Source organism: Xiphophorus maculatus, chromosome 22, assembly GCF_002775205.1.
Source record: "Xiphophorus maculatus strain JP 163 A chromosome 22, X_maculatus-5.0-male, whole genome shotgun sequence".
NCBI classification, from domain to species: domain Eukaryota; kingdom Metazoa; phylum Chordata; class Actinopteri; order Cyprinodontiformes; family Poeciliidae; genus Xiphophorus; species Xiphophorus maculatus.
The window spans coordinates 25,273,846-25,345,934 of record NC_036464.1 but is presented as its reverse complement, the minus strand read 5'-3'; the positions used below and the strand labels follow the sequence as shown (position 1 = coordinate 25,345,934).

General features: G+C 37.9%; 2 protein-coding genes, 1 long non-coding RNA gene and 2 pseudogenes across 3 annotated transcripts; 3 read left to right on the top strand and 2 right to left on the bottom strand.

Moving 5' to 3' along the window:
- Positions 1 to 5,481, top strand: part of LOC111606711 — a 20,402-nt pseudogene extending 14,921 nt beyond the window's left edge.
- A 6,504-nt stretch (positions 5,482 to 11,985) lies between these two features.
- LOC111606710 (B-cadherin-like) lies at positions 11,986 to 28,087 on the bottom strand. The gene is made up of 16 exons (XM_023327863.1): positions 27,900 to 28,087; positions 24,509 to 24,574; positions 23,111 to 23,209; positions 22,809 to 22,964; positions 22,407 to 22,554; positions 19,072 to 19,244; positions 17,458 to 17,586; positions 15,362 to 15,547; positions 14,964 to 15,208; positions 14,669 to 14,814; positions 14,322 to 14,413; positions 14,022 to 14,154; positions 13,469 to 13,687; positions 12,916 to 13,046; positions 12,556 to 12,705; positions 11,986 to 12,470 (listed from the first exon to the last, which is right to left on the bottom strand). Exons 1-16 carry the CDS (start codon positions 27,948 to 27,950, stop codon positions 12,258 to 12,260), a joined length of 2,337 nt encoding a protein of 778 aa, XP_023183631.1. The 5' UTR covers positions 27,951 to 28,087; the 3' UTR covers positions 11,986 to 12,257.
- On the top strand, positions 24,581 to 25,897 carry LOC111606713. Its single transcript, XR_002752218.1, has 2 exons — positions 24,581 to 25,673; positions 25,749 to 25,897. It is a non-coding gene; the product is annotated as an uncharacterized LOC111606713 (long non-coding RNA).
- Positions 28,088 to 34,627: 6,540 nt separating the features above from the next.
- LOC102224552 lies at positions 34,628 to 46,743 on the top strand (annotated as a pseudogene).
- A 2,616-nt stretch (positions 46,744 to 49,359) lies between these two features.
- Positions 49,360 to 70,528, bottom strand: LOC111606709 (B-cadherin-like). The gene is made up of 18 exons (XM_023327860.1): positions 70,148 to 70,528; positions 68,032 to 68,137; positions 65,635 to 65,723; positions 64,040 to 64,237; positions 62,066 to 62,200; positions 61,765 to 61,920; positions 61,361 to 61,508; positions 56,802 to 56,974; positions 54,667 to 54,795; positions 53,119 to 53,304; positions 52,721 to 52,965; positions 52,426 to 52,571; positions 52,079 to 52,170; positions 51,779 to 51,911; positions 51,226 to 51,444; positions 50,673 to 50,803; positions 50,313 to 50,462; positions 49,360 to 50,227 (listed from the first exon to the last, which is right to left on the bottom strand). Exons 1-18 carry the CDS (start codon positions 70,196 to 70,198, stop codon positions 50,015 to 50,017), a joined length of 2,700 nt encoding a protein of 899 aa, XP_023183628.1. The 5' UTR covers positions 70,199 to 70,528; the 3' UTR covers positions 49,360 to 50,014.
- Between the last annotated feature and the right edge of the window lie 1,561 nt (positions 70,529 to 72,089).

Here is a 72,089-nt window from a genome sequence, read left to right as displayed (position 1 = left end):
CTGAGACACACCCAGAAAGGCAAATACTCAATTAACTCAAATTGAACTAATCTAAATCAAAACGAACTGACATTTCCTCCCCCCCCACATTCTCCGAACAGCAAAGATGGCCAGTCTCCCCACCCACAAAGAATGTTCACCAAATGTCACAATATAACTAAACAAAGAACTAATACAAACACATTTGAACTGAAAACAACATAATATCAATAATCAACATGGGATGGAACCCGTGGTCTCCATCACATGGTTTAAACAGGTTTTGTTTGAACGTCTCCATTTATAAATTAGTTGCACTTAAAACTTGAAATTTTTTTAATAGAGAGAACCACCTTACAGATATAATGTTTTTCATATTTTAAAAATATTTTCTATGTTTTGTCTAAAAATGTCTTGTGTTTGACAGAGAAAAACCCCAAATATTCAATATTTAAAAACAAAAAAACCAGCAAAATTGAATCTTTTTGATGTGGATGTTCCAGCCTTTACCCATCAAAAATTAATAACAGTATTGATGTTTACGCATTATTTTTGGAGCAATGAGAGTTAAAACTGACACTCTGTACATTCATGACCTAAAACTGTGCATCTTACAAAGTTGCAATAAAAATTCAGTATTTATTTTTTTCCACTTTCCATCCATTAAATCTGTTCAATAACTAAAGATCTATCCAGCGATAAAGATATGAGGGTTTTCTCATTTTTTAAATATTTTCTATGGTTTGATATGTAAAAAAATATTTTAGTAATCGAGTACTTTATAGAATATTTTCACGATTATCCAAGGAATCTGATCTCTTTCTCTCTGCATCATTCCTACTGTTCGGTCCAAAATCCTGATGCCAGAAAAACTGTCATAGTCCAACCATCACACCACAAAGTTCAACCATCCTTATTTGTCCCCCAAACCCTGACAAAACGTCACACAATTCGACACCATGCTGCTGGCACTTCACAACAGCTGTAAGAGTGATAAACATAACTTTTTGTCCTAACATGTAGACACCAAACCTGCTCCTTCTCACCCAAATCATTCCATATATTTACTGATGACCTCCCCTGTAGGTCTGAGAAGTGCAGGATTAGCTACAGGAAGTCTGTAAAGAGAGATGAATGTAGTCAAAGGCCCGCAGATTCTGGCAAGATAGAAATCCTGGAGTTAAAATATGTGGAGAAAAGTATGACAGAGACTTTTCATATGTGGAAGATCTTGATTTCCCTCTCTTTTTTCTCCATGGAGATTTCCCATCATCCATTGCTTCTTCCTCCTCTCAGCTGCAGAGTCCTCCTTTGCCAGGCTGCAATTCCTGCCCCTCATATGAATTTTGACTTCTGCTTATATTTACATCAGACATCCTCATCATCCTCAGACTTGTAATCTGGTAAAATCATCTCCATGGAGTTCTCTAGTCCTGGTTGTCTCTTAGGCAAATTACCAGCAAACTAACCCAACTGAAGATGCACCTGCATAAACAGGCTGTTCCTCTCATCTAATAGTAAATAATTAACTCGATTAATTAAAGGGTGGTAATATCAGGGAGGTCATCACACCCAAACTAGTTTTTCTTGTGTTTTGAAGACAGAATCTTGGATTAGTTTGGTTTTCATTGAAAAGTTATTTTAAAATGCTGTGATAACTGTTCACTGAAAATATGTGGTTATAATAGCAGTCAGTGGGACCAAAATGGGACAGAAGGTTTTAAGTGTACACAAAGTGCTTATCTTTTGTTCTGCATACCTTATAATCATAGGGACAATAAATTTTTAAAAGAAAATTTTAAAAAGTCTTGGCCAAGTTTCATAGAATTAACTTTTAGTCCAACTGAGATGTTGAGTATCAAACAAAGCAGTAAAGCAGGATTTCCCATTTTGGTCAGCCAAGAATCCCCAAGGGTTAAAGGACAAGTTGTGTAGATAAATATGTATATATGTATGCAAATGTGTGAAGATAATTTGGAATTTGTTGTGGTGAGCAACCTTAAAAATGTCTTCTGTCTCCTCTCAGTATGAGGCCACAGTTGAAGAGAATAAAGTAGACGCTCTAGTTGTTAAGATGTTGGTGAAGGACGGTGATGAGCCTCATACCATGGCCTGGAATGCAAAGTTCAGCATCATTGATGGAGATCCAGGAAATCTGTTTACTGTGGAAACAGGAACAAACAAACAAGAAGGAATCATCAGTACTGCTAAGGTAGGAGGAACAGCAGGTTCTGACTGTTGGACCAAATGTAACTATTTCAAAGTATTTTGTTTTTAAGCAAAATTCAGTTACATTTATCAGCTGAAGTTCAGCCTGAACTGTTCATGTCTGAGTTACCATTAAACCTTTCTTCCACTAAACCAGAGTCTGGACTTTGAGAGAACCAGTAAGCACACTCTACTGGTCACAGTGGAGAATGAGGCTCCTTTTGCTGTCCCCTTGGTCACTTCCACTGCTACAGTGGTGGTGACTGTGGAGGATGTCAATGAACCTCCCATCTTTGATCCTAAAGAGAAGCATGTTTCCGAACATGAGGATCTTGCTGTGAACAGCACTGTGGTGCGATACACAGCTACTGATCCAGACGTTGGACGCAAACAGAAAGTCATGTAAGGAACCTGAAAATCCTCCATCTTGAAGAGTCACAGCCTGCATATTTTAAATTCCTGTTGTAGATAAGTAATCTCTTTTCTTGATCATACTGCTTACAAAGTCCTGCTTTGTGTTATTTATATAAATTTTTGTCCTTGATGTTCAGGTATAAAATACTCGATGACCCAGCTGGCTGGCTTGTCATTGATAAGGGTACTGGTGAGATAAAAGTGAGAAACCAAATGGACAGAGAAGATAATGCTGTCAAAGAGAATAAATACACAGCATTGATTGGTGCATATGATGATGATGGTAGGTGTGATTATTAACTGTCTTAATGGTTTTGGAGGAAATCTTTTGAATCACTGCCAGTTAAAAAAATTTAATGGTTTGAGCTAAAAGTGTAAAGCTTGCCTTGAAAAGAATTCTTTAGAATATTATCATCTGGAGCAGTTCTGAATTTCTCAAACTTTTCTTGTAGAGATTTTTGATTCCTTCCTCAGTAGATCATTGAAGGTGTCAACAGGACTATTCATGCTTCTACTTTTTATCTTCCATGTCTCCAGATCAGATCCCAGCTACAGGAACTGGAACTCTGATCATTACACTTGAGGACGTCAACGACAACCGCCCCTCCGTTGACGATCGTTTAGTTAAAGTACGTACCCTCCACCTGAACCAGGACCAGATCATTTACCTTTTGCACCTACCTATTCAGGAGCTTCAGAGTTATAGTTTCACTTAATTTTCAATTGTTAAATAGAAAATTGCAAATATACTGTAGCATAATCCCATCAGTGTTTTAAATTCATTTTGTTTCCACAGATGTGTAACAAGAAGCCAGTTTCTCAGCTGCTAAGTGTAACAGATAAAGATGGACCAGGCTTTACTTTTCCATACAGCGTCATCTTACTGGACTCTGCTAAGACTAACTGGACCGCTAGGATGAACGACAACAGTATGTAAACTAGGAATGACTGATATGAACTAACAATTATATCACAGTATTTTGTTGCTGTTTCTGTAATCATGGTGATGTAAATGATTCCAAAGGCCTGTTGACTTTTCTGTTTATCTGGGAGACAGCTGACCGACCCAAAGTTACCGCTGCAAATAAAACCTGCATATAGTAAAATAGAAATATTGCTTAATATCAGCTGAATAAAACAAATCTAAATGTTTGTGCTGGGAATGGAATAAGGCTTGATGAAAAGAAACTTGTATTGACAAAACAATTGACAATGTAGGAATTAGTTTTTTAAGTGTGTTTATTGTATATTTTTCTTTTTCAGAAACTGGTATTGTTCTGACTTTGACACGTGAGCTGGAGAGTGGAACTTACAAAGTGGGCATGAAGGTTTCAGACAACCAGGGCCTGTTTCAGATCAACACAATCGAAGCTGAAGTGTGTGACTGCACTGGAGAAGAAGTGAGGTGCATAGAGAAAGTTATTGCTGGCTCCAGCATGCCAGTCATCCTGGGAATACTCGGTGGCGTCCTCCTGCTACTTAGTGAGTTTAAGAATTTACTACATTTCTAGATCAATATGGGTTCTTTCTAAGAAAGTTGGTCTGAAGAAAAATTGCTAATGGTTTTGATCTGTCCAGTCTTAGCTCTTGAAATGAGAAATCATGTCAGCTTTATGCTCTTTCAGTTCTGGTCCTGCTGCTGCTACTGTTGGCAAATAAAACAAGCCAAAGAAGGGACAACCTTTGCTCCTAGATAACGACATCAGAGACGACATCTTTTGTTATGATGAGGAGGGAGGCGGAGAGGAGGACCAGGTAAATGCTGCTTATATAATCAAGATTTATACTCTGGAACATTGTTTACATGTAATATTTTTTACATGGGGCAGATGGCTATAACTGTTCATGAGAACGTATTTAAATGTTACTTTACTCTCAACAAGCTCTTCTGGTGGTTTAATCCAGTGACTGTTTTCATGCCTTGTAATCTAAAAGGAAGTTTTATTTTGCATTATTCTCCATTAGAACTACTTTGATCTGGGTGTTCTCCACCGTGGTTTGGACAACCGTCCCCATGTGTTCAGGGATGAAGTGGCTCCAGTTTTTCAGACACGGCCTGTTGTGTATAAACCTCGACCCGCCAACCCAGAAGATATCGGCGGCTTCATTGATGATGCGAGTTCAGAACACCACTAAAGAACTTACTTCTGTTGGAAAATAAGCCTTTGAGCATTATGACATATTTCACTCTACGACACAGAACCTAAAGGCGGCAGATAACGACCCGACTGCTCCCCCCTACGACTCCCTGCTGGTGTTTGATTTGGAAGGAGGCGGTTCTGAAGCAGAAAAACTCTCGTCTCTGTGCTCCTTGAGCGACGGAGACCAGGACTATGATTCCCTCAGAGAATTTGGCCCTCGCTTCAAGAAACTGGCCGACATGTACGGAGGAGGAGATGATGACATGATGTGAATGTACCAGTACTGAGAAAAATGCCTGCATGCGTGCAGTCTGACTGTGACGATGTGTGAAATCGATATCTGTGTGACAATGTGTAATCAGTCCTATTTTTTTCTTTCAGCTGTTCTTCATTAGGATCTTCAGGTTAAAGCCTTACATTAGTTTTAGTTCTTCATTTATGATTCTATTCTTTATTAGACATACAAACTTGAAAGCTCAGTTTTACTGGTGTGATTTGTGGAGAATGTAACCAATATAGTAAGCACTTTTCCTCTTGTTTTATTTTTTTTATTAATATTTCCATCAGTGTTTATTTTTCAGTACATTAGATCCATGCAAAGTTCTACAGCCATTGTGCCATTAGCAAGTTGATGAGGTTGTTTTTGTTTTGTTTTTGTACAAAAAAAGATGTCTGCAATATTTGAAGATAACATATGACAAATGCTTTTTAATAAATTCTTAAACTAAATATGTCTTTATTCACTGGTCCTGTGATGGTTTATTTGGTTAGGAGAGCGATTTTGCTCTTTTTAATGCATAATGACTATAATAAATGTAGTACATAATATCTATAGTTGTGCATGCAGTCATTTTCAATAAGTTCTATTTTTGTAAGTCCATTTATTTTAGTAACAAATAAGTGAAACAGATCAATTCCAAAGAGACTGCTTTCAAACCTTTACTTTATTAATGATTTTCTGCTTACAACTGATGCAAAGACGACATTTTAGATTAGAAAATGATACATCAGTGAAAAAGTAATGCCAAAATGTTTGCTTAATGAAAACTAATACCTGCTTAAAGTTCCTGATAAAAACTTTATTTATATGGTGCCTTGAAAAATTAACACAAGGTGTTTCAAGAAACAGAAAAAAACAAACAAGGCAAAATTAAACAGAAAGCAAATTAAAATTAAAGCTGCAAGCAGCCTCGGGCGGCCCTCGCAGCAAGCGCCGCTCCGGCCTATTGGCCACCGCGGGGGTTCCGGCCACCGCAGAAGCTCTCGCGCGTTTTCCAGAGTCGCAGCCCGCTCCCCACCGCAGAAGCTCTGCCGCAGTTTCCAGCATCGCCGCCCGCTAGCCGCCGCAGAAGCTGTCGCGCATTTTCCCCGCCCGTCCACCGGGCGACAGGCGTGAATGCGTTCGGCGGCGCTCCCCGACGACTGTCAAAAAATCTGGTGCAGATCGGTCGATGCGTCGAGGAGATACGGCCGATGTATTACCTTAGGGGGCGCAGTGGAGTCAAATTACATCTCAAACCCGTCGGGCTCTTTAGAGGTGAACAAAGATCATACATATCCAGTTTGGCGCCAATCGGATGATCCATGTGTGAATTAGAGCCAAACGTATGTATATGGCGAGTACGGTGGCCGACAGGTGCAAATGCGCAGCAAAAGAGAAAACATGCAAACAAAAAAGAAGACACCCCCGAATGAAATGCAGCAAACAAAAAGAGAGACGCAAACACCCCCGAATGAAATGCAGCAAACAAAAAGAGAGACGCAAACACCCCCGAATGAAATGCAGCAAACAAAAAGTGTTGAAAACGGAAGTGCTCCAGACCACTAGGGGGAGTCAAAGAAAATAGTATTCATTTCTATGGGACCAGATGCAAGATTCAGAGCATGAAATTTGAAAGAAAGTAAAGGTATCTCTCTGAATCTTGCATCTGGAAAGTGTGATTATTGTGAGAAGTCTGAAACAATAGAGCATGTTATTTTAGAGTGTTGTAAGTATGAAGAAGAGAGAAGATGCATGCTGAGAGAGTGTGTAGGTATTAAAGAAAGGTTTAATTTAATAGAATTTTTGAGGAGAGATTTCGGGAGTAGACATATTCAAATAATTATTTGGTATCTTAAAAAAACAAAGCTATTTCATAGGATATGAGTAGAGCAAGTTGGGTGTGAATGTGTAAAGAATATCAAAGAGGGGTATATAAAGTTATAAGCAAGTTGGATAATATAAGCAGGTGTGTATGTGTGGGGGTATGTTTAATCAGGAGTTAATGGAGGGAAAAGGTAGAAAGTGAAAGTTTATAGACCATCTCGAACCACACTCCATACTGGTAAGTGGCGGTAATGCTACTGTAAGTTTGTTGCCAACCGCCAATAAATACCAAGAAGAAGAAGAAGAAGAATCTTGCATCTGGTCCCATAGAAATGAATACTATTTTCTTTGACTCCCCCTAGTGGTCTGGAGCACTTCCGTTTTCAACACTTTTTGTTTGCTGCATTTCATTCGGGGGTGTTTGCGTCTCTCTTTTTGTTTGCTGCATTTCATTCGGGGGTGTTTGCGTCTCTCTTTTTGTTTGCTGCATTTCATTCGGGGGTGTCTTCTTTTTTGTTTGCATGTTTTCTCTTTTGCTGCGCATTTGCACCTGTCGGCCACCGTAGGCGAGGGACTGATATTCGCCATTTGGCCACGCCCACACGGTTCAGCCAGCAGCGAGCATTGACAGAGTTTATCATCCGAATCATCTTGATTAGGTCAAGAGAGCCATAAACAGAGCTTTCCAAGGAAAAAAAAGACACTTCCTGTTCCGAGGGGGCGGGGCTTAGATGACGTCATAATATGATGACATAGCATTGTCAGGCATCACACCAGGATGAGTCAGGCCAAGTTTGGTGCAGCTCGGTCAAAACATGTGGAATCTAGAAGCAAACGTATGGCATCGGCGTTACAGGTCACTTCGCCACGCCGCCACACCCAGCTGCTTCATCGCAGCTGGTCAAGGCTTGGATCCACAACACACCAACATGTCTTCTGTCTCTGGACACAGTTTCATGTTGATTAGGTCAAAGGGCTAAGATAGCGACCGTTCACAGTAAAACATGACACTTCCTGTTCTCAGGGGGCGTTGCCTACGAAAAAAAAAAAATTCACCACAGGGTATTGTAGGACACCCGATGACGATCAATAACTGAACGTTTGGTCCCTCTATGTGTTTTTATATAGGAAATATAAGAGTTTCGTGTTTCATGGCAAGTAGGTGAACTTTGACCCCTGGTAACCCCCCTTCAGCAAGCTCATACAGTCACCAATTTGATAACTTTAAATCAGACATGCCTTATGATCAGACTGACCGAGTTTGAAGCCGATCAATCGAAATCCCTAGGAGGAGTTCGATCAAATGCAAAGGCTGTAAACGTCAAAATCGAGGTCCACAATGGACCTTCAATACAAAATGGCCGACTTCCTGTTGGGTTTCGACCATGGCTCTAAGAGACTTTTTTGTACGTCCTGACAAGATACACATGTGTACCAAGTTTCGTAATTCTAGGTTAAAGCATGGCCTGGGGCTGTTCATTTAAAATACTCTAGGGGTCGCTATAGAGAAATTAGGCCACGCCCACCAAATTTTGTTATGAATTCCTGTCGGTGGGTGGATAAGGATCCATCCTAGTGAGTTTGGAGCAGCTGGGCCCGAAATTGTGGAATTCAGAGCCAAACGTATGGCAACGGCGTTACAGGTCACTTCGCCACGCCGCCACGCCCACCTGCTATGTCAAAGCCGGTCGGTGTTGGAATCCACAACACCCCAACATGTCTTCTGTCTCTGGACACAGTTTCATGTTGATTAAGTCAAAGGGCTAAGATAGCGACCGTTCACAGTAAAACATGACACTTCCTGTTCTCAGGGGGCGTGGCCTAAGTGATGTCATCATTTCACCACAGGGTATTTTAGGACACCCGATGACGATCAATCACTGAAAGTTTGATCCCTCTATGTGTTTTTGTATAGGAAATATAAGAGTTTCGTGTTTCATGGCGAGTAGGTGAACTTTGACCCCTGCTAACCCCCCTTCAACATGCTCCAAAACTCACCAATTTGATAACTTTAAATCAAACATGCCTTATGATAAGACTGACCGAGTTTGAAGCCGATCAATCGAAATCCCTAGGAGGAGTTCGATCAAATACGAAGGCTGTAAACAGCAAAATCGAGGTAAAAAATGGACGTTCAATACAAAATGGCCGACTTCCTGTGATACTTGGCTTATAACATTAAATGTAAGTTCCGAGTCTTTTGGTGAGCTCTACAAGTGTACCAAATTTCATGTCTCTACGATGAAGTACGTTCATACCATTGTGTCAACAGAAAATTGCTAGTTGCCGCCGTTGAGCAATTTTTTTTGCGATTTTTGCGACAACCTTAAAATTCAAAATTTTTAAATTTTCTAGTCGCCACCGCCAAGTTTGGTGAGTTTTTGAATATGATAAAGCCCCCAAAAAGGCACACGAAGAGGTGGGAAGAATCGTAATAATAAACAGTACAGATACAATAGGCCTTCGCAGCGCTTTGCTGCTCGGGCCTAAAAATATCTGGTCTATACAGGAAGCCACTGGATCAGCTGATCTCTGAGTCAAAGGAAGGAAATCTTGGATCTGGAGAAGAATGTAAATGGCTTATAGCCTTTTAAATATAGAACTGAAAAATCTTTACTGGCATTAAAGCAATGAACCTTTTGTTATAGAGGCTTAGCATGTTTTTGAATGTTTTGCTGATTTATCATAATGAGCTCCAAGTCTTCATGGTCGAATTGCCTCCTTACCATCACCCTAATCTTTTGCTCACTCCACAGAAACTCTTAAGAGATTCCCTTATAGATTTCCAGATGAGCCTCTCCAAAAATGTTAATATTATGTCCAGGCAGTAGAAACATGATGGTGAATTTTGAAGTTTATCTTAAAACTCCCAAACACCAAAGATGCACATGTTGCACAACATTTTTGTTGCTCAGTGTTTGCTCAGTAGCACCAGCAATGGAGAAAACAAAGTCTATGTATTGGAAAAAAAAAATAAAATAAACAAATATAACAAAGGTTAAAAGTTCCACCTTTGAAAGGCTTGCAGAAAGCTAACTCCCCAAATAGTGAACAATGGAAAACATCTTCTCTGACCTCTCAACAAGAGGTCATTACAATGAATGAAATTAAACTAAAACAGTTCATTACAAAATATCCCAACAACCACGAAATGTTCAGCATGTTACTACAGACACATTTAAAACCCATGCAGCAATTTTCTTTAAATGTACCAAACATGTACAATTCATTTTCATCCTGTTCTCCATTATTATCAGGCAGTTTCTTAAAGCGGGGCCCCTTTTTTCAGCTATTCGTCAGAACCGCCTCCCTTACAGTCAAACACCAGCAGGATGTTCCAGGCGAAGCAAAAGAAGGAAAAAATTAGTACAAGACAAACTTGGACAAGAGATATTTATCAAAGCTTTTAAAGCATTTATGCACTTTATTTAGTTGGCTTTATTAATACAAACAAAAAAACAGCATGGAGAGGGTCTTAAAGTCTAATGCCTTGATGTGGAGTAAATATTATTATATTATAATAATATATTATGTAAATATTATTAAGTTTTTATAAGGAGGTATATTTGGTGCAAAGTATTTGTGGACTGTAACTGTGAAATTGAATTTATAGAATAAATTCTGCAGGACTTGTACAATTATGCTTTCACAAGTCCAGAACAACTCTTACAGCTCTTCGAATTCCTAAGTAAAAGTAGACAAATTATATTCCTTGAGCACAAAATTCCCACTTTGATATTCTTCTGAGAATCCTCGATGGAGCCTCTTCTAATACTCAGAGAAATTTCAGCACAAAAGCACTAGGATAATAGATTCTTTAAATATATTCAGGATTCAGGCACAACATCAAAAACATTCAGAGACACAAACTTTCTGACTGACTCAAGGAAACAAGAGGCATCGAACAGCAACTGTTATTTGAAGCTCTGTCGTTCTCTCTTTCATTTCTGACTAGTTTCCCTATATGCCAGAAGAATCCTTATGCATCTGGTAGTTTAGTGTTTTCAGATGCACATGCTCCTCAGTTTGCTCTCATTATTCTCACGTGAGGTGAGGAAGAGCTGCACACTTCAGACAGGATGCCGATGGGTTTGTTAGGGCATCTGTTGAGCTAAACAAAGCCAAAGGCACAACACTGTCCCAGCTACTGAAATGTCAGATAGTCGAAGACACAAATCCATTATCTGGGATCATCAGAATACCATTATTAACTTTCCCCAAGGCAAGTTTATCCCATTTCAGAAACAAGACAATTCAAAGTGCTATCTGATGAAAACACTATATGGAGTATACACTGCAGTGGCATAATAAAGGAAAAGTTGGTTTGTGTTTCAGTTCCATTTGACTGACAGAACAATCAAAGGCAACGCGAAAGCAAGTGGGTTTTTAGCCTTGATTTAAAGGAACTTGGTTTTTCAGCAGTTTTGCTGTTTTCTGAAAGTTTGCTGCAGATTAGAGGAGCATAAAAACTGAATGCTGCTTCTCCATGTCTGGTTCTGGTTCTGGAGTAAACCTGAGTGGTCTGGTAGGATGATACAGGACCAGGTGCCTAAATTTTACGGCGGCTTATTTTACGCACAAGTCGGCATGTATAAAAACCCCAAAGCACTTTACATACAGTATTGATGCACAGAGTCACATGCTGATGTCGAAGCCACAGCTGCAATGCAGTTTTCCGGTCATTTCTTTGGGAATCTTCCACAGTTCTTAACTTGCCATCATTAAAGTCATGGGGCTTTGACTTCAGTTAAAGCTGTTCAAAAAAAGTCGTTCTACTGGGATTTTAATGAACATTGTTCAAATAAAACCTGTTCCAACCGTTCAATTGTTGCAATAAATAAAGTAATTACTATTCTGGAAAAGACAAAACGCCACACAAATCTAAAATGTATAACTTTATATATATATATAAAAAAGTGAAACATTACATTTAACCTTTTACCATACATCAGAAATTATTGCATCAAGATTTAGTAAAGCAGTACAAGAAGCATTTATTATCAACTCAAATGTAGTCCAGAGGTCGACTCTGCTTTCCCTGGCTAAAAGGATTTCATATGATTTCTGAAATGTTTCTAATCTATCCTTGAAACAAAAATATAAAAACAGAATACAAAAAAGATCAAAAGTACCTTATTTTACCAGCTTCAGACTAGCTTTTTTTTTAAAACCAGTGATGATGCAAATTGTTCAGTGTATGAGACCACTATACCAGTAAGCTACAAATAAAACATTTTTGGCCAGCCTAAAAAAACAAAACAACAAAAGGCTCAAAAACTTCTCTAATGGGGAAAATTCATAAAACCAAACTCTGCAGTGGCTCAACTGCCAATGGGCATGAACTAAAATTCACAAACTAACATCTCACGGATGCAGTTACTCCAGCACACTTAAACTCATGCAGCTACTTTTCCTCAGTACTGGTACATTCACATCATGTCATCATCTCCTCCTCCGTACATGTCGGCCAGTTTCTTGAAGCGAGGCCCCCAGTCGCTGAGGCAGTCATAGTCCTGGTCTCCATCGCTTGACGAGTTCAGAGACGAAATGCTTCCAGCTTCAGAACCGCCTCCTTCATAATCAAACACCAGCAGGGAGTCGTAGGGGGGAGCAGTCGGGTCGTTATCTGCCGCCTTTAGGTTCTGTGTCGTAGAGTGAAATATGTCATAATGCTCAAAGGCTTATTTTCCAACAGAAGTAAGTTCTTTAGTGGTGTTCTGAACTCACATCATCAATGAAGCCTCCGATATCTTCTGGGTTGGCGGGTCGAGGTTTATACACAACAGGCCGTGTCTGAAAAACTGGAGCCACTTCATCCCTGAACACATGGGGACGGTTGTCCAAGCCACGGTGGAGAACACCCAGATCAAAGTAGTCCTAATGGAGAATAATGCAAAATAAAACTTCCTTTTAGATTACAAGGCATGAAAACAGTCACTGGATTAAACCACCAGAAGAGCTTGTTGAGAGTAAAGTAAGATTTAAATACGTTCTCATGAACAGTTATAGCCATCTGCCCCATGTAAAAAATATTACATGTAAACAATGTTCCAGAGTATAAATCTTGATTATATAAGCAGCATTTACCTGGTCCTCCTCTCCGCCTCCCTCCTCATCATAACAAAAGATGTCGTCTCTGATGTCGTTATCTAGGAGCAAAGGTTGTCCCTTCTTTGGCTTGTTTTTATTTGCCAACAGTAGCAGCAGCAGGACCAGCACTGAAAGAGCATAAAGCTGACATGATTTCTCATTTCAAGAGCAAAATAATCCCATGGAGCTGGAAGGTGATCACTATGGAGAGACTGTGTCTTTAGATAAACACTGGAAAAGGAGATGAATGATACTGCCAGAATATGTCCTGGTTGATCTCATCAAGTCTGCACAGATGACAGAATACAATCTACTCCAGTCAAGACGGAGGGTGGCAGCATTCAGACAGAAACTAATCCAGACAAAAGCAGCTCATGTCACCTTCAGAGTGAAAATATCTGACACGACTCTCTTCAAGTAGCAAATTCAGTAAATTATTCTTTTAGTTAATCCATAGTTGAACTTTGTAGAATTAGCAATTTTTCTTCAGACCAACTTTCTTAGAAAGAACCCATATTGATCCAGAAATGTGGTAAATTCTTAAACTCACTAAGTAGCAGGAGGACGCCACCGAGTATTCCCAGGATGACTGGCATGCTGGAGCCAGCAATAACTTTCTCTATGCACCTCACTTCTTCTCCAGTGCAGTCACACACTTCAGCTTCGATTGTGTTGATCTGAAACAGGCCCTGGTTGTCTGAAACCTTCATGCCCACTTTGTAAGTTCCACTCTCCAGCTCACGTGTCAAAGTCAGAACAATACCAGTTTCTGAAAAAGAAAAATATACAATAAACACACTTAAAAAACTAATTCCTACATTGCCAATTGTTTTGTCAATACAAGTTTCTTTTCATCAAGCCTTATTCCATTCCCAGCACAAACATTTAGATTTGTTTTATTCAGCTGATATTAAGCAATATTTCTATTTTACTATATGCAGGTTTTATTTGCAGCGGTAACTTTGGGTCGGTCAGCTGTCTCCCAGATAAACAGAAAAGTCAACAGGCCTTTGGAATCATTTACATCACCATGATTACAGAAACAGCAACAAAATACTGTGATATAATTGTTAGTTCATATCAGTCATTCCTAGTTTACATACTGTTGTCGTTCATCCTAGCGGTCCAGTTAGTCTTAGCAGAGTCCAGTAAGATGACGCTGTATGGAAAAGTAAAGCCTGGTCCATCTTTATCTGTTACACTTAGCAGCTGAGAAACTGGCTTCTTGTTACACATCTGTGGAAACAAAATGAATTTAAAACACTGATGGGATTATGCTACAGTATATTTGCAATTTTCTATTTAACAATTGAAAATTAAGTGAAACTATAACTCTGAAGCTCCTGAATAGGTAGGTGCAAAAGGTAAATGATCTGGTCCTGGTTCAGGTGGAGGGTACGTACTTTAACTAAACGATCGTCAACGGAGGGGGGGTTGTCGTTGACGTCCTCAAGTGTAATGATCAGAGTTCCAGTTCCTGTAGCTGGGATCTGATCTGGAGACATGGAAGATAAAAAGTAGAAGCATGAATAGTCCTGTTGACACCTTCAATGATCTACTGAGGAAGGAGTGAAAAATCTCTACAAGAAAAGTTTGAGAAATTCAGAACTGCTCCAGATGATAATATTCTAAAGAATTCTTTTCAAGGCAAGCTTTACACTTTTAGCTCAAACCATTAAATTTTTTTAACTTGCAGTGATTCATATAGATTTCCTCCAAAACCATTAAGACAGTTAATCCTCACACCTACCATCATCATCATATCCACCAATCAATGCTGTGTATTTATTCTCTTTGACAGCATTATCTTCTCTGTCCATTTGGTTTCTCACTTTTATCTCACCAGTACCCTTATCAATGACAAGCCAGCCAGCTGGGTCATCGAGTATTTTATACCTGAACATCAAGGACAAAAATTTATATAAATAACACAAAGCAGGACGTTGTAAGCAGTATGATCAAGAAAAGAGATCACTTATCTACAACATAAATTTAAAATATGCAGGCTGTGACTCTTCAAGATGGAGGATTTTCAGGTTCCTTACATGACTTTCTGTTTGCGTCCAACGTCTGGATCAGTAGCTGTGTATCGCACCACAGTGCTGTTCACAGCAAGATCCTCACGTTTGGAAACATGCTTCTCTTTAGGATCAAAGATGGGAGGTTCATTGACATCCTCCACAGTCACCACCACTGTAGCAGTGGAAGTGACCAAGGGGACAGCAAAAGGAGCCTCATTCTCCACTGTGACCAGTAGAGTGTGCTTACTGGTTCTCTCAAAGTCCAGACTCTGGTTTAGTGGAAGAAAGGTTTAATGGTAACTCAGACATGAACAGTTCAGGCTGAACTTCAGCTGATAAATGTAACTGAATTTTGCTTAAAAACAAAATACTTTGAAATAGTTACATTTGGTCCAACAGTCAGAACCTGCTGTTCCTCCTACCTTAGCAGTACTGATGATTCCTTCTTGTTTGTTTGTTCCTGTTTCCACAGTAAACAGATTTCCTGGATCTCCATCAATGATGCTGAACTTTGCATTCCAGGCCATGGTATGAGGCTCATCACCGTCCTTCACCAACATCTTAACAACTAGAGCGTCTACTTTATTCTCTTCAACTGTGGCCTCATACTGAGAGGAGACAGAAGACATTTTTAAGGTTGCTCACCACAACAAATTCCAAATTATCTTCACACATTTGCATAAATATATACACATTTATCTACACAACTTGTCCTTTAACCCTTGGGGATTCTTGGCTGACCAAAATGGGAAATCCTGCTTTACTGCTTTGTTTGATTCTCAACATCTCAGTTGGACTAAAGGTTAATTTTGTGAAACTTGGCCAAGACTTTTTAAAATTTTCGTGTAAAAAATTATTGTCCCATTGATTATTCACAAGAAAAACTAGTTTGGGTGTGATGACCTCCCTTATATTACCACAGGCGCCACCCTTTAATTAATCGAGTTAATTATTTACTATTAGATGAGAGGAACAGCCTGTTTATGCAGGTGCATCTTCAGTTGGGTTAGTTTGCTGGTAATTTGTCTAAGAGACAACCAGGACTAGAGAACTCCATGGAGATGATTTTACCAGATTACAAGTCTGAGGATGATGAGGATGTCTGATGTAAATATAAGCAGAAGTCAAAATTCATATGAGGGGCAGGAATTGCAGCCTGGCAAAGGAGGACTCTGCAGCTGAGAGGAGGAAGAAGCAATGGATGATGGGAAATCTCCATGGAGAAAAAAGAGAGGAAAATCAGGATCTTCCACATATGAAAAGTCTCTGTCATACTTTTCTCCTCATATTTTAACTCCAGGATTTCTATCTTGCCAGAATCTGCAGGCCTTTGACTACATTCATCTCTCTTTACAGACTTCCTGCAGCTAATCCTGCACTTCTCAGACCTACAGAGGAGGTCATCAGTAAATATATGGAATGATTTGGGTGAGAAGGAGCAGGTTTGGTGTCTGCATGTTAAAAATACTGCATATTTCGTTTTTTGCCCCTTCAAAATAATTTTTTTTTTTCTGGATAAAAAGTTAAGTTTATCTGTATAGTGGCAACGAGGCAGATAAAAGTGCTTTATATAACAAAACAGGTATAAAACTAGGGCTGAAACTATTCCTCTAATGATTAGAGTATATTGATTATTAAAATTCCTCGAGAAAAATTCATCTGATCAAAGCTTCGATAAATTATGTTTTATTATGTAGCGCACCTTGTTCCACCCAGATGAGTATTGGTGTTGGGCAGCGATCTTACTTCTATCTTACAGTCGTTGTGAAGTGCCAGCAGCATGGTGTCGAATTGTGTGACGTTTTGTCAGGGTTTGGGGGACAAATAAGGACGGTTGAACTTTGTGATGTGATGGTTGGACTATGACAGTTTTTCTGGCATCAGGATTTTGGATCGAACAGTAGGAATGATGCAGAGAGAAAGAGATCTGATTCCTTGGATAATCGTAAAAATATTCTAAAGAGAACTCGATTAATAAAATATTCTTTTACAAGAGCCCTAAGTCAAACCATAGAAAATATTTTGAAAATGAGAAAATCCTCATATCTCTATCACTGGATAGATCTTTAGTTATTGAACAGATTTAATGCATGGAAAGTGGAAAAAAATACTGAGTTGCACCTTTGTAAGATGCACAGTTTTAGGTCATGAATGTACAGAGTGTCAGTTTTAACTCTCATTGCTCCAAAATTAATGCGTAAACATCAATACTGTTATTAATTTTTGATGGGTAAAGGCTGGAACATCCACATCAAAAAGATTCAATTTTGCTGTGTTTTTTTTCAATATTGAATATTTGGGGTTTTTCTCCGTCAAACACAAGACATTTTTAGACAAAACATAGAAAATATTTTTAAAATATGAAAAACATTTTATCTGTAAGGTGGTTTTCTCTATTAAAAAAATGTCAAATTTTAAGTGCAACTAATTTATAAATGGAGACGTTCAAACAAAACCTGTTTAAACCAGTTTTAAACTACAGGTTTAAAAATGTTAAAAAGTCACGTGTTGTACTTACTCTGGACTCTGTAAAGACTGGAGCGTGATCGTTGCTGTCCGTCACTTTGATAATCACTTTGGTAAATCCAGTCAAACCTTCTCCTTTATTGTCAGCTGCCATTACTACCAGTTCATACTTTGGGACTTTCTGTTGAATGAAATGTTGACTTTAATTAAACAAAGACACTTTTAGTTCATTGTCACTGAACTGTAGAAAATCAGCTTTCTAAAATATTCAACACTATTTCAGTCCTCAGTTATCAAGGCAGAGCTTAGATGCCTCTAAGAAAAACTTAGTTTAGAAATTATTTAGGTTCCAACAAACAGCACAGAGCTCATTCTGAGAAACAACAAATCATAAAAAAAGATTTAATGAAATCATGCTAATTCATAATTAGGTTTGTGTGTTTGTAGCTTCCAGCAGAGAACATAGAATCTGATACAGGACACTGCAGGAGAGGAGGGGAAATGATGGACACCACGATGAACAAGAACAGAAAAAAAAAACATTATACAGAATCATGTGGAGCAACTCAACCAGCAGAAACAACACAAACCCAAAGGACACCAGGTCAAGGTGCACAGATAGGCTAGTTTCAATTTTAAACCTTGCTGACTTGCTGGAGGGATTTTGCAAGGCTATAAACTGAAGCAATGACTTGTGTTAATCATATTAGAGGAGGAGTTATCTGTTACTAGTAGCTCTGTTTGCTGAGCTGCATGAAGCTGATCTCAGTGAAGAGCCAAAGACCAAGTCTTTATAAGACAGAAACACCAGTCTTGATAAATAATATTTATCTTCAGCCTTTCTGGCAGCTTGATATGCTTCAGCTGTCAAGAGATGCTACATTAAGTTATGGGAACTTCAGCTTAAATACAGAAAAGGAAAGAATTCATTCTGTACATTTAAGAAAATTAGTTAGAGTTTTGTCTGGGTGTCTAAGAAAATCAGTGATGGCAGAAAAAAGAAGTATATTAACATACAGAGAACCCTCGCTATATCGGTTCATGGTCTCGCTGCTTCACGGATTTGCATCGTGCATTGTGTTCTGCATTCTGATTGGCTAAACAGTCTCTCCGCTTCTTCTCTACCTGTGTGTCAATAACGTTGCGGTTTAATATGTACACGCACGTAAAACAGCTTGCCAATTTCTAAAATCTGCTACTTTTTCTCTGTATTACTCAAGCATGCATATGTTTAAAGGTCAATGGCATATGTATTTATTTTTATTTGTTACTGTAATTCAGAGCAGGATTACTGGCAGCTTTGCGTTTGAGTGATTCCATTGCAAGGTGCAAAAGGAACAGAGCAGGTTTCCTCTCTGCTCTACTGCTGTTAGATCAACAGCCTGCAAATGTTTCTGAGGTAGGAGGAGAGCACAGCAGCTCTCACTGCAGCTTTATTTTAATCAATTAATCAAAACTGTATAATTAGAACTATGAGAAATTAATCTTAATTTCAAGTTTCAAACATCAAAGAGGTTTGACTGAAACGGCACATAAGAAATTTAACAATAACTTCTGCTTATGAGACTCTACATCATCTTCCCAAATCTGTGCGTTTCATAAGAAAAATGCACATTAACCTAATTCTGATTTTAGTCAGATGAGCCAAAACTGTCAGAATTCTCACCTCTCGGTCCAGTTCAGCTTCGTTGACTCTGATGACTCCAGTTGCTGGATTGATGGTAAACATGTTGGGACTGGGCTCCTCTGGCTTCTGACTCATTATACGGTACCTGATATCAGAGTTGTCAGTATTTGGCTCATCAGCATCTGTGGCCACAACCTGAATCACCTCAAAACCTAATCAAGAGGAAACAACGAACAACAGTGAGAGCAGCAGCTATTAAGATTTAACAGTGAAGGTAAGCTGAACTAAGAAACTCACCACTTTAAAACAATTTGATCTTGATGTTGACTCTTTTATATGTTCTGTTTACAATGGTGAGCAGGAAACCCATTAAACTGTATGTTATAACTAAGGAATATAATTTAGATGAGTAGCAGGTTGATAAAAAAATAGATGTCAAACAATATCAAAATGTCAAAATTATTTCACATCACTTTGTTTGAAAACAGATTTGACAGACAAATAAAGAAAGGCATCAAACCAACGCTGACAAAATAAAACTGTTTGGTTCAAAAATCTATTTTAAAGCAGACATGGAAACCAGAGCTACAAGCAGAAGCTGAGCTACTTTAGCTTAATGCATTTAACCACATAATGTTTTACCTCTTCCTCTTTATGAGGTGCTTTAAAAAGGTGTGTGTGGGTGTGTGTGCGTTTGTTTGTAATATCTTGTGGGAACCATTTTCCTGACACATACTACGTTGGGACCCACTGCTCCTTGTGGGGACCAGGCTTCGGTCCCCACAAGGGGAAACAGTTTTTGGTCAGGGGTCAGATTTAGGACTAAGGTGTGAATTGAGTTTTGGTTAGGATTAGGGTTAGGATATGGGTAAGGCTTAGGCTGTAGAAATTAATGGAAGTCAATGGAAAGTCCCCACAAAGATAGACACGCAAACGTGTGCATGTGTGTGCGGGGGTGGGCCGGCGTGTGTGTGTGTGGTGGTGGGGGTTGTTAGACAGATAGGACACCACAGACTTGAAATAAGTCGCAAGAACTCACAGCTGAAGATTATCTTGTCATACAAGAGACACAGAAACTCATAGGACTTGATGAATTGTCTGATAAAGAACACATTTTAGTGTGAAGCACGGCTCTATTCATTTCAAGACTGTGAATGAGAATTGAAGGCTGATGGAAACCTTCAATCTTCAGCAAAGGGAAATAATAACAAAGTCTGATATCTTCAATATCTTCATGTAGTCAGGCTGGACTTTGGGAAGCTAACACTACTGGACCGGTGACCCACTCAGCAATTCACTCTTCACCCACTTATAGATGTCAAACCTCCTGGTGCAGAGAAGCTGACTGATGCACATACAGCTGAGCCTCTCATGCAAACCTTTGTTTATCAATGTTAACCTGCGTTACGTAGCATGAGATCAGGTCGTGTTAGTGTCAGCTCACTGACGTGACTATGCAAATGTAGCAATGGTGAATGTCTGCAGAATATATGATGTTTGGTTGTTTATGTGTTATATGAGCTACCATACTGACTACAGGTAACAAGTAACACAAACCAAAGACAACTTAACTTCAAGCAAAGAGCTATAAATATATCCCACTGATAAAAACTATTATTCTTGTTGTGAGGGTCGACTAAACAGCTGACTTATGAATTTGTCACCAGGAATATTATGGGACGCATTGAAGGCGATGATTAGAGGGAAAGTAATTAGTATTTCCTCCCACTTAAGAAAAAAAAACAACAATTGGCAAAAACCTAAACACATTGAAAATAAATTGTTAGAGCAGAAATGCCAACACTCCATGACTCTGAATGACATTACATCTATTATAAAATAAAATTAAAAAAAGAACTAGACGACCTATATAAGACTGACAGGAAAAAATTACAACAAGCGGGGAGGACTATACACAAAACAAGGAATCCTTTAAATGGTCAAACAGAAACTGAACAGGAGAATTCAACAATGTTTTCAGAATTATTACAAGAAGACTTTATTCTCAGTCCCATGTAGACATCAATCAAGATGTCAAAACTTCTTTGGTTTGAACTAGAGTTACAAACAGTGACAGAGGAACAAAATAAGATTTTACTATTTACAACAACCATAGAAGAAATTCACTGAGAAACTAATAAAAGACTAAAGGGGGAAGAATGGCAGGTGCAGATTAAGGCTGGGCGGTATATCAAGTATACTCGATGTATCGCGATTTTTTCAATTTACGATAGTTAAAATAGCTATATCGCAACTATCGAGTATAATGTGCCGTTCAAATAATAAACTTTCACGGTCAAATTCACTGCAAGTATGGTGTATCTGACACCCTATGAATGTATCACTAGATGTAGGTAGGATTCATTTGTGTTATTCAATGGGAAAAATAACATAATATGTCAGATTTATTTTTAAACTTTGCCGTCATTTAGATTGATGCTTTGATTTGAAATGTGATGTCAAGGATTGGATTATATTCCAGCTACCAACCGTTCAAGTTCTGGTTTGTTTTGGTTTTTCTTGGGGAAAAAAAAGTAAAAATAAAAGAAAGCAAAAGCTATTTAACCAGTTAATGTGTGGTTGGGATCTACTCCAGGTAGCGAGCTTTTCCACTAAATGGTCTGTTCCTCACTATCGTGGGTGGAACGTGAGCGCACAGGAGTTGTGGTCAACTCTCCTCTGATGTTTGCAGCAACACTCAGCAATGAAGAACTTCGGGGTTCTGATGGTCTCAAATAAACCCAGATTATTACTTCTGTCTTATAGGAATTTATTGCTGGTCGTAACATAACAATAAAGACACAGATCAGCTGATTATTACCCTATGCATATAAATATAATTACATTCTGGTACGTTTTTTTTTTAGGTGCAACCTTTGGATTTAGGTAATGCAGTCAAAAGATTTAAACAAAAAGCTATGCCTGAACTTTGTTATAATTTTTTTAATCCAAAAGGAAAAGTAAAATTTACATCACAAGCTAAAATTATGTATTTCTGATGTTTCACACAAAACTGCAGGTCCACCAGAAAGCTGACCACAACTGAACCGTTTCCTCTTTATTGCCGTTTGTTCTTCAAAGTGACGCGCTGCCATTAGCTTAGTTTGCCATTAAACTTCAAAACTTAACGTGTTCCTGGTTCTGTTCATGATTCAGAATTGTTCCTCCTTACTGAGCAGCTCTGTGATGGTTTGGACTGTTTTTAGAAACAGTACCAAATGGAAATACAAAAACTAATTTTTGCTTAATAGGCCCCTTTATATGCACCAAGTTTTTGTTAAAATTGTTCAAAGGGTCCTGCCAAAGGTTTCAAGCATACTTACAACTTGTAAAAAGTAAAACATTTTCTTTTTGCATGTTCACTATCTGAATACCTTTTGTCGAAGCCTCTGGAACTTCTCCCTTATAGGTAGACTGATTGAAAACAGGTTTGTTGTCATTCTGGTCAATTACATTGATTATAATTTCCATAGGTTGCTCTGCATCTGTACCACTTCCGGCTTCCTCAGCATGGGCAAAAAGCTGTAAAAATGACAATTTCAACATATTAGAATAATATGGTCTCTGATTTTATGTTGCAAGAAAGGTATATTTTATTTTTCCCATTTCATAAATTATACTCAGTATATTTAATCAGAGATGACCAGTTTTATTTGAATATTTTTTGTAAACTTGATAATTGTTTCAGAATTTTTTTATCTCGACTGTCTTCAATGTTTCATCTTTAACAGTGAATAGAAAAGCATCAAGCTAAAGGTACAAGAGAAAACACTGACCATGTACTTGTCCTGTTTCTCTCTGTCCAGTTCCTGTCTGACATACAGATGACCAGTGTCTCTATCCATGGTGAAAAGACAAACAGGAAACTCATTAGCTCCAGGACCAGTGATTTTGTAAAGGATCTTCTTCACTTTATCGAAATCAGAGCGAATCTGGACAACACAGACCAAGGTTATATTCAGATACAATTAAACAAAGCACAAAAAAATAGAGGAGGAATACATCTTACAATACAAGGTACAATTGAAAGAGCAAATAAAATTAAAATGAATTATCCATTTATTTTAATTTCTCTTACCTGAGCAAGAACAAGTGGATAAGGTCCTCTGTGATTCTCAGAAACACTAAGAGGAGGGATAATCCAGCCTCTCTTCGTAATCTTCAGTCCTGGATCATCCTAAGGAAACAAATATTTTCTAATCAGTAAACAAACAATCAGAAAGACAAATGCATCAATTTTCACCGTTAACAGACTCCACATTTGATCAAACTCGTCCTAGAAATTTCAATCAATCAGTTTTAAACGTGGCCAGTTTGTTCATAATGCATGGCCAAATAAAAGTTAAGGGGCAAAAAATATCTCTTGGAGCCGTGGTCAAAACCCAACAGGAAGTCTTCCATTTCGGATCAAAGCCAACATTTTGTCTTTTATAGACATGTATCTGAGCAAATTAATCTTGAAATATAGACTCCAGAGTCACTCAGCAGAGTCTTGAGGCATTGAAGATCAGAAGTTATCAAAATCTTTTTTGAACGTCAAAGCATGTGGGCAACCCTCAAGACCTGACTATTCACCATGAAACATCAAGGTGCTGTTATGGATTCAGTGTTTTGCTCTCTTTTATCCTCTATCTGCTTACACACACACACTGCAGCTTACATAACCATGTTCATGTGTGACTGCCACCAGTCGTGTAAAAAGACTGAAACTGATTAGACTACCCTTAAGGGAGGGTACAGATTACAGAAAAGAATAAAAAGATAAATTCACGCTACAGTCTTTGCCTCACTTGGTTTCATCCATAAGGTGAGCTCAGTGTGGCCCCAGCGCTGGACGGTGAATGTAACTCTGCATCTGTTCCATTTGTATGACATGTACAGCTTGTAACATTTGATCATTTTTCAGCATTAAAGCCTGTTTTTATATATAACCATATCTCATTATTTCAAAGTAATTTACACTAAGGGGTTCTGGTCGGGTCCTGAAACTGGTAAACGGACCTGGTGGAACACAAAGACTAAAATCAATGCACTTCATGAATGCAATAGCTTCATTAGTGAAGGTCACAGCTTCAGCAGACTTTCTACATCTCTGTACAGACCTCCACTCATCACATTCACCAGGTCAGTTTTCAGCCAAACTATCAAGACATGCTGATGGGCTCGCACTGAACTAGACTGAAGATTTGGAATTAGGAAGAGCTGCTAAATGTGCCGTCTAGTGGACGGTGCAAGAACGGCGCAAAAACGTTGATTATAACGGGATGGCAGTGCCAAAGCTCCTGCGGTTGCCACTGAGCTGTATGTGGCTTTAAATTTTATTGCCTCTATAAATCAATCATAATCAACAAGTTTTTTCTTAGATAAAATCCAAAAACCATTTAGATGACAATCTGAAAAAGGATGTCAATCTGCATTCTTAACAAAAAAAATAAAAAATCTTTTCTGACCCATATCATACCACGTCCTTCCCTACCTGTTTAGTGGCAGAGTCCATCTCAAGCTTTTGGTGACCCTCATGAAGGACAACTTGTCCGTTTACCTGGAGTAGAAAGATCACAGTAACTTCAGCACAGCTTAATGTCAGAAGAGGGTTTGAAAAATAGGACTTCAGGAAGATGATCTTAAATCTATTGTTTCATTGAGCTTGTGACAAGCAGCCTCACAAGAAAGATTGTTTTTCTTTTATTCTTTTTCTTTTAAAAATTTACTTAGCATTTACTTAGCATTGTAATTTTAACAACACTTTCACATGCCTGCAATTTTCACAGCTTATTTCCAGGAGTTCAAAATAACTTGAGTAAAGGCTGAGTTGCATTTTCACACAAAGTCTTTTCAACAGGTAGGTTATACATCCTGGAAAAGTGTTCAGATATGGCTAAACTAAATCCACAAATATTTTAGATATCTGTCAGCAACTTGTAGTTGTCCAATATTATTATTATTATTTTTTTTTTTTAAGATTTTTCTGGCTGTAGTGGCATTTTTGGAGAGTGTTCACACAGATGTTTTATTAAGGCCAACTTCTGCACCCTTTAGAGAACTACTGTACATTTTAATAATGATTGTTAGGTGTTGTAACCCCAGGGGGCAGCACTGAGCTTCTAAATTCAGAGGAAATTCTGACACAGCAAAGTTGGCAATGGAGAAAATCTTAATGTCTGTCATGATTCATGTTCTGTCCTGTCCATGCTGTGCTTAAACACTCATTCAGCTCACCTGCCACGCCTGATTGCTTACCTGTTCCACCTGGTCCCCGCCCTACTTAAACACCTCTCAGCCTCTGCCTCCTTGCCAGATTATCAACAGCCACGAGTCAGTAGGGATCCAGTGTTTCCTTCCAAGCCTTCAGTATTTTTATGATCCTTTTCTGTCCACGGATCGACCCCCGCCAAGCCCTCCACGGATCCAATCTGTTCTGGATTTCTGGACCCTGAGCCAAGCTTTGCCTCCCGACCACAGAGTATTGCCTGCCCCTCAAGCTACGTTTGCTCTCTCTGTCCTCCTGTGTATGACCTCTGCCTGATTTTTGTCAAAGTCCCTGGGTGTTGCCTCTTGGATCTCCTTGTGGAGAGTTTCATTGCTTCCACAAAAGCCTGTTCTACCTGGTTTCTCAGCTCCACCCGTCCACTGCTCTACAGGTCAGTTAAGCTGAACATTTCTAAGATACCCCTCCGTTATCAGTGCATCACCCGTCTTCTCCCCTCTCTTCTCAGTGCTGTTTGACGACTGCATCCTGAGCAGCAACCAGAGTCTGAAAATTTAATTGAACTTGTTTTTTCCTTTGCAAACTCCTGTGTGTGGTTGAATTTCCAAGTCCCCACTGAGTGTCCTTACAAATGTCCATTAAAAAGTGCTGAAGATGCAGGTGGTCTGTGCCATCATTGAATGCACTGTGTAAGAGGCAGGGTTATTGTACCGTTAGAGCGTGTGGGTGGTATTGAAAGCACGTCTACAAATGTAATTTTGAAATCCACGAGCAGAATATTTCATTCTTCAGTTTTATTGTATTTTCCGGTCTACAATTTCAACACTCGCTTTGCATTTACATAGAAGTTTGGTGGGTAAATATATTTAGCATAGAAGTTACAGAAAGGTGACAAACTAGCCACAGCAATTAAAAGCTGCCAACCCAGTTCCTGATGATTTCAGCCATTAAAAAATCCAACAGTTCATATCCATGGCACACAGCAGATTAATCAATTTTAACCCTTTACATTTTCACAAGAGACCATTGTTAGGTTTGTCTTTTTTTTTCTCCTTTCAGCTATACAACTTTATTATGTTACTATGTGGCTTGATGTGACTGAGGCATAATGCATCAAACACTGCATCAGATGTGATCCAAGTCTGTTATACATCCGCAAAGAGCAGAAAAAAACAACTCAGTCTGCTAGTTGAACAAAAGCATAGATGACACTATACATTGCAGGAATGTTCCAGCTACTATACAACTGTATAGTAACAAATATTCGACAGAAGAAACAGCAACAAGCTTAATAGTCTTGCTAGGTTGTAGATGTATGATATCTGCTAATGTCACAGCACATTACAAAGGTTCAAATTATTTTATTCTCAGCATGCAAGAGCTTCTGTTTTTGTCTTCAGCAATCACTGCCTAGAAAAATAAAATACTGATACTTAATTTGGGAATCTATATTACAAGCAAATTACATACATAAAAATCCAGCCTTGCTTTGAACAGCAACCCACTTATTAGGAAAATCTACAGGATTCTAAACTGCTTACAGAGATCTATGAAAGACTCAAAAAAGAAAAAAAGATATAATAACCTAAAATGTCAATAGATAAAATGACTGAATGACAGTCAGTTTCCTAGGTTGGGCAACATCGACTAAAATTTTTAAATTACATTTTTAACCATATTTATTGCAATAATAAGTTTGCTGATAGAATTTTGAATTTACTATTTTTGATTAGATCTCATATCTATCATTGCTTAAGGTGCAGAGCATCAAAAACTGAATACTGCTTCGAAATCAACTCGAACTGGTATCAAAATGTGACGTCATTTCAATTTCCTCCAGTTGTGAGACTAAACAGAAGCAATTCTTACATTCAATTTTATTCCCAAATGTAGATGCTACATTTACAAGTTATATTTTTAACCATACCATTGGTTTTGGATTAGTAAACAGACTCGGGTAAATTTCATTACCAACACCTGGTGACTGACTTATCACAATTATTTTATTTTTCACAACAGTGATAGAAACAACTACAAACCACCTCTTGTTCTAATGTGTTTTAGGTTTATAAAACGAAACAGTACATTTATATCCAGTCAGCCTCTCAGAATGCCTTGCACTAGTTCTATACAATGATGGTTATTTAAAAAAAATTAAAATAGTTCAAACAACAAATTTCTACTGTTTGAAAGTCTATAGTGACGTCTCCTGCCGTGTGGAAGAAGACCCTGATGGGACCTCAATTTTAATTTCTAAAAAAATCCAACATGGCGACTCAGCCTGTAGTCAACGTCACCGACGGAAACAGGGCGAGGCACTACTTTACTGTTATACACCGCAACGATAATTATTCATTAAGCAATTAGTTTAGAGCAACCGTGTGCTTGTGAAGTCAGGATAGTTTTCATCCACCTTCACCTTTAACTTCACAGTCACCCCAAGAACCTCCTTATAGCTACCCACAACATCGACAAGAAGCCGTAACTAAAACCAAATTAAGCCAAAAGCCTAAAAGTCTTTTTAAACGCTCTTTGAAAAACTGCATAGCAACACAAGTAAATAAACAGTAAACATTCAAAGTAACAGATATAACCAATAGCAAAACATGTCGAAACAATATTTTAAATAAAAGTCAAAACAGCGGAAAAAAACTCCTACCTGGAAAATGACGAATAAAACTCCCAAAACCGCAAACCAGGCGGTCCCCATTTGTGTTTGAAGCCTCTTAGAAAATCCTTCTCGTAGAAAAAAACAACTTTCTTTGTATTCCGGTGCGAAGCGTCTCCCCTTCTGTACTCTGTAAGTAGTTTCAGCGTCTGAATGCGATCAGTTCCGCGAGCTGATCCAGGTAAGCTCAGTGTGACGTCAGCTCACAGGTGAGTCCAGGTGCGAAATTCTGTTCCCCTGTGTCGGGAGCGCGCGCATTGTTCCATCTGTTCACTTTTATGCTAATTTTGACCTTCTGGTTTTAAACCTGGTTCTCCTCCTCACAACCACCACCAGTTCTTTGGTTTATGTCACATTGAGCTTCAGGTGGTTCAGCCCACACCATGTGACAAAGTTGTTTGCAGCAGCTCTGTACTCAGCCTCATTACACTCACTGATACACAATGACACAAAATGAAGATGACCATCATCGCTACATTTGAAGGAAAGAAGGAAAAGTTGTGAAACATCCCAGCCAGGCAGCAGTGTGAGAGCGTCATGCTGCGTTTGTGTTTGGCTGTGGGAGGAACTGGAATACTTCCCATAATAGATGACATCATGAGGTTAGATCAATTGGTAGAAATAATGGCGCAATGTCCCTTGACCTCAAACAGAAATATAAAGATTGGGCTTCAGTGCTCAGAAAAAGCACATTAACACTGATCTGGAGCTTTTACAAAGTCTTTGAAGTTAATAGTTTAACATTTATTAACACCAATTTGTTTGTTTTTAAATATTAACTCTGTTAGGAATGAATTTAAATCCTCTTAATGTCAAGAAGTGTATTAAAATGACCGTCCTGTCAAAACGTGCTCATGCTTCGTTCTGGTCAGTTCTGGTCCAGAGAAGGACATTCACACTTTACTCACATCCCAGGAATGTTTGGTTAAAATGTAATGATGAGATAAAACATCAACCCAGGTCCATCAGCCTGAGTGAGGATCCTGACCCAGAAGACGATTCTCAACAGAAACTGCGTTACCTGGCCTATTTTAAGGACATCAGCTTACTTGGAAAAGGTCAGGAGACATTATGGGAAGCTGTGACCTCTGGATGTAAATCTATATTTCAGCAGATCTACACTGTGAAAAATCTGGACACTGGATATAAAGCATGTGGTCTGATCCTGTTATTGTCTTTGTTGTCACATATGTTGGTACATTCGTTGTACGTTGGTGAAATAAATACTAAATAAATAATCAGCACAGGAGAAAAAGCTAAATCATGTAAAATTTATACATTCTTTACAGTAGCAAACAACTGAAACATCAAAATAAAACATTCATAATTATCCTTTTAATATTACAGTTATATTTCTAATATCATATAAAGTTAGAATATACATGATATAGTCGGTGATCCCAGATTTCATTCTGATTCAGTCTATTTCAATAAAAGTCCAGTCAGGTCAGCTCTAAGATGTCTACAAAAAAGATCCAGAGACATTTTGCTTTTATACTCGCAAATACAAAAGTTCTATTTTCAGTTTCCTCCTCAACAGAACTGGATGGTACTTGGGGCTTCATAGGGACGTTTGGTGCCTGTGTCTCTTCGGCCTGACGGCGCCTCTTTGTCTGGGGTATGGCTGCTCTGTGGGGGTCCATGGTGTCTGTCTGCCTGGGGCCACTGTTGCCTCCAGGAGCCAAAGCTAACTGCTCCCTGCTGCTTCCTGGTTTCTACGTTTCGTCTCACAGTTGTAGCAACTTTGCATCTCCAAGTGACAAATGATCCACACATCCAAAACAGTTTCATCTGCACATCTGCTCAGCACACAAATACACGTTCAGTCACCCAAACTGTTTAAATAGTTCAAACGTCTCAAGGTCGTTCAAACACAGAAATGTGGCCAGTCTTCATTTCATGAAGTAAATTAGGCCGTTATGATGTCATGATCACTGGTTCAAATTTACTCTGCATCCCCAGAACTAGAACCAAACATAGAAGCAGCATTCAGTTTTTTGTGCCACATTAATTTGGAGGAAACTTCCAGAAAACTGCAAAACATCCGAAACACCTAGTTCCTTTAAATCAGAGGTGTTCAAGTCCAGTTCTTGAGATCTACTACAACGTTAAGATGCATCCAAAGATTTCTACTGGCTTGTAACATTATCTGTGTTATATTCTGTCTTAAGTTGATAAAGTTGTCCAGAATAACATCATAATCCATTTTTTATTCCTTCAGATATTGGCTCTTCATGTTTTTGCAATCATTAATATTCCTGAAATCAAGAGCAGATTTCCTGCACAGCTGTTTATTTTGCAATTTGACTGCATTATGTCAATTTGAATTGTATTTAATTAGATATAAATCTGTCTGTCTGATTAGACTGTATGTGTATGAAATGAACATTTTCATTTTACTGAATATGAATTGGACAACAAGGTTCTTTGAGATCATTTTTCTTAATTAATTGACTAAACTTACTTGAATTAAAATCCTTATCTACTTTGTGACAATTGTGACTAATCTATTCCTTTTTTCCCCTAAGAGTGAAACTCCCACTAGTCGCCTTCATCTGATCAGATGTTATTTGTATGACTGGATTCTGGTAACTTTGGATTAAACAAAGAGTAAAAAAAAAGAAAGCTGGTGGGAAACTATGCCAGAGGCTTTTAGGATAACAGGAAAACTTTATCACATGTGGATTAGGCATAGAAAGAAGGAGTGGCTGAAACAGTTACGAGAAGCAGCTCTTATTTCTCTTCCTCTGTACGATGTTCACCACAAGTTTAATGCAGCCGGCAGCACAAAGCAGCACACACACATTCCACTCGGACTTTGACTGGGCCTGTCTGGCGCAGAAACACGACCCAGCCTGACATCGGCTCACGTCAGACATATCGAGGTTTTAACTGTCTCAACTTGCAGCTCTTCTTCAGAACGGTGTTCGTCTCTGTGCGCTCATGACCTCAGGTCATGTGACTGTGTTTAGGCGAAACCACTGATAATGCAAACTGCTTCACTGCCTTGAATCTTTGATGGAAACTAAAAGCTTGTGAGGAGCCTAATGATGAGCTTTTAACAGGAAGTGCTGTGTTACTGGATGATCAAAATGCTTTTATCCTCCTGTCAGCTGGAGATGTATAGATAAGTCCCTCTATGTGGACGAACAGACTTCCCCACTGAGCTTTTCCTGCAACGTCCCCTCATTCAAACATCACTAGGCACCAACAGGGTACTTTACCTTCACAGTCACTTCTCACAAAAGTGCAAATATATCACTTCTTTTTACAAACGTATACATTCAAAATGTTTGGCTTTTTGGTTTTGCTTTTATTTACAAGTTCTCCAGTGCTTCTCTGAATTAGTTAAGAGATAAAATACACACTATAGTAATAACAGGATTACTGTAATTATTACAGAGAAAACAACTCTAAGTGAAGATTTACTACAAGTGAGTATGCTGCCCTCGAGACCTCCCTCGACTTCTGCCCCGACTTCGACTTCTGCTTCGACTCTTGTTCCTGCCAGCGTGCTTCTGGAACTGTGGATCTCCTTTGACTGCTTCTTTCAAATGAACGATGAATCATTTCAACATGTTCACCGCTAATAATGTGACATATATGCAGTAAAATTCATCTGAAATACAGACAAATTTGTAAAAGGCAAAATCTAAACAAAAGCAATAAATATAACTGCAACTGTACGACATCATTAACACACCCTAAATACAATTGTAATAGATTATTTCAATTAGCATTACTGCTGCTGTACTGATACTGTGGTAATCATAGAAATCAGGGATTGTTTCATCAAAGGTACATGAATTGTTTTTTTAAGTTGGAAATAAAAGAAGAAGAAAATGAAGCTTTGTATCTAAGAGCGTAGAACTATAAAGCATAGAATATGCTTAATAGACAATTTCTCAATCTTTCTGCTTTGGCTCCTAGTCAGCCTTTTCTAAATCTTCAGAGCCTAATGTCATATCTTCTTCTCAGGAAGGAGACGGTGTGTGTTCCAGTGTGACGTGGGCTGAAAGGTTAATCAGAGAGGAAGAAAACAATTATTCAAATTCCATTCATCCAAAACATAAAAAGACAGAGACAGATAGTTTGCAAATTCCCTGAGAAAATATTAAACCAAGACCATCCAGTTTAAAATTGAACTCATTCAAAACGCAAGAAAAGGTCATGCAAAAATTAACCTTAGAAATTTAAGAAAGAAACAATTAAACAATTATTCTGACATTTAGTCAAGTGAAATGATTTTTGTATCATATCTGATTTCACCATCTCTCAGCGTACACCAGAACATGTGAATGTTCATGCAAAAAATAAAAAACATTTTTAAAATTTTGCTATTGAATATTCATCTATTTTGGACGAATCTCTTATCTTTCTATTGATCAGAGTAAATATTATTGATCCCCTTAGAATAGGCCTGCATGGGTTTAGACATAAACATTCAATTTCAACATTTTTTTGGCTATCATGATGTAAATGTTGATCCCATTAAGCCAACATTTTTCTCCCTCTTCTTTATTTTTTTCCATCATCAGAATGTAATAATTACTCCACTGCAGCTTAGAAATGGATTGTATGTGGAACTTAAGACAGCAGCAGCAGTAAATGCTCACTTTTACAGCGTTGCCAATTATACTTACTAATACTTATTCTGCCACTTACACTTACATTCAAAAGAGTGAGATCCCTTCACATGTAACAATTGTTAATTGAATTGGAATCAAATTGAATTTTTTGACTGCTTATTAATGCTGTTGGTTTTTAGTAATATCCAATCTAAAATCTTATTTTAAAGTTGTTTCAGTTAGCATGAATCTGAAATTGGTGCAAATTGTTAAACAGATACATTTCTTTAGGTTTAGGGATTTTGTTTTAAGAACAGGATATTCATAGGAGGGTAAAAGAAATTGCTGCACAGACATTTTTGGATGTGTTTTTACATGCTTAGACTAAAAGGAAGTGAATCACTCAACCTTTAAACTCAAACAGCTCTAAACTGGAATTTGACACTGCTGTCTTCCTCCCACTCTTCCCACTCATTCCTCCTCCTGTCTTGTCCCTTTCCCATCACATCTGACTTTAGATTGATCGTTTGTTTCTTCCCTCTTTTGTTTGTGTGTGGAAAAGAGGAATGACTGGTGAGAGATTGTGTAACTTGACTGCTCTCCAAAAACTCCCCTTTTTTCACTCAAAGGTTTTCAGTATACAACAGGTTAATAATGGCAGCAACATTCCATCAGCGTTTTACAAATGGACTCTCCAAACTGACTATTTTGACGTAGTAAAACTCAGAAATCTTAATTCTAATTGAAAGTTTCTATCACCTCATAATTTTACCCCCCCTGAAATGACAAGTCTGAGACCCAACCAGTCAGCCCACATGAGGTGTGCTCCACTAAATGGAAATGTTAAACATTAGCATTTTTTCTCAGTCCATGCATTAAATGTACTTGTAAGTAAAATGATCACTTTTTCATATTTTATTTTTCTAGATTTTAATAGACAAATATAATGACATTTTGGTGTAAAACAAACTCTCTGGTTTATTTCACTTAGAGCTGAGCAGTTTTGCCAACAAACAACTTTGCTTCTTTATCTGGTGAGTTTTCAGACATGTCAAGTTATTTGTTTTATCTTTCCAAAAAAAAAAAAATAGAGAACAGAGATTTAACTTACTTTTGTTGGTGTTTCTGGAGACTTTAAAATGAATATGAACTTGTTCTATGGATCATGTTTAATGGAGGAAAAACTGAACTGGACTTTCTGGGGCGCCATTCAGTCGCCTCACTTTCTGATTGGCTACACGTCACATTTGACTTTGATATCAGATCAGGACAATCCAACATGTTGAATATTCCAGATTTTAGATCCCAGTGTCCTTCTGAGTGAACCAGATCACTTATATGTGACATGGCCAGAATATCTCTGAAAATTATTATGAGAAGAACCATCCTGATAATCTGTGTGTCCTTCAGATTGTCAGAAGAGGAAAATCAGGTGAAAAATCTGCATTAAAAATCTTGCAGTGTGAACTAAGCATAAACTTTCTGTAGCAACTCCTTTAACCTGAAGGAGGTAAGATTAACCTGAGAGTCAACACCTAAAAATCTCTGCAAGGACAAGAAACACAACTCAGACCAGGGACAACAACAAAGCAAGTGTGGCAACGGTCACTGAACTGGCAACCCCATCGCAGTAGCCATGCCATACAGACCACCAATAATACTCCACAATAACAACCAACCACTCCTCTGCCCCTGCAACACCTAACAGATGACTGCCACCCCAGAGCAGTCCCAATGGACAACATTGTTCCACAAACCAATGTTCATCCATTTCTTTTGACTTATGGATGAGTGTTTTCTATGTAAATACACGTTCAGTCAACTGAAATGTGGGTGTGTGTGAGTGGGAGACAGAGAGAGAGAGAAAGAGGAGGCGGATCTTTGTTGGACAAATTGTCAGTTAAAGGAAATGAGACTAAATGGAGAGCAGCTCACTGAAGTTAGACAGGCTCACTGTCTACAGTGAATCACATGGATGCCACAGACCGTTATCTTCTGTAAATCTGCGAGCTTGTCTGAAGAGAAAAGTGAGCGAAACTTCTGGTCTCTCCTTCCTCAGGTGTGGCGCTTCATGACCATATGAGGAAGTCGGATCGGGACGCACCTGTGAGCTGACGTCACACTGAGCGTACCTGGATCAGCTCGCGGAACTGATCGCATTCAGACGCTGAAACTACTTACAGAGTACAGAAGAGGAGACGCTTCGCACCGGAATACAAAGAAAGTTGTTTTTTTCTACGAGAAGGATTTTCTAAGAGGCTTCAAACACAAATGGGGACCGCCTGGTTTGCGGTTTTGGGAGTTTTATTCGTCATTTTCCAGGTAGGAGTTTTTTCCCGCTGTTTTGACTTTTATTTAAAATATTGTTTCGACATGTTTTGCTATTGGTTATATCTGTTACTTTGAGATATCTGAAATATTTGTGGACTTAGTTTAGCCATATCTGAACACTTCCCCAGGATATATAACCTACCTGTTGAAAAGACTTTGTGTGAAAATGCAACTAATCCTTTACTCAAGTCATTTTGAACTTTTCTGAATAGTGTGTAAATAGAATAGAGTGTAATGATAAGCTGTTGAATTGCAGGCATGGGTAAGTGTTGCTAAAATTACAATGCTAAGTAGTTTTTAAAAGAAAGATGAAAAAAAGAAAAACAATCTTTTCTGTGAGGCTGCTTGTCACAAGCTCAATGAAACAATAGATTTAAGATCATCTTCCTGAAGTCCTATTTTTCAAACCCTCTTCTGACATTAAGCTGTGCTGAAGTTACTGTGATCTTTCTACTCCAGGTAAACGGACAAGTTGTCCTTCATGAGGGTCACCAAAAGCTTGAGATGGACTCTGCCACTAAACAGGTAGGGAAGGACGTGGTATGATATTGGTCAGAAAAGTTTTTTTATTTTTTTTTTGTTAAGAATGCAGATTGACATCCTTTTTCAGATTGTCATCTAAATGGTTTTTGGATTTTATCTAAGAAAAAACTTGATTATGATTGATTTATAGAGGCAATAAAATTTAAAGCCACATACAGCTCAGTGGCAACCGCAGGAGCTTTGGCACTGCCATCCCGTTATAATCAACGTTTTTGCGCCGTTCTTGCACCGTCCACTAGACGGCACATTTAGCAGCTCTTCCTAATTCCAAATCTTCAGTCTAGTTCAGTGCGAGCCCATCAGCATGTCTTGATAGTTTGGCTGAAAACTGACCTGGTGAATGTGATGAGTGGAGGTCTGTACAGAGATGTAGAAAGTCTGCTGAAGCTGTGACCTTGTACAGTAAGTGGAAGCTATTGCATTCATGAAGTGCATTGATTTTAGTCTTTGGGTTCCACCAGGTCCGTTTGCCAGTTTCAGGACCCGACCAGAACCCCTTAGTGTAAATTACCTTGAAATAATGATATATGGTTATATATAAAAACAGGCTTTAATGCTGAAAAATGATCAAATGTTACAAGCTGTACATGTCATACAAATGGAACAGATGCAGAGTTACATTCACCGTCCAGCGCTGGGGCCACACTGAGCTCACCTTATGGATGAAACCAAGTGAGGCAAAGACTGTAGCGTGAATTTATCTTTTTATTCTTTTCTGCAATCTGTACCCTCCCTTAAGGGTAGTCTAATCAGTTTCAGTCTTTTTACATATGACTGGTGGCAGTCACACATGAACATGGTTATGTAAGCTGCAGTGTGTGCGTGTAAGCAGATAGAGGATAAAAGAGAGCAAAACACTGAATCCATAACAGCACCTTGATGTTTCATGGTGAATAGTCAGGTCTTGAGGGTTGCCCACATGCTTTGACGTTCAAAAGAGATTTTGATAACTTCTGATCTTCAATGCCTCAAGACTCTGTTGAGTGACTCTGGAGTCTATATTTCAAGAAGCGTTTGCTTAGATACATGTCTATAAAAGACAAAATGTTGGCTTTGATCCGAAATGGAAGACTTCATGTTGGGTTTTGACCACAACTCCAAGAGATATTTTTTGCCCCTTAACTTTTATTTGGCCATGCATTATGAACAAGCTGGCCACGTTTAAAACTGATTGATGGAAATTTCTAGAAGGAGTTTGATCAAATGTGGAGTCTGTTAACGACGAAAATGGGATCAAAGTCACAATCCAAAATGGATTGAAGTGGACCAAATTTTCTACCTCCACAATAAAGGTTAATGAGCAGGGTGTTTTGAAAGTTGCAGAGTAGTGGTGTTGAGCCGTTTGTTATGATTTTTGTGACAATGTTAAAATGCATAAATTTTATGCAGGCCTAATGCATCCACCAAGTTTGGCAAGTTTTCAGATATGTTTAGGCCTCCAAAGAGCCAATTTGTTTAAACCAGGGGTGGGTAATCCTGGTCCTAGAGGACCAGTGTCCTGCAACTCTTGGATGTCTCCCTGGTCCAACACACTTGAATCCAATATCTGAATCACCTCCCAAGTGCAGTGAAGTTCTCCAGAGTCCTGCTAATAACCTCATTATTTGAAAATATTTGTTTCCTTAGGATGCTCCACAGGTTCCCATTCTTTATTTCCCAAAATCTAATCCAGGACTGAAGAGGAGGAAGAGAGGCTGTTTGCTTGTCCCTCCTGTTAATGTTGCTGAGAATCACAGAGGACCTTATCCCCTTGTTCTTGCTCGGGTAAGAGAAATTAAAATGAACGGATAATTCAGTGTAATTTTATTTGCTCTTTCAATTGTACCTTGTATTGTAAGATGTATTCCTCCTCTATTTTTTGTGCTTTGTTTAATTGTATCTGAATATAACCTTGGTCTGTGTTGTGCAGTTTCGCTCTGATATCGATAAAGTGAAGAAGATCCAGTACAAAATCACTGGTCCTGGAGCTGATGAGTTTCCTGTTGGTCTTTTCACCATGGATAGAGACAATGGTGATCTGTATGTCACACAGGAACTGGACAGAGAGAAACAGGACAAGTACATGGTCAGTGTTTTCTCTTGGACCTTTAGCTTGATGCCTTTCTATTCACTGTTAAAGATGAAATATTGAAGAAAGTCGAGATAAAAAATTTCTGAAACAATTATCAAGTTTACAAAAAATACTCGAGTAAAACTGGTCATCTCTGATTAAATATACTTTTTTATAATTTATGAAATGAGAAAAATAAAAATATACCTTTTCTTGTAACATAAAATCAGAGATCATATTATTCTAATATGTTGAAATTGTCATTTTTACAGCTTTTTGCCCATGCTGAGGAAGCTGGAGGTGGTACAGATGCAGAGCAACCTATGGAAATTATAATCAATGTAATTGACCAGAATGACAACAAACCTGTTTTCAATCAGTCTACCTATAAGGGAGAAGTTCCAGAGGCTTCGACAAAAGGTAAAGTCCCAGGATTCAGACAATGAACATGCAAAAGAAAATGTTTTACTTTTTACAAGTTGTAAGTATGCTTGAAACCTTTGGCAGGACCCTTTGAACAATTTTAACAAAAACTTGGTGCATATAAAGGGGCCTATTAAGCAAAAATTAGTTTTTGTATTTCCATTTGGTACTGTTTCTAAAAACAGTCCAAACCATCACAGAGCTGCTCAGTAAGGAGGAACAATTCTGAATCATGAACAGAACCAGGAACACGTTAAGTTTTGAAGTTTAATGGCAAACTAAGCTAATGGCAGCGCGTCACTTTGAAGAACAAACGGCAATAAAGAGGAAACGGTTCAGTTGTGGTCAGCTTTCTGGTGGACCTGCAGTTTTGTGCCGACTGTGTGAAACATCAGAAATACATCATTTTAGCTTGTGATGTAAATTTTACTTTTCCTTTTGGATTTAAAAAATTATAATAAAGTTCAGGCATAGCTTTTTGTTTAAATCTTTTGACTGCATTACCTCAATCCAAAGGTTGCACATAAAAAAACGGCTCAGAATGTAACTATGTACTTATATACTTCCTCCCACAGACCTCAACTCGACGTGGTGGCTCTGTGGAAGGTTAACATCAAGGCCAGGTTGAGATTGGAGTTTTGTTTCCACAGAGCCACCGGGGATTTGAAGGGTTTTTTAGAACTGTGGGCTTTTAACAATGTGTTGTGCACCATTTCTAATCAGGGAGAACTAAAATATAACCAGTTGTTATTGTAACTATTTATTGTGTTTTTTTTAGTATCCTTGACCTGATTATGTAATGTATTGTTAAAAATAATAAATAAATAAAAAATCCTCCCACAGTGCAAAAACTGTGGGACCTGAATGATGAGAAAGTACATCCTCTTCTTCTGGCCTGTTGACAGCTAGGGATAGGCACCAGCACCCTCCCAACCACAATGGGATAAGGGTGTAAGAAAATGGATGGATGGATGGATGGATGGATGGATGGATATGTATACAACATAAGCTTTTAGATCAAATCAGACAGATGTAAATGCGTAAAACTTAACTCTGCCATGAATCATTTCTGAGTGTAGTTCTAGTTTTCCTGTTCAGACAAATATCAGCATAAACTGGGTTATGATCAGAAATTGTACAGGGAACTACTTCACATCTTTTCAGCTTAAATCATTCTTGAACATAAGGCTGTAATCTAACCTAAAATATATGTTGTGCGGGAACAAGAAGTAGGAATATTCTCTCCAAACATTAACTAATCCTAAATCACCCATAAGGTGTACCATCTCCTTTTCCATTAGAAGAATCCAGTCTAGTGGTTAATAGGACATTGAAATCACTACCACATAGAAACGTTTCCTGACTCCTTGTTGTTATTTGTATATAAGTTTATACAGGTTTATACAATTGCTGTCAGGTGAAATACACATATTCAGGAGGGTAGTCATGGTATCATCAATCTTATCATTATATATCAACCTTCCTTATCTTTGTATTCTGATATGTGTTCATAGTTGAGTTCTAAATAGCTAAATCCTCCCCCTATCCCCTCCTTTGCCTCCCAGATCTACGGGAAGCATAAAAAACATGTTGAAAACCCATCCTGTTCAATTTTACATGCTCAATATCAGCTGGTTGTGTTTCCTGCAATAAAGCAATTTGGGCTTTGTCTCTTTTAAATTTAGATAATACTTTTTACTGGACTATGTAAACCATTTATGTTGTTTGACATCTATTTTTTTATCAACCTGCTACTCATCTAAATTATATTCCTTAGTTATAACATACAGTTTAATGGGTTTCTTGCTCACCCTTGTAAATAGAACATATAAAAAAGTCAACATCAACAATAAATTGTTTGAAAGTGGTGAGTTTCTTAGTTCAGCTTACCTTCACTGTTAAATCTAAATAGCTGCTGCTCTCACTGTTGTTCGTTGTTTCCTCTTGATTAGGTTTTGAGGTGATTCAGGTTGTGGCCACAGATGCTGATGAGCCAAATACTGACAACTCTGATATCAGGTACCGTATAATGAGTCAGAAGCCAGAGGATCCCAGTCCCAACATGTTTACCATCAATCCAGCAACTGGAGCCATCAGAGTCAACGAAGCTGGACTGGACCGAGAGGTGAGAATTCTGACAGTTTTGGCTCATCTGACTAAAATCAGAATTAGGTTAATGTGTATTTTTATTATGAAACGCACAGATTTGGGAAGATGATGTAGAGTTTCAAAAGCAGAAGTTATTGTTAAATTTCTTATGTGCCGTTTCAGTCAAACCTCTTTGATGTTTGAAACTTGAAATTAAGATTAATTTCTCATCGTTCTAATTATACAGTTTTGATTAATTGATTAAAATAAAGCTGCAATGAGAGCTGCTGTGCTCTCCTCCTACCTCAGAAACATTTGCAGGCTGTTGATCTAACAGCAGTAGAGCAGAGAGGAAACCCGCTCTGTTTCATTTGCACCTTGCAATGGATCACTCAAACGCAAAGCTGTCAGTAATCCTGCTCTGAATTACAGTAACAAATAAAAATAAATACATATGCCATTGACCTTTAAACATATGCATGCTTGAGTAATACAGAGAAAAAATAGTAAGTAAATTGGCAAAATGCTTGAGTAAAATAGTGATTTCTATTGGTTTAAGTAAATCATGCTCTATCTGGACCATTTCACAATTCAATCTGGTCAGGCATTTAAGAACAGATCATTCAATAATTCCCAAGAATAAAAACTCCAAGAAACAAAGAGTTTCAATATTATTCTTAAATATTATAACTTATAATTAACTGAAGTTGACATGAAAAGAACACAAGGCAATTGTACTATCCATCATTTCCCCTCCTCTCCTGCAGTGTCCTGTATCAGATTCTATGTTCTCTGCTGGAAGCTACAAACACACATACCTAATTATGAATTAGCATGATTTCATTAAATCTTTTTTTTCTATGTTTCTCAGAATGAGCTCTGTGCTGTTTGTTGGAACCTAAATAATTTGTAAACTAAGTTTTTCTTAGAGGCATCTAAGCTCTGCCTTGATAACTGAGGACTGAAATAGTGTTGAATATTTTAGAAAGCTGATTTTCTACAGTTCAGTGACGAGGAACTAAAAGTGTCTTTGTTTAATTAAAGTCAACATTTCATCCTACAGAAAGTCCCAAAGTATGAACTGGAAGTACAGGCAGCTGACATGAAGGGAGAACGTTTGACTGGATTTACCAAAGTGATTATCAAAGTGACGGATAGCAACGATCACGCTCCAGTCTTTACAGAGTCCAGAGTAAGTACAACACATGACTTTTTAACATTTTTAAACCTGTAGTTTAAAACTGGTTTAAACAAGTTTTGTTTGAACGTCTCCATTTATAAATTAGTTGCACTTAAAACTTTATTTTTTTTAAATAAAGAGAACCACCTTACAGATATAATGTTTTTCATATTTTAAAAATATTTTCTGTTTTGTCTAAAAACGTCTTGTGTTTGACGGAGAAAAACCCAAAATATTCAATATTTAAAAACAAAAAAAAACAGCAAAATTGAATCTTTTTGATGTGGATGTTCCAGTCTTTACCCATCAAAAATTAATAACAGTATTGATGTTTACGCATTTTTGGAGTAATGAGAGTTAAAACTGACACTGTGTACATTCATGACCTAAAACAGTACATCTTACAAAAGTGCAATAACAACTCAGTATTTATTTTTTTTCCACTTTCCATGCATTAAATCTGTTCAATAACTAAAGATCTATCCAGTGATAGAGATATGAGGGTTTTCTCATTTTTTAAATATTTTCTATGGTTTGACTTAGGGCTCTTGTAAAAGAATATTTTATTAATCGAGTTCTCTTTAGAATATTTTTACGATTATCCGAGGAATCGGATCTCTTTCTCTCTGCACCATTCCTACTGTTCGGTCCAAAATCCTGATGCCAGAAAAACTGTCATAGTCCAACCATCACACCACAAAGTTCAACCGTCCTTATTTGTCCCCCAAACCCTGACAAAACGTCACACAATTCGACACCATGCTGCTGGCACTTCACAACAGCTGTAAGATAGAAGTAAGATCACTGCCCATCACCAATAGTCATCTGGGTGGAACAAGGTGCGCTACATAATAAAACATAATTTATCGAAGCTTTGATCAGATACATTTTTCTCGAGGAATTTTAATAATCAATATACTCTAATCATTAGAGGAATAGTTTCAGCCCTAGTTTTATACCTGTTTTGTTATATAAAGCGTTTTATCTGCCTCGTTGCCACTATACAGATAAACTTAACTTTTTGTCCAGAAAAAAAAAAAAATTATTTTGAAGGGGCAAAAAACAAAATATGCAGTATTTTTAACATTTAGACACCAAACCTGCTCCTTCTCACCCAAATCATTCCATATATTTACTGATGACCTCCTCTGTAGGTCTGAGAAGTGCAGGATTAGCTGCAGGAAGTCTGTAAAGAGAGATGAATGTAGTCAAAGGCCTGCAGATTCTGGCAAGATAGAAATCCTGGAGTTAAAATATGAGGAGAAAAGTATGACAGAGACTTTTCATATGTGGAAGATCCTGATTTTCCTCTCTTTTTACTCCATGGAGATTTCCCATCATCCATTGCTTCTTCCTCCTCTCAGCTGCAGAGTCCTCCTTTGCCAGGCTGCAATTCCTGCCCCTCATATGAATTTTGACTTCTGCTTATATTTACATCAGACATCCTCATCATCCTCAGACTTGTAATCTGGTAAAATCATCTCCATGGAGTTCTCTAGTCCTGGTTGTCTCTTAGACAAATTACCAGCAAACTAACCTAACTGAAGATGCACCTGCATAAACAGTCTGTTCCTCTCATCTAATAGTAAATAATTAACTCGATTAATTAAAGGGTGGTAATATCAGGGAGGTCATCACACCCAAACTAGTTTTTCTTGTGTTTTGAAGACAGAATCTTGGATTAGTTTAGTTTTCATTGAAAAGTTATTTTAAAATGCTGTGATAACTGTTCACTGAAAATATGTGGTTATAATAGCAGTCAGTGGGACCAAAATGGGACAGAAGGTTTTAAGTGTACACAAAGTGCTTATCTTTTGTTCTGCATACCTTATAATCATAGGGACAATAAATTTTTAAAAGAAAATTTAAAAAAAGTCTTGGCCAAGTTTCATAGAATTAACCTTTAGTCCAACTGAGATGTTGAATCAAAAAAAGCAGTAAAGCAGGATTTCCCATTTTGGTCAGCCAAGAATCCCCAAGGGTTAAAGAACAAGTTGTGTAGATAAATGTGTATATATTTATGCAAATGTGTGAAGATAATTTGGAATTTGTTGTGGTGAGCAACCTTAAAAATGTCTTCTGTCTCCTCTCAGTATGAGGCCACAGTTGAAGAGAATAAAGTAGACGCTCTAGTTGTTAAGATGTTGGTGAAGGACGGTGATGAGCCTCATACCATGGCCTGGAATGCAAAGTTCAGCATCATTGATGGAGATCCAGGAAATCTGTTTACTGTGGAAACAGGAACAAACAAACAAGAAGGAATCATCAGTACTGTTAAGGTAGGAGGAACAGCAGGTTCTGACTGTTGGACCAAATGTAACTATTTCAAAGTATTTTGTTTTTAAGCAAAATTCAGTTACATTTATCAGCTGAAGTTCAGCCTGAACTGTTCATGTCTGAGTTACCATTAAACCTTTCTTCCACTGAACCAGGGTCTGGACTTTGAGAGAACCAGTAAGCACACTCTACTGGTCACAGTGGAGAATGAGGCTCCTTTTGCTGTCCCCTTGGTCACTTCCACTGCTACAGTGGTGGTGACTGTGGAGGATGTCAATGAACCTCCCATCTTTGATCCTAAAGAGAAGCATGTTTCCAAACGTGAGGATCTTGCTGTGAACAGCACTGTGGTGCGATACACAGCTACTGATCCAGACGTTGGACGCAAACAGAAAGTCATGTAAGGAACCTGAAAATCCTCCATCTTGAAGAGTCACAGCCTGCATATTTTAAATTCATGTTGTAGATAAGTGATCTCTTTTCTTGATCATACTGCTTACAAAGTCCTGCTTTGTGTTATTTATATAAATTTTTGTCCTTGATGTTCAGGTATAAAATACTCGATGACCCAGCTGGCTGGCTTGTCATTGATAAGGGTACTGGTGAGATAAAAGTGAGAAACCAAATGGACAGAGAAGATAATGCTGTCAAAGAGAATAAATACACAGCATTGATTGGTGGATATGATGATGATGGTAGGTGTGAGGATTAACTGTCTTAATGGTTTTGGAGGAAATCTATATGAATCACTGCAAGTTAAAAAAATTTAATGGTTTGAGCTAAAAGTGTAAAGCTTGCCTTGAAAAGAATTCTTTAGAATATTATCATCTGGAGCAGTTCTGAATTTCTCAAACTTTTCTTGTAGAGATTTTTGACTCCTTCCTCAGTAGATCATTGAAGGTGTCAACAGGACTATTCATGCTTCTACTTTTTATCTTCCATGTCTCCAGATCAGATCCCAGCTACAGGAACTGGAACTCTGATCATTACACTTGAGGACGTCAACGACAACCCCCCCTCCGTTGACGATCGTTTAGTTAAAGTACGTACCCTCCACCTGAACCAGGACCAGATCATTTACCTTTTGCACCTACCTATTCAGGAGCTTCAGAGTTATAGTTTCACTTAATTTTCAATTGTTAAATAGAAAATTACAAATATACTGTAGCATAATCCCATCAGTGTTTTAAATTCATTTTGTTTCCACAGATGTGTAACAAGAAGCCAGTTTCTCAGCTGCTAAGTGTAACAGATAAAGATGGACCAGGCTTTACTTTTCCATACAGCGTCACCTTACAGGACTCTGCTAAGACTAACTGGACCGCTAGGATGAACGACAACAGTATGTAAACTAGGAATGACTGATATGAACTAACAATTATATCACAGTATTTTGTTGCTGTTTCTGTAATCATGGTGATGTAAATGATTCCAAAGGCCTGTTGTCTTTTCTGTTTATCTGGGAGACAGCTGACCGACCCAAAGTTACCGCTGCAAATAAAACCTGCATATAGTAAAATAGAAATATTGCTTAATATCAGCTGAATAAAACAAATCTAAATGTTTGTGCTGGGAATGGAATAAGGCTTGATGAAAAGAAACTTGTATTGACAAAACAATTGGCAATGTAGGAATTAGTTTTTTAAGTGTGTTTATTGTATATTTTTCTTTTTCAGAAACTGGTATTGTTCTGACTTTGACACGTGAGCTGGAGAGTGGAACTTACAAAGTGGGCATGAAGGTTTCAGACAACCAGGGCCTGTTTCAGCTCAACACAATCGAAGCTGAAGTGTGTGACTGCACTGGAGAAGAAGTGAGGTGCATAGAGAAAGTTATTGCTGGCTCCAGCATGCCAGTCATCCTGGGAATACTCGGTGGCGTCCTCCTGCTACTTAGTGAGTTTAAGAATTTACCACATTTCTAGATCAATATGGGTTCTTTCTAAGAAAGTTGGTCTGAAGAAAAATTGCTAATGGTTTTGATCTGTCCAGTCTTTGCTCTTGAAATGAGAAATCATGTCAGCTTTATGCTCTTTCAGTGCTGGTCCTTCTGCTGCTACTGTTGGCAAATAAAAACAAGCCAAAGAAGGGACAACCTTTGCTACAACATCAGAGACGACATCTTTTGTTATGATGAGGAGGGAGGCGGAGAGGAGGACCAGGTAAATGCTGCTTATATAATCAAGATTTATACTCTGGAACATTGTTTAGATGTAATATTTTTTACATGGGGCAGATGGCTATAACTGTTCATGAGAACGTATTTAAATGTTACTTTACTCTCAACAAGCTCTTCTGGTGGTTTAATCCAGTGACTGTTTTCATGCCTTGTAATCTAAAAGGAAGTTTTATTTTGCATTTTTCTCCATTAGGACTACTTTGATCTGGGTGTTCTCCACCGTGGCTTGGACAACCGTCCCCATGTGTTCAGGGATGAAGTGGCTCCAGTTTTTCAGACACGGCCTGTTGTGTATAAACCTCGACCCGCCAACCCAGAAGATATCGGAGGCTTCATTGATGATGTGAGTTCAGAACACCACTAAAGAACTTACTTCTGTTGGAAAATAAGCCTTTGAGCATTATGACATATTTCACTCTACGACACAGAACCTAAAGGCGGCAGATAACGACCTCACTGCTCCCCCCTATGACTCCCTGCTGGTGTTTGATTTGGAAGGAGGCGGTTCTGAAGCAGAAAAACTCTCGTCTCTGTGCTCCTCGAGCGACGGAGACCAGGACTACGATTCCCTCAGAGAATTTGGCCCTCGCTTCAAGAAACTGGCCGACATGTACAGAGGAGGAGATGATGACATGATGTGAATGTACCAGTACTGAGAAAAATGGCTGCATGCGTGCAGTCTGACTGTGACGATGTGTGAAATCGATATCTGTGTGACAATGTGTAATCAGTCGTATTTTTTTCTTTCAGCTGTTCTTCATTAGGATCTTCAGGTTAAAGCCTTACATTAGTTTTAGTCCTTCATTTATGATTCTATTCTTTATTAGACATACAAACTTGAAAGCTCAGTTTTACTGGTGTGATTTGTGGAGAATGTAACCAATATAGTAAGCACTTTTCCTCTTGTTTTATTTTTTTTATTAATATTTCCATCAGTGTTCATTTTTCAGTACATTAGATCCATGCAAAGTTCTACAGCCATTGTGCCATTAGCAAGTTGATGAGGTTGTTTTTGTTTTGTTTTTGTACAAAAAAAGATGTCTGCAATATTTGAAGATAACATATGACAAATGCTTTTTTATAAATTCTTAAACTAAATATGTCTTTATTCTCTGGTCCTGTGATGGTTTATTTGGTTAGGAGAGCGATTTTGCTCTTTTTAATGCATAATGACTATAATAAATGTAGTACATAATATCTATAGTTGTGCATGCAGTCATTTTCAATAAGTTCTATTTTTGTAAGTCCATTTATTTTAGTAACAAATAAGTGAAACAGATCCATTCCAAAGAGACTGCTTTCAAACCTTTATTTTATTAATGATTTTCTGCTTACAACTGATGCAAAGACGACATTTTAGATTAGAAAATGATACATCAGTGAAAATGTAATGCCAAAATGTTTGCTTAATGAAAACTAATACCTGCTTAAAGTTCCTGATAAAAACTTTATTTATATGGTGCCTTGAAAAATTAACACAAGGTGTTTCAACAAACAGAAAAAAAACTAAACAAGGCAAAATTAAACAGAAAGCAAATAAAACAAATATCTGGTCTATACAGGAAGCCACTGGATCAGCTGATCTCTGAGTCAAAGGAAGGAAATCTTGGATCTGGAGAAGAATGTAAATGGTTTATAGCCTTTTAAATATAGAACTGAAAAATCTTTACTGGCATTAAAGCAATGAAGCTTTTGTTATAGAGGCTTAGCATGTTTTTGAATGTTTTGCTGATTTATCATAATGAGCTCCAAGTCTTCAAGGTCGAATTGCCTCCTTACCATCACCCTAATCTTTTGCTCACTCCACAGAAACTCTTAAGAGATTCCCTTATAGATTTCCAGATGAGCCTCTCCAAAAATGTTAATATTATGTCCAGGCAGTAGAAACATGATGGTGAATTTTGAAGTTTATCTTAAAACTCCCAAACACCAAAGATGCACATGTTGCACAACATTTTTGTTGCTCAGTGTTTGCTCAGTAGCACCAGCAATGGAGAAAACAAAGTCTATGTATTGGAAAAAAAAAATAAAATAAACAAATATAACAAAGGTTAAAAGTTCCACCTTTGAAAGGCTTGCAGAAAGCTAACTCCCCAAATAGTGAACAATGGAAAACATCTTCTCTGACCTCTCAACAAGAGGTCATTACAATGAATGAAATTAAACTAAAACGGTTCATTACAAAATATCCCAACAACCACGAAATGTTCAGCATGTTACTACAGACACATTTAAAACCCATGCAGCAATTTTCTTTAAATGTACCAAACATGTACAATTGGTTTTCATCCTGTTCTCCTTTATTATCAGTTTCTTAAAGCGGGGCCCCTTTTTTCAGCTATTCGTCAGAACCGCCTCCCTTACAGTCAAACACCAGCAGGATGTTCCAGGCGAAGCAAAAGAAGGAAAAAATTAGTACAAGACAAACTTGGACAAGAGATATTTATCAAAGCTTTTAAAGCATTTATGCACTTTATTTAGTTGGCTTTATTAATACAAACAAACAAAAAAAAACAGCATGGAGAGGGTCTTAAAGTCTAATGCCTTGATGTGGAGTAAATATTATTATATTATATTATGTAAATATTAAGTTTTTATAAGGAGGTATATTTGGTGCAAAGTATTTGTGGACTGTAACTGTGAAATTGAATTTATAGAATAAATTTTGCAGGACTTGTACAATTATGCTTTCACAAGTCCAGAACAACTCTTACAGCTCTTCGAATTCCTAAGTACAAGTAGACAAATTATATTCCTTGAGCACAAAATTCCCACTTTGATATTCTTCTGAGAATCCTCGATGGAGCCTCTTCTAATACTCAGAGAAATTTCAGCACGCAAAAGCATTAGGATAATAGATTCTTTAAATATATTCAGGATTCAGGCACAACATCAAAAACATTCAGACACACAAACTGTCTGACTGACTCAAGGAAACAAGAGGCATCGAACAGCAACTGTTATTTGAAGCTCTGTCGTTCTCTCTTTCATTTCTGACTAGTTTCCCTATATGCCAGAAGAATCCTTATGCATCTGGTAGTTTAGTGTTTTCAGATGCACATGCTCCTCAGTTTGCTCTCATTATTCTCACGTGAGGTGAGGAAGAGCTGCACACTTCAGACAGGATGCCGATGGGTTTGTTAGGGCATCTGTTGAGCTAAACAAAGCCAAAGGCACAACACTGTCCCAGCTACTGAAATGTCAGATAGTCGAAGACACAAATCCATTATCTGGGATCATCAGAATACCATTATTAACTTTCCCCAAGGCAAGTTTATCCCATTTCAGAAACAAGACAATTCAAAGTGCTATCTGATGAAAACACTATATGGAGTATACACTGCAGTGGCATAATAAAGGAAAAGTTGGTTTGTGTTTCAGTTCCATTTGACTGACAGAACAATCAAAGGCAACGCGAAAGCAAGTGGGTTTTTAGCCTTGATTTAAAGGAACTTGGTTTTTCAGCAGTTTTGCTGTTTTCTGAAAGTTTGCTGCAGATTAGAGGAGCATAAAAACTGAATGCTGCTTCTCCATGTCTGGTTCTGGTTCTGGAGTAAACCTGAGTGGTCTGGTAGGATGATACAGGACCAGGTGCCTAAATTTTACGGCGGCTTATTTTACGCACAAGTCGGCATGTATAAAAACCCCAAAGCACTTTACATACAGTATTGATGCACAGAGTCACATGCTGATGTCGAAGCCACAGCTGCAATGCAGTTTTCCGGTCATTTCTTTGGGAATCTTCCACAGTTCTTAACTTGCCATCATTAAAGTCATGGGGCTTTGACTTCAGTTAAAGCTGTTCAAAAAAAGTCATTCTACTGGGATTTTAATGAACATTGTTCAAATAAAACCTGTTCCAACCGTTCAATTGTTGCAATAAATAAAGTAATTACTATTCTGGAAAAGACAAAACGCCACACAAATCTAAAATGTATAACTTTATATATATATAAAAAAGTGAAACATTACATTTAACCTTTTACATCAGAAATTATTGCATCAAGATTTAGTAAAGCAGTACAAGAAGCATTTATTATCAACTCAAATGTAGTCCAGAGGTCGACTCTGCTTTCCCTGGCTAAAAGGATTTCATATGATTTCTGAAATGTTTCTAATCTATCCTTGAAACAAAAATATAAAAACAGAATACAAAAAAGATCAAAAGTACCTTATTTTACCAGCTTCAGACTAGCTTTTTTTTTAAAACCAGTGATGATGCAAATTGTTCAGTGTATGAGACCACTATACCAGTAAGCTACAAATAAAACATTTTTGGCCAGCCTAAAAAAACAAAACAACAAAAGGCTCAAAAACTTCTCTAATGGGGAAAATTCATAAAACCAAACTCTGCAGTGGCTCAACTGCCAATGGGCATGAACTAAAATTCACAAACTAACATCTCACGGATGCAGTTACTCCAGCACACTTAAACTCATGCAGCTACTTTTCCTCAGTACTGGTACATTCACATCATGTCATCATCTCCTCCTCCGTACATGTCGGCCAGTTTCTTGAAGCGAGGCCCCCAGTCGCTGAGGCAGTCATAGTCCTGGTCTCCATCGCTTGACGAGTTCAGAGACGAAATGCTTCCAGCTTCAGAACCGCCTCCTTCATAATCAAACACCAGCAGGGAGTCGTAGGGGGGAGCAGTCGGGTCGTTATCTGCCGCCTTTAGGTTCTGTGTCGTAGAGTGAAATATGTTATAATGCTCAAAGGCTTATTTTCCAACAGAAGTAAGTTCTTTAGTGGTGTTCTGAACTCACATCATCAATGAAGCCTCCGATATCTTCTGGGTTGGCGGGTCGAGGTTTATACACAACAGGCCGTGTCTGAAAAACTGGAGCCACTTCATCCCTGAACACATGGGGACGGTTGTCCAAACCACGGTGGAGAACACCCAGATCAAAGTAGTCCTAATGGAGAATAATGCAAAATAAAACTTCCTTTTAGATTACAAGGCATGAAAACAGTCACTGGATTAAACCACCAGAAGAGCTTGTTGAGAGTAAAGTAACATTTAAATACGTTCTCATGAACAGTTATAGCCATCTGCCCCATGTAAAAAATATTACATGTAAACAATGTTCCAGACTATAAATCTTGATTATATAAGCAGCATTTACCTGGTCCTCCTCTCCACCTCCCTCCTCATCATAACAAAAGATGTCGTCTCTGATGTCGTTATCTAGGAGCAAAGGTTGTCCCTTCTTTGGCTTGTTTTTATTTGCCAACAGTAGCAGCAGCAGGACCAGCACTGAAAGAGCATAAAGCTGACATGATTTCTCATTTCAAGAGCAGAATAATCCCATGGAGCTGGAAGGTGACCACTATGGAGAGACTGTGTCTTTAGATAAACACTGGAAAAGGAGATGAATGATACTGCCAGAATATGTCCTGGTTGATCTCATCAAGTCTGCACAGATGACAGAATACAATCTACTCCAGTCAAGACGGAGGGTGGCAGCATTCAGACAGAAACTAATCCAGACAAAAGCAGCTCATGTCACCTTCAGAGTGAAAATATCTGACACAACTCTCTTCAAGTAGCAAATTCAGTAAATTATTCTTTTAGTTAATCCATAGTTGAACTTTGTAGAATTAGCAATTTTTCTTCAGACCAACTTTCTTAGAAAGAACCCATATTGATCCAGAAATGCAGTAAATTCTTAAACTCACTAAGTAGCAGGAGGACGCCACCGAGTATTCCCAGGATGACTGGCATGCTGGAGCCAGCAATAACTTTCTCTATGCACCTCACTTCTTCTCCAGTGCAGTCACACACTTCAGCTTCGATTGTGTTGAGCTGAAACAGGCCCTGGTTGTCTGAAACCTTCATGCCCACTTTGTAAGTTCCACTCTCCAGCTCACGTGTCAAAGTCAGAACAATACCAGTTTCTGAAAAAGAAAAATATACAATAAACACACTTAAAAAACTAATTCCTACATTGTCAATTGTTTTGTCAATACAAGTTTCTTTTCATCAAGTCTTATTCCATTCCCACCACAAACATTTAGATTTGTTTTATTCAGTTGATATTAAGCAATATTTCTATTTTACTATATGCAGGTTTTATTTGCAGCGGTAACTTTGGGTCGGTCAGCTGTCTCCCAGATAAACAGAAAAGTCAACAGGCCTTTGGAATCATTTACATCACCATGATTACAGAAACAGCAACAAAATACTGTAATATAATTGTTAGTTCATATCAGTCATTCCTAGTTTACATACTGTTGTCGTTCATCCTAGCGGTCCAGTTAGTCTTAGCAGAGTCCTGTAAGGTGACGCTGTATGGAAAAGTAAAGCCTGGTCCATCTTTATCTGTTACACTTAGCAGCTGAGAAACTGGCTTCTTGTTACACATCTGTGGAAACAAAATGAATTTAAAACACTGATAGGATTATGCTACAGTATATTTGTAATTTTCTATTTAACAATTGAAAATTAAGTCAAACTATAACTCTGAAGCTCCTGAATAGGTAGGTGCAAAAGGTAAATGATCTGGTCCTGGTTCAGGTGGAGGGTACGTACTTTAACTAAACGATCGTCAACGGAGGGGGGGTTGTCGTTGACGTCCTCAAGTGTAATGATCAGAGTTCCAGTTCCTGTAGCTGGGATCTGATCTGGAGACATGGAAGATAAAAAGTAGAAGCATGAATAGTCCTGTTGACACCTTCAATGATCTACTGAGGAAGGAATCAAAAATCTCTACAAGAAAAGTTTGAGAAATTCAGAACTGCTCCAGATGATAATATTCTAAAGAATTCTTTTCAAGGCAAGCTTTACACTTTTAGCTCAAACCATTAAATTTTTTTAACTTGCAGTGATTCATATAGATTTCCTCCAAAACCATTAAGACAGTTAATCCTCACACCTACCATCATCATCATATCCACCAATCAATGCTGTGTATTTATTCTCTTTGACAGCATTATCTTCTCTGTCCATTTGGTTTCTCACTTTTATCTCACCAGTACCCTTATCAATGACAAGCCAGCCAGCTGGGTCATCGAGTATTTTATACCTGAACATCAAGGACAAAAATTTATATAAATAACACAAAGCAGGACTTTGTAAGCAGTATGATCAAGAAAAGAGATTACTTATCTACAACAGGAATTTAAAATATGCAGGCTGTGACTCTTCAAGATGGAGGATTTTCAGGTTCCTTACATGACTTTCTGTTTGCGTCCAACGTCTGGATCAGTAGCTGTGTATCGCACCACAGTGCTGTTCACAGCAAGATCCTCACGTTTGGAAACATGCTTCTCTTTAGGATCAAAGATGGGAGGTTCATTGACATCCTCCACAGTCACCACCACTGTAGCAGTGGAAGTGACCAAGGGGACAGCAAAAGGAGCCTCATTCTCCACTGTGACCAGTAGAGTGTGCTTACTGGTTCTCTCAAAGTCCAGACCCTGGTTCAGTGGAAGAAAGGTTTAATGGTAACTCAGACATGAACAGTTCAGGCTGAACTTCAGCTGATAAATGTAACTGAATTTTGCTTAAAAACAAAATACTTTGAAATAGTTACATTTGGTCCAACAGTCAGAACCTGCTGTTCCTCCTACCTTAGCAGTACTGATGATTCCTTCTTGTTTGTTTGTTCCTGTTTCCACAGTAAACAGATTTCCTGGATCTCCATCAATGATGCTGAACTTTGCATTCCAGGCCATGGTATGAGGCTCATCACCGTCCTTCACCAACATCTTAACAACTAGAGCGTCTACTTTATTCTCTTCAACTGTGGCCTCATACTGAGAGGAGACAGAAGACATTTTTAAGGTTGCTCACCACAACAAATTCCAAATTATCTTCACACATTTGCATACATATATACACATTTATCTACACAACTTGTCCTTTAACCCTTGGGGATTCTTGGGGATTCTTGGGGAAAATGGGAAATCCTGCTTTACTGCTTTTTTTGATTCTCAACATCTCAGTTGGACTGAAGGTTAATTTTGTGAAACTTGGCCAAGACTTTTTACAATTTTCGTGTAAAAAAATATTGTCCCATTGATTATTCACAAGAAAAACTAGTTTGGGTGTGATGACCTTCCTGATATTACCACAGGCGCCACCCTTTAATTAATCGAGTTAATTATTTACTATTAGATGAGAGGAACAGACTGTTTATGCAGGTGCATCTTCAGTTGGGTTAGTTTGCTGGTAATTTGTCTAAGAGACAACCAGGACTAGAGAACACCATGGAGATGATTTTACCAGATTACAAGTCAGAGGATGATGAGGATGTCTGATGTAAATATAAGCAGAAGTCAAAATTCTTATGAGGGGCAGGAATTGCAGCCTGGCAAAGGAGGACTCTGCAGCTGAGAGGAGGAAGAAGCAATGGATGATGGGAAATCTCCATGGAGAAAAAAGAGAGGAAAATCAGGATCTTCCACATATGAAAAGTCTCTGTCATACTTTTCTCCTCATATTTTAACTCCAGGATTTCTCTCTTGCCAGAATCTGCGGGCCTTTGACTACATTCATCTCTCTTTACAGATTTCCTGCAGCTAATCCTGCACTTCTCAGACCTACAGGGGAGGTCATCAGTAAATATATGGAATGATTTGGGTGAGAAGGAGCAGGTTTGGTGTCTAAATGTTAAAAATACTGCATATTTTGTTTTTTGCCCCTTCAAAATAATTGTTTTTTTTTCTGGACAAAAAGTTAAGTTTATCTGTATAGTGGCAACGAGGCAGATAAAAGTGCTTTATATAAAAAACAGGTATAAAACTAGGGCTGAAACTATTCCTCTAATGATTAGAGTATATTAAGTATTAAAATTCCTCGAGAAAAATGTATCTGTCTCAAAGCTTCGATAAATTATGTTTTATTATGTAGCGCACCTTGTTCCACCCAGATGACTTTTTTTAAAATATTGAATATTTTGGGTTTTTCGCCGTCAAACACAAGACGTTTTTAGACAAAACATAGAAAATATTTTTAAAATATGAAAAACATTATATCTGTAAGGTGGTTTTCTCTATTAAAAAAATGTCAAGTTTTCAGTGCAACTAATTTATAAATGGAGACGTTCAAACAAAACCTGTTTAAACCAGTTTAAACAACAGGTTTAAAAATTTTAAAAAGTCATGTGTTGTACTTACTCTGGACTCTGTAAAGACTGGAGCGTGATCGTTGCTGTCCGTCACTCTGATAATCACTTTGGTAAATCCAGTCAAACCTTCTCCTTTGTTGTCAGCTGCCATTACTTCCAGTTCATACTTTGGGACTTTCTGTAGAATGAAATGTTGACTTTAATTAAACAAGACACTTTTAGTTCCTCGTCACTGAACTCTAGAAAATCAGCTTTCTAAAATATTCAACACTATTTCAGTCCTCAGTTATCAAGGCAGAGCTTAGATGCCTCTAAGAAAAACTTAGTTTAGAAATTATTTAGGTTCCAACAAACAGCACAGAGCTCATTCTGAGAAACATAGAAAAAAAGATTTAATGAAATCATGCTAATTCATAATTAGGTATGTGTGTTTGTAGCTTCAAGCAGAGAACATAGAATCTGATACAGGACACTGCAGGAGAGGAGGGGAAATGATGGACACCAGGAAGAACAAGAACAGAAAAAAAACATTATACAGAATCATGTGGAGCAACTCAACCAGCAGAAACACAAACCCAAAGGACACCAGGTCTAGGTGCAAAGATAGGCTAGTTTCAATTTTAAACCTTGCTGACTTGCTGGAGGGATTTTGCAAGGCTATAAACTGAAGCAATGACTTGTGTTAATCATATTAGAGGAGTAGTTATCTGTTACTAGTAGCTCTGTTTGCTGAGCTGCATGAAGCTGATCTCAGTGAAGAGCCAAAGACCAAGTCTTTATAAGACAGAAACACCAGTCTTATGTTGTTACCAGTCCTGATAAATAATATTTATCTTCAGACTTTCTGGCAGCTTGATATGCTTCAGCTGTCAAGAGTTGCTACATTAAGTTATGGGAACTTCAGCTTAAATACAGAAAAAGAAAGAATTCATTCTGTACATTTAAGAAAATTAGTTAGAGTTTTGTCTGGATGTCTAAGAAAGTCAGTGATGGCAGAAAAAAGTAGTATATTAACATATTTGAAAAATCTGACAATGAAGACAATTTAAATCCTTTAAAAATATATATATTTCCTAGAGAGCACCAATTTATCAACGTTTTTGCTATATTTAGCTACATTTCAGACAAAAAAAAGGTATTGGCCAAAATCAAAATTGGCAGGTGAGGATTTTTAAAGATTGGTAAGTGAAGATCGGCCAAAAAACTGCAATCGGTGCACCCTATATATTTTGCTGGACGTTGCAAAAGTGGCAGATTTAAGTGTTTTAGTAACCACACTTTTCCTTATGAAAATGTACACCACCTTCACTTTTCCTGCATTTTGCTGAAAAACTGTGGCAGTCTATTTTTTCCCAAGCATCCTGCGCACACATTGAGAGTGATGAGAGCATCGTGTCTCTGCAGCAATCACAAATCTTTATTTGTAGTTTAAAATTTCTCACCATCAACTTTGAAAAGCTTTTGCTCTGACACTGATGGAAATGAGGTAGGTGATGAACTTTAACAAAGACCTAAAATATACTTTTGATATAATTTAGCATATTTTCTTGATAAGTATAATTGCCTTGTGTTCTGCTAAAGTGCAATTCCTGAAAAACTAATAATTCAAATGAAGAACTAACTCATTAACTAAATATTGCTGTTTTTTGTGCTTTAAAGAAATTACTTGTCTTAGCATGTCAACTTCAGTTAATCATAAGGTATAAATATCAGCATGATAAGTCATAATATTTAAGAATAATATTGAAACTCTTTGTTTCTTGGAGGTTTTATTCTTGGGAATTATTGAATGATCTGTTCTTAATGCCTGACCAGATTGAATTGTGAAATGATCCAGATAGAGCATGAATTAGTTAAACCAATAGAAATCACTATTTTACTCAAGCATTTTGCCAATTTACTTACTATTTTTTCTCTATATTACTCAAGCATGCATATGTTTAAAGGTCAATGGCATATGTATTTATTTTTTATTTGTTACTGTAATTCAGAGCAGGATTACTGACAGCTTTGCGTTTGAGTGATTCCATTGCAAGGTGCAAATGGAACAGAGCGGGTTTCCTCTCTAACTTCTGCTTTTGAAACTCTACATCATCTTCCCAAATCTGTGCGTTTTGTAATAAAAATACACATTAGCCTAATTCTGATTTTAGTCAGATGAGCCAAAACTGTCAGAATTCTCACCTCTCGGTCCAGTCCAGCTTCGTTGACTCTGATGACTCCAGTCGCTGGATTGATGGTAAACATGTTGGGACTGGGATCCTCTGGCTTCTGACTCATTATACGGTACCTGATATCAGAGTTGTCATTATTTGGCTCATCAGCATCTGTGGCCACAACCTGAATCACGTCAAAACCTAATCAAGAGGAAACAACGAACAGTGAGAACAGCAGCTATTAAGATTTAACAGTGAAGGTAAGCTGAACTAAGAAACTCACCACTTTAAAACAATTTGTTCTTAATGTTGACTTTTTTATATGTTCTGTTTACAATGGTGAGCAGGAAACCCATTAAACTGTATGTTATAACTAAGGAATATAATTTAGATGAGTAGCAGGTTGATAAAAAAAATAGATGTCAAACAACATAAATGGTTTACATAGTCCAGTAAAAAGTATTATCTAAATTTAAAAGAGACAAAGCCCAAATTGGTTTATTGCAGGAAACACAACCAGCTGATATTGAGCATGTAAAATTGAACAGGATGGGTTTTCAACATGTTTTTTATGCTTCCCGTAGATCTGGGAGGCAAAGGAGGGGAAAAGGGGGAGGATTTAGCTATTTAGAACTCAACTATGAACACATATCAGAAGATGAGGAAGGTTGATATATAATGATAAGATTGATGATACCATGACTACCCTCCTGAATATGTGTATTTCACCTGACAGCAATTGGTCCCTGTATAAACTTATATACAAATAAAAACAAGAAGTCAGGAAACTTTTCTATGTGGTAGTGACTTCAATGTCCTATTAACCACTAGACTGGATTCTTCTAATGGAAAAGGAGATGGTACACCTTATGGGTGATTTAGGATTAGTTGATGTTTGGAGAGAAAATTCCTACTTCTCGTACCCACACAACATATATTTTAGGTTAGATTACAGCCTTATGTTCAAGAATGATTTAAGCTCAAAAGATGTGAAGTAGTTCCCTGTACAATTTCTGATTATAATACAGTTTATGCTGATATTTGTCTGAACAGGAAAAATAGAGCTACACTCAGAAATTATTCATGGCAGAGTTAAGTTCTATGCATTTACATCTGTCTGATTTGAGCTAAAAGCTTATACATATCCATATATATATATATATATATATATACACACAGGGGTTGGACAATGAAACTGAAACACCTGGTTTTAGACCACAATAACTTATTAGTATGGTGTAGGGCCTCCTTTTGCAGCCAATACAGCGTCAATTCGTCTTGGGAATGACATATACAAGTCCTGCACAGTGGTCAGAGGGATTTTAAGCCATTCTTCTTGCAGGATAGTGGCCAGGTCACGACATGATGCTGGTGGAGGAAAATGTTTCCTGACTCCAAAACACCCCAAAGTGGCTCAATAATATTTAGATCTGGTGACTGTGCAGGCCATGGGAGATGTTCAACTTCATTTTCATGTTCATCAAACCAGTCTTGCTGTGTGTATCGGTGCATTGTCATCCTGATATATGGCACAGCCTTCAGGATACAATGTTTGAACCAGAATGGTTCGGTAGTCCTTGGCAGTGACGCGCCCATCTAGCACAAGTATGGGGCCAAGGGAATGCCATGTTATGGCAGCCCAAACCATCACTGATCCACCCCCATGCTTCACTCTGGGCATGCAACAGTCTGGGTGGTACGCTTCTTTGGGGCTTCTCCACACCGTAACTCTCCAGGATGTGGGGAAAACTGTAAAGGTGGACTCATCAGAGAACAATACATGTTTCACATTGTCCACAGCCCAAGATTTGCGCTCCTTGCACCATTGAAACCGACGTTTGGCATTGGCACGAGTGACCAAAGGTTTGGCTATAGCAGCCCGGCCATGTATATTGACCCTGTGGAGCTCCCGACGAACAGTTTTGGTGGAAACAGGAGAGTTGAGGTGCACATTTAATTCTGCCGTGATTTGGGCAGCCGTGGTTTTATGTTTTTTGGATACAATCCGGGTTAGCACCCGAACATCCCTTTCAGACAGCTTCCTCTTGCGTCCACAGTTAATCCTGTTGGATGTGGTTCGTCCTTCTTGGTGGTATGCTGACATCACCCTGGATACCGTGGCTCTTGATACATCACAAAGACTTGCTGTCTTGGTCACAGATGCGCCAGCAAGACGTGCACCAACAATTTGTCCTCTTTTGAACTCTGGTATGTCACCCATAATGTTGTGTGCATTGCAATATTTTGAGCAAAACTGGGCTCTTGCCCTGCTAATTGGACCTTCACACTCTGCTCTTATTGGTTCAATGTGCAATTAATGAAGATTGGCCACTAGGCTGGTCCAATTTAGCCATGAAACCTCCCACACTAAAATGAGAGGTGTTTCAGTTTCATTGTCCAACCCCTGTATATTACACCCTTATCCCATTGGGGCTGGGAGGGGTGCTGGTACCTATCCCTAGCTGTCAACAGGCCAGAAGAAGAGGATGTACTTTCCCATCACTCGGGTCCCACAGTTTTTGCACTGTGGAAAGAAGCCAGAGAACCTACGCAGGTACAGGGAGAACATGCAAACTCCACACGGGATCGAACACAGAACGTTCTTGCTGCCATGTAGTGCCACCAACTACGACACTGTGCAGCCCATTGTATTGTATAGATATGCCTTTAAATTAATTGGTATCTACATAATCTAATCAATTCTAGATTGTATTTAATGTAGTTAATATATACTAAGTCTAAATAAGTAAAGTTGTAAATTCTGTAGATTCTGGTATTTAAATTTTACATAAATAGTTTTCATTGTAGTTCTGAGAAGTGAAATGTAGAATGGAACACAATGTCCTTCACCAGTAGTTGGCAGTAAAGTCCCTTTAAGTTGGCTGCCCCCCCGTCTTAAGACGGTCAAAAAAGAAGAGGATGTACTTTCCCATCACTCGGGTCCATGTGATGGATATGTGACTGAGGCTCTGTGGTAGAGTCTTTTGATAGGAAAGTTATAGGTTCAATTCCAGCTTCCTTCTGTCACATTTTGATGTGCCTCTGGGCACTCATAAAAAGCTGAATATTATAAAAAAAGTATGAAGGTTATGAATACCAAGAGATATAACTGGCATTAGGAGAGCAAGCTGAATAGTATTAAAGTCGATAATATGAATGCCTACAGCAAGCATTCACATTAATGAATGCCTACAGGATTCACACTAATGATCAAAAACGTCTGTACATTTCACTGGCCGGGAGTAAAAAGGTCCTCAAAGAAGATGGCTTAAACAGGAACCTCCAACAGCTGAAGACTGGGTTAACGTAGTGAAAGAGATCCATGTATTGGAGAGACTGTCTTTTTCTGTCAAAGTGCAGATGGACACTTTCTACAAGATATGGTCAAAGTGGAGGAATTATGTCAAGCCTGTTATGTCAGATTATTTTTAAAACCATGCTATCATTCAGATTGATGCTTTGATTTGAAATGTGATGTCAAGGATTGGATTATATTCCAGCTACCAACCGTTCAGGTTCTGGTTTGTTTTGTTTTTTCTTGGAGAAAAAAAAAGATGTAAAAATAAAAGAAAGCAAAAGCTATCTAATTTTATTATTGTAATGTACTTTCTCAGTAAGAGGTTTAATATAAAAAAGTAAAAGCAGATACTTTATATTTCCCAAAGAGGGAATGTGCATATTTTGAAAAATAACTTATGTAACTGAATAAATAATAAACCAACAGCTAGACATGTCCACTGGCAAGTCGTGCTTTAACCAGTTAATGTGTGGTTGGGATCTACTCCAGGTAGCGAGTGTTTCCACTAAATGGTCTGTTCCTCACTATCATGGGTGGAACGTGAGCGCACAGGAGTTGTGGTCAACTCTCCTCTGATGTTTGCAGCAACACTCAGCAATGAAGAACCTTGAGGTTCTGATGGTCTCAAATAAACCCAGATATTTACTTTTGTCTTGTAGGAATTTATTGCTGATCATAACATAACAATAAAGACACAGATCAGCTGATTATTACCCTATGCATATAAATATAGTTACATTCTGGTACGCGTTTTTTTTTTATGTGCAACCTTTGGATTTAGGTAATGCAGTCAAAAGATTTAAACAAAAAGCTATGCCTGAACTTTATTATTATTTTCTTAATCCAAAAGGAAAAGGAAAATTTACATCACAAGTTAAAAATATGTATTTCCGATGTTTCACACAGTCGGCACAAAACTGCAGGTCCACCAGAAAGCTGACCACAACTGAACCGTTTCCTCTTTATTGCCGTTTGTTCTTCAAAGTGACGCGCTGCCATTAGCTTAGTTTGCCATTAAACTTCAAAACTTAACGTGTTCCTGGTTCTGTTCATGATTCAGAATTGTTCCTCCTTACTGAGCAGCTCTGTGATGGTTTGGACTGTTTTTAGAAACAGTACCAAATGGAAATACAAAAACTAATTTTTGCTTAATAGGCCCCTTTATATGCACCATTTTTTTGTTAAAATTGTTCAAAGGGTCCTGCCAAAAGTTTCAAGCATACTTACAACTTACTAAAAAGTAAAACATTTTCTTTTGCATGTTCATTGTCTGAATCCTGGGACTTTACCTTTTGTCGAAGCCTCTGGAACTTCTCCCTTATAGGTAGACTGATTGAAAACAGGTTTGTTGTCATTCTGGTCTATTACATTGATTATAATTTCCATAGGTTGCTCTGCATCTGTACCACTTCCGGCTTCCTCAGCATGGGCAAAAAGCTGTAAAAATGATAATTTCAACATATTAGAATAATATGATCTCTGATTTAATTTTGCAAGAAAAGGTATATTTTATTTTTCTCATTTCATAAATTATACTCAGTATATTTAATCAGAGATGACCAGTTTTATTTGAGTGTTTTTTGTAAACTTGATAATTGTTTCAGAATTTTTTTTATCTCGACTTTCTTCAATATTTCATCTTTAACAGTGAATAGAAAAGCATCAAGCTAAAGGTCCAAGAGAAAACACTGACCATGTACTTGTCCTGTTTCTCTCTGTCCAGTTCCTGTGTGACATACAGATCACCATTGTTTCTATCCATGGTGAAAAGACCAATAGGAAACTCATTAGCTCCAGGACCAGTGATTTTGTACTGGATCTTCTTCACTTTATCGATATCAGAGCGAATCTGGACAACACAGACCAAGGTTATATTCAGATACAATTAAACAAAGCACAAAAAATAGAGGAGGAATACATCTTAAAATACAAGGTACAATTGAAAGAGCAAATAAAATTACACTGAATTATCCATTCATTTTAATTTCTCTTACCCGAGCAAGAACAAGGGGATAAGGTCCTCTGTGATTCTCAGCAACATTAACAGGAGGGACAACCCAGCCTCTCTTCCTCCTCTTCAGTCCTGGATTAGATTTTGGGAAATACAGAATGGGAACCTGTGGAGCATCCTAAGGAAACAAATATTTTCTAATCAGTAAACAAACAATCAGAAAGACAAATGCATCCCGACTTGAAATTTAACACAATAAAGTTGCCGTCTGACATGAAGCTCTTAATATAAATTTTCTCTGGGCCAGAAGTTCAAATGAACCAGTCATAAAAAGACATGTGGGACATGAAGACTGTACAAAAAAAAGCATTGAAGCAGAAAATGTTAAATACAGCCACAAAGTGGCAGTGTTTCACAGAAAAACATCTCTGCTGTAAAAAGCATTTGTTCAACACAACACAGTTCCTTGGTAGTGTGAGGGTTACATAAGTACAGAGCCCACATAGAGTATTCACTTCCTTGGATGTTTTATATTTAAGCCCAAGCAGCGAAGTGCTGAGTCGGCCTATTGTAATGTTTTTATTATGGTTCAGTTTAAACAAATTGGCTCTTTGGAGGCCTAAACATATCTGAAAACTTGCCAAACTTGGTGGACGCTTTAGGCCTGCATAAAATGTATATATTTTAACATTGTCATAAAAAAATCGTAACAAACGGCTCAACACCACCACTCTGCAACTTTCAAAACACCCTGCTCATTAACCTTTATTGTGGAGGTAGAAAATTTGGTCCACTTCAATCCATTTTGGATTGTGACTTTGATCCCATTTTCACCGTTAACAGACTCCACATTTGATCAAACTCCTCCTAGAAATTTCAATCAATCAGTTTTAAACGTGGCCAGTTTGTTCATAATGCATGGCCAAATAAAAGTTAAGGGGCAAAAAACATCTCTTGGAGCCGTGGTCAAAACCCAACAGGAAGTCTTCCATTTCGGATCAAAGCCAACATTTTGTCTTTTATAGACATGTATCTAAGCAAACGCTTCTTGAAATATAGACTCCAGAGTCACTCAACAGAGTCTTGAGGCATTGAAGATCAGAAGTTATCAAAAACTTTTTTGAACGTCAAAGCATGTGGGCAACCCTCAAGACCTGACTATTCACCATGAAACATCAAGGTGCTGTTATGGATTCAGTGTTTTGTTCTCTTTTATCCTCTTCTATCTGCTTCTATCTATACACACTGCAGCTTACATAACCATGTTTATATGTGACTGCTGCCAGTCATATGTAAAAAGATTGAAACTGATTAGACTACACTTAAGGGAGGGTACAGATTGCAGAAAAGAATAAAAAGATAAATTCACGCTACAGTCTTTGCCTCACTTGGTTTCATCCATAAGGTGAGCTCAGTGTGGCCCCATTGCTGGACAGTGAATGTAACTCTGCATCTGTTCCATTTGTATGACAGGTATGGCTTGTAACATTTGATCATTTTCCAGCATTAAAGCCTGTTTTTATATAACCATATCTCATTATTTCAAGGTAATTTACACTAATGGGCTCTGGTCAGGTCCTGAAACTGGTTAACACTTACAAGGTCACAGCTTCAGCAGACTTTCTACATCTCTGTACAGACCTCCACTCATCACATTCACCAGGTCAGTTTTCAGCCAAACTATCAAGACATGCTGATGGGCTCGCACTGAACTAGACTGAAGATTTGGAATTAGGAAGAACTGCTAAATGTGCCGTCTAGTGGACGGTGCAAGAACGGCGCAAAAACGTTGATTATAACGGGATGGCAGTGCCAAAGCTCCTGCGGTTGCCATAGAGCTGTATGTGGTTTTAAATTTTATTGCCTCTATAAATCAATCATAATCAAGTTTTTTCTTAGATAAAATCCAAAAACCATTTAGATGACAATCTGAAAAAGGATGTTCATCTGCATTCTTAACAAAAAAATAAAAAAACTTTTCTGACCCATATCATACCACGTGATATGCCTTCCCTACCTGTTTAGTGGCAGAGTCCATCTCAATCTGATCATGAAGCTGGATGTTTTGGTGATGCTCAGTATTTGGATGGTTATTCCCATGATGATGTCCATCATACAGCACCATGGCGGGTACAGTCAACTTCTGACCCTGTGAGTCCCAGGAGTGGATGAAGAAGTCCCGGTGACCCTCATGAAGGACAACTTGTCTCTTTACCTGGAGTAGAAAGATCACAGTAACTTCAGCACAGCTTAATGTCAGAAGAGGGTTTGAAAAATAGATTTCAGGAAGATGATCTTAAATCTATTGTTTCATTGAGCTTGTGACAAGCAGCCTCACAAGAAGGATTTTTTTTTTATCTTTCTTTTAAAAATTTACTTAACATTATAAATTTAGCAACACTTACCCATGCCTGCAATCCATCACCTTATTTTCAGAAAAGTTAAAAATGACTTGAGTAAAGGCTGAGTTGCATTTTCACACAAAGTGTTTTCAACAGGTAGGTTATACATCCTGGGAAAGTGTTCAGGTAACTGTCAACATGATGTAGCTGTACAATATATTATTGCAAATTTTTTGCTCAGGTTCCTCTTGAAAATGAGATCTAGATCTCAACGGGGTTTACCTGATTAAGTAAAGGAATATGAATATTATTATTATTATTATTTTAAAGATTTTTCTGGCTCTAGTGGCCTTTTTGGAGAGTGTTCACACAGATGTCTTATTGTTAAGGCCAACTTCTGCACCCTTTAGAGAACTACATTTTAATAATGATTGTTAGGTGTTGTAACCACAGGGGGCAGCACTGAGCTTCTAAATTCAGAGGAAATACTGACACAGCAAAGTTGGCAATGGAGAAAATATTAATGTCCATAAAAAGTGCTGAAGATGAAGGTGATCTGTGCCATCATTGAATGCACTGTGTAAGAGGCAGGGTTATTGTACAGTTAGAGCGTGTTTGAGGTATTGAAAGCACATCTACAAATGTAATTTTGATCAATTTTGAAATCCACAATCAAAATACTTCATTCTTCAGATTTATTGTATTTTCCGGTCCACACATTCAACACTCACTGTGCGTTTACATAGAAGTAAGAATGAAACATCTGGGTGAAGCAAAAAAATTCAATATTTTTTGTGTTACAAACTTAATAGCTATGTACCATTTACACTTAAAACATTTTTCACTGCAAAAATATATTATAAAAAAATTAGCTGAAGAAAGTTGATTAGATTTGGTTTTATTTAGGGGTAATAGTACAAGAGCATACCACAGAGTTCAGAACTGAAAACCATGCAGTATTTCTATTAATTATGTTCTACTTTGCTCCCTAAAATACTTTGTTTTGAGGTAACAAGCAAACAAAATGAGAAAATGTTCAAGGGGTATGCATGCTTCAGCAAGCAAATGAAACAAAATGGCTTAAGAAAGGTTTGATGGGAAAAAATGCAATATTAGTGTTTTGGTTTTTTTTTTTTTCCAAACTACCCTGAAACTGTATATCAGCCCATACTTTTGCATCAGTACTGAAACTCAAATATGTAACATTTTGTAACTTGTGCACCTGTAAGGATCTTTATGTGAACATGGATTGAATATCTCTGTCACTCACCGTTACTACCCCATCTGTTTGGACCACAAAGCGGCTGTCATCTGTGGTGAAAAGAAATCTGGTGCGGTCCGTGCAGTCACTGAAGTCAACTGGAAATCAACAAAAATCACAAATGTTCAGATACAGAAATAACTGAGTTATGCTACCAATACCCAGGTGCTACTTCACAAGCAAATATGAAATACTTGAGTAATATGCAAGAAGGTCTTGTGGTAAGTAATACTTTAAATCAGGGGTGTCCAAACTTTTTGCAAAGAGGGCCAGATTTGATAAAGTGAAGATGCCCGGGGGCCAATAGTTTGTTCGGACATTTTTTAACTACAAAAGTTTCATGCAAATACACACCGTTATAAAACAATTTTCATTGTCACAATTATCTTTATTTTTCAAATGACAAAATAACCAAATATAAGCCACTCAGGCAGATGAGAACAACTCTAAAAACCCAAATTCTGCCTTTCATTCATATCTGGAGAGTCAGATAACATTGAACAAACTGTATGAAATACCTTAAATTTACATGAGTTTAAAAATATCTTTGCCTCAAGAACATTTTAAACAGGAGTTATAAGTAATGCAAAGTTGTCTGTTATTAAATCTTAAAACAAGTGAATTTTGCTCGTCATTTACAATATCTTTCAGAAAGTAATAGTTTGTCACATCTACAGGTTCATAACATCAACAGTAATAACCAAATCTTACTCAAGAGTTTAATAAAAATAAGTGCCATAAATCCAGGTGCATAAATGTTCGATTCGCTCTTCACTGCTGATAGTGACAGACGTTGCCGTTCAAAATACTCAATTTCATGTCCTCAACTCTCAGTGCCACACTGTTACTGCCAGGCAAACATTCGCAAATTCTTGCTTCTTCTCAGGGCAAAATGTTCTCCACCATTTTCATAACACAGTCTTTGATAAATGTATCTTCAGTAAAAGGGTTGCCATGTTTAGCTATTAACATGGCCACTTCGTAGCTTGCTTTGGTGGTATTTTCTTTTGACTCACAGGCCGGCGTGAAGAATCGCTGTTGTGATGCCAGTGCAGCTTGGAGCTGCTTCACTTTTTCAGCATGGTCACTTCCTGTTAGCTTGTTGTATGTGTTAGCATGTTTAGTCTGGTAGTGTCTCTTTACGTTGAAATCCTTAAACAAGGCAACCGTCTCATTACAAATTAGACAAGCACAATTGCCTTGATTTTCAGTGAAGAAGTATTATAATTCCCATCTCTCTTGAAAGCGGCGGCCCTCACTGTAAACTTGTTTTCTTTGCAGTGGCCATGGCAGAAATGAGTGGAGAGGGGTTCGCTGCACGGAGGCAGAGACTGATAGTATTAAAGTGGTGCTGCCACCATTTGGTGAAAGGAGGAATTACAGTTTCAAGTTTTGTGATTTATTTATTCTGTTTGACAGTGGAGGCGGGCCATAAATAATACATTATAAGACCGAAGCTGCGGGCCGTATGAAATCTGACCGCGGGCCGTGATTGGCCCTCGGGCCGGACTTTGGACATGCCTGCTTTAAATGCTTAAGGTGCCATCAAAAGAGAGTTTTTAGCTCTCATTGAGCAGATAAACAAGTTTCTTCAGAAACCCGACATTACATTTACTGTAAACTCAGACTTTGTCCAGTCTACACTCAGTCAATTCAATTCCCTTTATTTCTAATACACCAATTCACTGCAAATGTCTCAAAGCACTTCACCTACATTCATTTTAATTCAACCACACATACATAGTTATCAAACAGCACATGAGCACATGAAGCTCAGTTCATTATTCAAACTAGTTTATAGGTTTTCTATTCAAGGAAACCCAGCAGACTGCATCAAGTCATTGACTTGCAGCAGGGATTGCAAGTCAACATATGTATAGTTCTACAAGTATCACTCATTTAAAATTTATGCTAGCCACTTTCTATCAGTCTGTTTGGGAATGAAAAAGTCATGGAAAAGTCTGCAAAACAAGTTCCCATTGTTAAGTGGAGCTGAAATGTAGAAGCAGTGCATGGATTATCACAATCAGGGCCCAACATAAAATGATTCTGCTGTAACAGCAGATGAAACGAGTCAAACAAAGTGATAGCTAAAATAAATGTTGCAACCAATAAGCAACAGACTGTACACAAGACAAACATAGAACCTAATTCTACTTTGTGCCAGCTTTTGTTCAGTGTGTGCAACACCATTTGAAAAGCCAGCAGAACAAGTTCAGGGACAAGTAGAAACCTGACTGAAGATTACCTGAGCTGCAGGAATGAGTACAACACGAGAACTGAACAACTACTCGATAGCTTCACAAAATGAATCCTTCAAAGCTAAAACACAAGTAGTATTAGAAACCAACAACAGCAATAAAAACGAGACATTGACATATTCTGTTCATGGAAGGCTCACCGTACCTTTGCCCAATCGTGTGCCTTGCTTCAGGTGTTTTCTGGTCACTTTAAATATTAACAGCTCTGACTCAAATCCAGGCGTACATGATGACTCCTCTGCAACCGCGGCCTGGAAGATAACAATGAGCATTTCATTCAGGCCTGCAATCATAGGTGTGTAACAGGAGAATGCACACACACAACTACTAATGGCTCTACAGTAGTGGGAAATTGTCATGATGGTGGATTAAACAGATTTTATTTTAGAACAGCTTGAGACAGCAGAGAAATAGCCAACCTGTTGCTCAAACAGAAAGTACTTAGCAGTGACAATGTTGTGTCAACATCTTCATTTTAATAATGTAAGAGAAATAACTTTAGGGCAAGAGAGTAAAAATATATTTCAAGATATTAATAGTAAAAAGCCAATAAGTTCTCACAATCAGCAGATGATAAAGTTGTGTTTCTTAAGGCCATGTTTAAGGGTTGTCAGAATGAACTCTAAGGTCTCAGGAATATCAAAAGGAATGGTCATGACTTTTAAAAGTCAGAGATGGAAGTTGTCAATAGCTCTTTCACCTTTTGGTGGGTAAATATATTTAGCATAGAAGTTACAGAAAGGTGACAAACTAGCCACAGCTGTTAAAAGCTGCCAACCCAGTTCCTGATGATTTCAGCCATTTAAAAATCCAACAGTTCATATTCATGGCACACAGCAGATTAATCAATTTTAACCCTTTACATTTTCACAAGAGATCATTGTTAGGTTTGTCGTCTTTTTTTTCTCTTCAGCTATACAACTTTATTATGTTACTATGTGGCTTGATGTGACTGAGGCATAATGCATCAAACACTGCATCAGATGTGATCCAAGTCTGTTATACATCCGCAAAGAGCAGAAAAAAACAACTCAGTCTGCTAGTTGAACAAAAGCATAGATGACACTATACATTACAGGAATGTTCCAGCTACTATACAACTGTACAGTAAAACATATTCGACAGAAGAAACAGCATCAAAAACTGAATACTGCTTCAAAATCAAACCGAACTGGTATCAATAATGTGACGTCATTTCAATTTCCTCCAGTTGTGAGACTAAACAGAAGCAATTCTTACATTCAATCTTACTCCCAAATGTAGATGCTACATTTACAAGTTATATTTCTAACCATACCATTGGTTTTGGATTAGTAAACAGACTCAGGTAAATTTCACTCCCAACACCTGGTGACTGACTTATCACAATTATTTTATCTTTCACAACAGTGATAGAAACAACTACAAACCACCTCTTGTTCTAATGTGTTTTAGGTTTATCAAACGAAACAGTACATTTATATCCAGCCAGCCTCTCAGAATGCCTTGCACTATAAAGCTGTTTACAATAAAATATTCATATCTCGTTTATAAAAGAACTTCAACTTTTATCAAATTACTTTTTTCACACAAAGCAGCTTAAACGTTATTTTTTAAACCAATGTTAATTAAATTAACCATTGTTTGCATTTAATATTAGCTTTGTATTCCAGTCTCGTGTTTGAAATGTTTTAACGAAATTGTGTTTTTACTGTTTAAGAAGGTCTCGAGTGTTTGTGTAATTAGTTCTGTACAATGATAGTTATTAAAAAAATTTTTTAAATACTTCAAACAACAAATTTCTACTGTTTGGAAGTCTATAGTGACGTCACCTGCCGTGTGGAAGGAGACCCTGATGGGACCTCAGTTTTAATTTAAAAAAAAATCCAACATGGCGACTCAGCCTGCAGTCAACGTCACAGACGGAAACAGGGCGAGGCAATACTTTACTGTTATACACCGCAACGATAACTATTCATTAAGCAATTAGTTTAGAGCAACCGTGTGCTTGTGAAGTCAGGATAGTTTTCATCCACCTTCACCTTTAACTTCACAGTCACCCCAAGAACCTCCTTATAGCTACCCACAACATCGACAAGAAGCCGTAACTGAAACCAAATTAAGCCAAAAGCCTAAAAGTCTTTTTAAACGCTCTTTGAAAAACTGCACAGCAACACAAGTAAATAAACAGTAAACATTCAAAGTAACAGATATAACCAATAGCAAAACATGTCGAAACAATATTTTAAATAAAAGTCAAAACAGCGGGAAAAAACTCCTACCTGGAAAATGACGAATAAAACTCCCAAAACCGCAAACCAGGCGGTCCCCATTTGTGTTTGAAGCCTCTTAGAAAATCCTTCTCGTAGAAAAAAACAACTTTCTTTGTATTCCGGTGCGAAGCGTCTCCCCTTCTGTACTCTGTAAGTAGTTTCAGCGTCTGAATGCGATCAGTTCCGCGAGCTGATTCAGGTACGCTCAGTGTGACGTCAGCTCACAGGTGAGTCCCGATCCGACTTCCTCTTATGGTCATGAAGCGCCACACCTGAGGAAGGAGAGACCAGAAGTTTCGCTCACTTTTCTCTTCAGACAAGCTCGCAGATTTACAGAAGATAACGGTCTGTGGCATCCATGTGATTCACTGTAGACAGTGAGCCTGTCTAACTTCAGTGAGCTGCTCTCCATTTAGTCTCATTTCCTTTAACTGACAATTTCTCCAACAAAGATCCGCCTCCTCTTTCTCTTTCTCTCTGTCTCCCACTCATACACACACCCACATACACAATCACAATCCTATTTCTGACTAACCACATATCAAATCATATTAGCATATGAATATAATGTAAATATTAACAGAACAATAACTGGGTCATTAGACTCAAACTTAAAACTATAAACATATTGACGTTTTAAAGCTGTCAAAGTAGCTGAAGTTTCAAGTTCCCCATTTTCATTAAACATAAAAAGGAGCATACTTTCTGGCATCCAGGAAACGTCCGGAAAACAAACACAGAGTTTTCATTAAGTTTCAGTTGACTGAACGTGTATTTACATAGAAAACACTCATCAAAAGAAAAGTGGTTGGTTGTTATTGTGGAGTATTATTGGTGGTCTGTGTGGCATGGCTAGTGTGATGGGGTTGCCAGTTCAGTGACCGTTGCCACACTTGCTTTGTTGTTGTCCCTGGTCTGAGTTGTGTTTCTTGTCCTTGCAGAGATTTTTAGGTGTTGACTCTCAGGTTAATCTTACCTCCTTCAGGTTAAAGGAGTTGCTACAGGAAGTTTATGCTTAGTTCACACTGCAAGATTTTTAATGCAGATTTTTCACCTGATTTTCCTCTTCTGACAATCTGAAGGACACACAGATTATCAGGATGGTTCTTCTCATAATAATTTTCAGAGATATTCTGACCATGTCACATATAAGTGATCTGGTTCACTCAGAAGGACACTGGGATCTAAAATCTGGAATATTCAACATGTTGGATTGTCCTGATCTGATATCAAAGTCAAATGTGACGTGTAGCCAATCAGAAAGTGAGGCGACTGAATGGCGCCCCAGAAAGTCCAGTTCAGTTTTTCCTCCATTAAACATGATCCATAGAACAAGTTCATATTCATTGTAAAGTCTCCAGAAACACCAACAAAAGTAAGTTAAATCTCTCTTCTCTCTTTTTTTTTTTTGGAAAGATAAAACAAATAACTTGACATGTCTGAAAACTCACCAGATAAAGAAGCAAAGTTGTTTGTTGGCAAAACTGCTCAGCTCTAAGTGAAATAAACCAGAGAGTTTGTTTTACACCAAAATGTCATATTTGTCTATTAAAATCTAGAAAAATAAAATATGAAAAAGTGATCATTTTACTTACAAGTACATGTAATGCATGGACTGAGAAAAAATGCTAATGTTTAACATTTCCATTTAGTGGAGCACACCTCATGTGGGCTGACTGGTTGGGTCTCAAACTTGTCATTTCAGGGGGGGTAAAATTATGAGGTGATAGAAACTTTCAATTAGAATTAAGATTTCTGAGTTTTACTACGTCAAAATAGTCAGTTTGGAGAGTCCATTTGTAAAACGCTGATGGAATGTTGCTGCCATTATTAACCTGTTGTATACTGAAAACCTTTGAGTGAAAAAAGGGGAGTTTTTGGAGAGCAGTCAAGTTACACAATCTCTCACCAGTCATTCCTCTTTTCCACACACAAACAAAAGAGGGAAGAA

What these genes read in the sequence shown, in the direction of transcription:
- LOC111606710 (XM_023327863.1), bottom strand. Translation starts at nt 27,950, where the DNA reads ATGGGGACCGCCTGGTTTGCGGTTTTGGGAGTTTTATTCGTCATTTTC. An exon ending in GGACGCAAACAGAAAGTCAT is followed by an intron (nt 14,815 to 14,963) that starts GTAAGGAACCTG and finishes CTTGATGTTCAG; the next exon opens with GTATAAAATACTCGATGACC. An exon ending in TGGCGTCCTCCTGCTACTTA is followed by an intron (nt 13,047 to 13,468) that starts GTGAGTTTAAGA and finishes ATGCTCTTTCAG; the next exon opens with TGCTGGTCCTGCTGCTGCTA.
- LOC111606709 (XM_023327860.1), bottom strand. Translation starts at nt 70,198, where the DNA reads ATGGGGACCGCCTGGTTTGCGGTTTTGGGAGTTTTATTCGTCATTTTC. An exon ending in TGGACTCTGCCACTAAACAG is followed by an intron (nt 62,201 to 64,039) that starts GTAGGGAAGGCA and finishes TTGTTTCCTTAG; the next exon opens with GATGCTCCACAGGTTCCCAT. An exon ending in AAGCTGGACTGGACCGAGAG is followed by an intron (nt 54,796 to 56,801) that starts GTGAGAATTCTG and finishes TTCATTCTACAG; the next exon opens with AAAGTCCCAAAGTATGAACT.